The sequence below is a fragment of the Meles meles genome, chromosome 20 (genome assembly GCF_922984935.1).
Source record: "Meles meles chromosome 20, mMelMel3.1 paternal haplotype, whole genome shotgun sequence".
Taxonomy (NCBI): domain Eukaryota; kingdom Metazoa; phylum Chordata; class Mammalia; order Carnivora; family Mustelidae; genus Meles; species Meles meles.
In genome coordinates this window covers 48154727-48226621 of record NC_060085.1, presented here as the reverse complement: position 1 = coordinate 48226621, position 71895 = coordinate 48154727, and the positions used below count along the sequence as shown (strand labels likewise).

At 45.3% G+C, this 71895-nt stretch overlaps 2 protein-coding genes across 3 annotated transcripts; one reads left to right on the top strand and one right to left on the bottom strand.

Annotated features, from left to right (window-relative positions):
• The first annotated feature begins 17853 nt into the window (after positions 1-17853).
• Positions 17854-18138, top strand: LOC123933144 (40S ribosomal protein S15a-like). The gene has a single exon (XM_045992123.1). It carries the CDS (start codon positions 17854-17856, stop codon positions 18136-18138), a length of 285 nt encoding a protein of 94 aa, XP_045848079.1.
• A 22889-nt stretch (positions 18139-41027) lies between these two features.
• On the bottom strand, positions 41028-67405 carry EDEM1 (ER degradation enhancing alpha-mannosidase like protein 1). Of its 2 annotated transcripts, XM_045990329.1 has the most exons (12): positions 66739-67403; positions 60361-60433; positions 57346-57449; positions 55701-55872; positions 54524-54707; positions 52130-52304; positions 50183-50303; positions 49550-49720; positions 47740-47813; positions 46793-46889; positions 44556-44759; positions 41028-41837 (listed from the first exon to the last, which is right to left on the bottom strand). In XM_045990329.1, exons 1-12 carry the CDS (start codon positions 67257-67259, stop codon positions 41748-41750), a joined length of 1986 nt encoding a protein of 661 aa, XP_045846285.1. In that variant the 5' UTR covers positions 67260-67403; the 3' UTR covers positions 41028-41747. The 2 variants fall into 2 exon arrangements, with proteins under 2 accessions (XP_045846285.1, XP_045846286.1); XM_045990330.1 differs by lacking the exons at positions 41028-41837; positions 47740-47813 and having other exon boundaries at positions 44622-44759; positions 66739-67405.
• Positions 67406-71895: the final 4490 nt, after the last annotated feature.

Genomic DNA, 71895 nt, shown 5'->3' with positions numbered 1-71895 from the left:
AAGCAAGCAAAGAATGGGAGGAAAGCCCAAGGAAGACCAATAGTGGGGAAAATGACAGTAATCACTTACCACGTATTGAGCTACTATATGCCAGCACCCGTCCAAGTCACCTCATTTGACCCCACAACTCTGCAAAGAATGTACCAGGGGGATAACTGAGACTCAGCTCAAATAAATCTCCCGAGGCAAGTTCCAACACTGATACTGATTCACACCAGCCTCTAGCTGTGATGCACGGCTTTGTTTTGGAACTGCAAGGTCAGAGCAAGGCAGTGGACCAGAACCAGGAAGAAAGAAAAAGACGAGCCTTCCAGACCACAGCCAAAGGCCAACAACCACTATGAAACAAATGAGGATTTCAAAGGTCTCTCTTAAGGAGAATTGTAATAACCGCCACCATGTTTCAGTGATGGTCTTGTACCAGGCACTTGGTCTTGTACCAAGCAGCTCTCATGTCCTCCTCCCAACCCCTTCAGGTAAGCAGGCGCTGGATCTCTGCTTTGCAGATGAATAAAGGGATGGAAACTTCCTCCCCTGTACCTTCATCCCCCACCCCCGCAACCAGGTCACACACAGACCCAAGTGGAACCACGATTTCAATCTGGGATGTTGACTGCCAAGGCGAGCGATGAGGGAGATTTAAACCATGTCCTATGAGCACTGACCAGAACATAGTTAGCCGGAAGGAAGGAATGCAACAGAGAGCCGGGGAGAGGACCCTGCAAGTATTTGGAAGGTTATTTCGTAGGGAAGCTGGGCCAGATTTGCTGACCTCAGAAAAGAGAACTCAAATCACTGGGTGCAGCGGAGGCTGTCAGCCCTCCACTCAGATCCCCCTTTTCTGGTCGTCCTCTCAATGCCCAGAGGCTGGGTGAGCTTGCTGGCACATCCTCACTGTGGCACCCTTTTCTGGAGAATTGGCCTGGGGGGTGGGGGGGGAGGGCGGACATACTATGAAGCAACTCAATGTCTGCTCTATCCCAGCCACTCCTCCGAACTCAATTTTGACATGTACAATGACTGTCTGAAAATCCAGCCCCCTCTTTGTACAACTTGCTTTAATAATAACTAAAGTGCAAAAAGACTGTGATTTGGAAACAAAATGAATTCCACGGCATCCTGCAGACACAAAGCAAACCAAAAGAGGACACAGGTAATGTTGCACTCTCAAAATACAGTTTGGGAGTGTCTCCCTGTGGGTATTTTATTTAAGCCCTGGGGCTTTCCCTCCCTTGGCTAATTGACAGGTCAATGATTTCTAGTCTCTTTGCACACCTAATATTTGCCTCCTTGGTTTAATCAAGAAAAGATGGAGGAAAAAGCAAAGACATCTGACTGTAGCAAAAAGCACTTGTGAAAAGCATTAAGCCAAGATCAAATATTTATGCTTCAGCAAGTTAGCTAACTGATTGTAATATCCAAGGATAATAAATCATTTGGAAAAAAAGGGAGAAAAAGCGATCAATGTGAATAGTATAATTTGCCTTTCATCAAGAGCTCTTGATTTTTTTTGCTGTCACTGTTCACCTAACAATGATAGTTTCTGACTTCTTTTTCTTCTCTTTTAAAAGTACTTTTCACCCTCCCCACTCCACAACGCCCCCTGCTCAGATGCACGTTACTACAGGAGGTTTTGCGAAGGAGACAATGGATTCCATATTTTGTGAGCTATAAGAGGGGATGCGTGTACTTTTCTTTAGCCTTTGTCTCTGTTTCAGCAACTCCTGCTGTGGTTACATGATTAAGAAATTGATTGAACTTCGAGAGACTGGAGCATTTCAAAGAACGGCCACATTCAAATTACAGATTTCAGTAAAAGAGACTTATGAGAAACATTAACAGCTACCAACTGGCCAATAGCTTTCATCCCAACCACCCCTCCCTCCCCGCCAAGCCCACATGGGCACCAGCTAATAAACGAAATGTAGATAACAGAAGAAAAATGATAGTGAGCAATTTGACATTCTTCACTGTTAATGTTTTCTAAAAATCTACCTTTTTAGTATTTGAAACAGTACCATTCATCTTGTTGCATTTTTAAAATTTTTATTATGTGCTTCAATTACCAAATCTTCCCGGGAAAGTCTGCAACAAGGTCACACCTGGAAGATAAATTGCTCTACGATTTATCGTCAGACTATGAAATGACCTGATCCTTGGTGCTTCTGGAATTTGGTTCTCCTGATTTTTAGATCTTATTTATAACAGCTTTATTGAGATAAAATTCACATACCGTAGAATTCATCCATTTAAAGTATACAATTCAGTGGTTTTTACTATATTCACAGAGTTGATTTTCTTTTAAGTAACCACAATTCCCTTGTTTTAAAATGGTATTTTTTGGAAGGAAAGCCATAGAGAAGAATCTAGAAGACCTTCTAACCTTATGAACTTTGAACTCAAAGAATCAACTGCTACTTTTCTTCTACCCCATGGCTCTGTTCTTTGTAAATGTTTAATTTTATTTCTGGGCACACTCATTTGACCAATTCCAACCTTCCACCAAGAAGTCCTCTATGCCTAGTGGCCCTAGAAAAGTAGTTTCATTAGGTTAAAACTCGCACTTGCTACAGAAAGCACAGCTGGGACTTTGCTGATGGAAAATAAAACTTCTGGCTTCGCTTAGTTTTCCTTACAGACATTTCTGGGCACAGCTCATTGCAGACTGATCTTTATGACTTCATTACTTGCTCAAGGCAAGTGATTTATTATTAGTAGCACCAACATAAATTCATAGAGGAAAAATCTTTATAAAATATCAATGAACCAATTTTCACTTTTTATACTTGGTGCTGCCTGTGATTTGCATGCACACCCTCATCCCAGCCCACCCCACCCCATACACATTCAGTAGTACGGCTGATGGGTCTGATTCTGTTGTCTTTTCCTTTTATAAAAGGAGATCATTACATCTGAACACTTACTGTTCACTCAGTTCCTGTGAACCATCCCTTCCCACCCCAGACTTCCTGTGATTCTTGGGAGGAGTGAGCCCGGGAACCTGGATTTTATACAAACTTTCCAGGTGACTCTGATGGCCCAACATTGGGAACCAAGACTACTCCGTCACATCCTGAAGACTGGATATTCAGTGCAAGCACTGGACAGCTTCGTGGCTGATATTCAGGGAGACAGATGTACCAGAATTAAATCACCAGCTGCTAGAATCTGAATGCTTGTATCTTCCCAAAATTCCCATGTTGAAATTCGGACTCCCACAGTGATGGTATTACAAGACGAGGCCTTTGGACATTGATTAAGACATAAGGGAGGAGTCTTTGTGATGCGATTAGAGCCCTTATAAAAGAGGCCCCATCTCTTCCCGTCTTCTTCCCCAGAAACCTCTCACCTCCTCTGTCATGTGAGGACACACCGGGGAGTCACCAGCTTTGGGCCAGGAAGAGGGCTCTCACCAGAATCCGACCATGCTCAAAACTCGAGCTTCCAGCCTCCAGAACTATAAGAAGCAGGTTTTTGCTGTTCGTATGCCACCCGGTCTGTCTGACTTGGTTATAGCAGCCCCAGCCGACTAAGATATGAACTGTTCTAAAGTCTGAGAGTGCCTGAATCAGCATATCCACTCAATGCCACATGCAGGAACTTCAAGAGAAACAAGACTTGACCTCTACGTCTTACAGGAATCTGGACATGTAAACCAGCAAATTACAATAAAGTATTTAAAGTACAAAACCAAAAATATGGTGCAAGACCAATCTGAGGAAAACTGTTAAAAACCACATTCAGGTTGCCTGTATCTCTTCTTTCTTTCTTCTGACCTCTCATCCCCCCACCCAAACACAAGTCACCCCCCTGCACACAACACACAACACACACACACACACACACACACAAACACCCCATGTACACACACACTCTTCCCCCATATACTCCCCACTCACACATCACACAGATAGGGCTGCCAAATTTAAATAACCTATTAAACTAGACTTTCAGATAAACATATTTGAGATATACCTCTTCTAAAAAGAATTTCATGATTTATTTGAAATTCTAATTTAACCAAGGTCCTGTCTTTTACTTGGGAACTCTTCATACCTCTTTCTCCCTCTGTCTTTCTCGCCCCCTCTCTCTTTCACACACCTACACCTACACACACACACACACCCACCCACACACACACACCCACCCACACACACACCCCTCTACCCTAGTTTCGCATAGGTCTACAACACTGCTAAAAATTCCTATAAGAGGGCACCTGGGTGGCTCAGTGGGTTAAGCCTCTGCCTTCAGCTCAGGCTGTGATCCCAGGATCCTGGGATCAAGTCCCGCATTGGGCTCTCTGCTCAGCAGGGAGCCTGCTTCCCCTCTCTCTCTGCTCTGTCTTTCTGTCTGCTTGTGATCTCTCTCTCCGTCAAATAAATAAATAAAATCTTTTAAAAAAAAATTCCTATAAGAGAATTCTGAGTCACTATCTTTTTTATCTGTCTATATTTTTTGCTTGAATTTTTATAATACGTAGGTCTTACATTTGAAGTGAGAAATTAAAAAATTGTTCAGAAATTATTAAATGCATAATTGGTTCCACAATTTCCTAGGGATGCACCCCCTTCTTCGCCAAGTTCATGAACCTCGACAGAAGATCCTGTTTCTGGGGAACTGTGGAAGCTTTAGAAAGGGGAGAACATGGGTCCAGTAAAAATGGTAGCTAGGAAGGAGGAGGCAACCGGGAGGGCCCTAGGCCTGGAGACTGCTAAATGCATTGGCTCTTTGTTTAAATGGCAAAACTACTACTGACCAAGACTGCTACATTTGGCTGGGAGCCGTGTATGTTCTGTAATAGCGGCTGACCCAGAGTCAAAGGGGCTGTGCTCTGCTTGCCTTCCCCCACATTCAGATGCCATCTTTCTCTCATTTTTATAAAGGCAATACAGAGCTCAATGACCACCTCCGTGAGTTAGCATTTAGGAGAAATTGTTACCTGCTAGCTAGCGTGCTAATCGGCTTAAGAGGCACACCATTCCTCGTAGAGATCTCCCTGTTCCAGAAGGAACACCATCCAGGAAATTCAGAGCACCTGCAGGTGACATGGGCACTTGTCTAGGGCATACAGTGGAAGCCGTCACCCCCTCCTTAGCCTGGCCTCCCTCACACTGAGCTCCAGAGGGAGGTGGGGGACTGCATTTGTCAAAGATGGCTGCACTTCTGCAATGTGACCTCCAACCCAGAAACCTGGTAGGGTTGCAGCTGCCTTAGCGCATAGAGTAGCCCACAGTGCCCACAGGTGGCTTTGGAAGCTACATCTCACAGGTGAGGCAGCTCCACCTGGTCTCTAGCTGCCCTGAGGCTGCCATGCTGTGAAGAAGCCCATGAGGCAGACTCTGAGTCATCCTAGTCTGGGCACCAGATGTGCAGGAATGGACCTTCAGGAGACTCCGGCCCCCTACACTGGCATCACCACTAACCTTGGAGTCTGCCCAATGGAAGCCCCAACACCCTGGAATATTGGCATGCCACTTCCACTCTTCCTTGTCTGATCCCCCAACCCACAGAATCCATGTGTATAAGTCACTCTGCCTTGCAATAACTCATGACACAACAGAACAGAATGCCACGTATAGACCCCGTGAGGGCCAACATGTTCTATCAAACCTAGAGAACAGAACAGTATAATCAAGGCCAATGGCATTGTCCTGAAATCAACCAGATGGACTGCTTCCCTCTCTGGCCCTAACAGTATTTCAAGCCCATGTGATCACTCCAAGACAGAAACCATAGGACAGAAGGAATCAGCAACCAACAAAAGTGGCTTTACTCTCTCATTGTTTCCTGCCAGAGCCATGTTAAGCCATACCAAGACCTTCCCACACCACTCCTAACCTCTGGGCAAGTTTGGTTCCTTCAATCCTCACAACTCCCCCGAGACCCCACGGCTTGCAGAATCCGCTCTGCAAGGTGGCAGGACAGAAAACTTGGCAGAGGCTACTATTCCTCAAGGAGAAGGATGGTTTGATGCCTTTTGGTGTTCTTCCCTGGAAATCAATTTTGAGGTTGTGGTGCTATTCCATGACAACTCTCTTGAGCCTTTTTGGCATATAAAGTAAAAGCTTCTCCTTAATATGTATAAGAACATGCCTAAGAACAGATATAACAAGCAAGCATGGTTTCTAAATGAAGGGGGAGTTCAGCAGACGGTTTGCAAACATTAAGAATTCTCTTACTTTGTGCAGACAGATTTGCAGCCCATACCTGGGAAAAGACACAGAGAACTTAGGAAACCCCACAAAAAGACTGTTAGAAACTAGCTCCAGTTCATTAATTCCACGGATCACCCGTGAAATAGAAGAGTCGCTCACTACATACTGTTGTTAGGGGTCTCCAGGGTAAGGGATTTTTCTGAGGGGCTCCAGTGACAATTGCATATGTTTTTTTTTCAATATTTTATTTAATTATGTCAGAGAGAGAGAGCACAAACAGGGGAAGCAGCAGCCAGAGGGAGAAGCAGGCTTCCCGCTGAGCAAGGAGCCCAATGTGAGACTCAATCCCAAGACTCTGAGATCATGATCTGAGCTGAAGGCAGATGCTTAACCAACTGAGCCACCCACCCATCCCCACATATAGTTTAAATAAGCACCTGTGATTATTTAATAAGGTCCAAGAGGATGCCCAGATCACTTCTGTACTCTCATTGTATTCACAATTTAGGATGCTCATCGTCTCCAAGAAGTAGAATAGCCAGGAGTCGTGAAAAAGTCTTGAGTCAGTTGAAGAGGTTGTGCCCAATTTAAAAACAAACCTAATGGCACTCATTTTTCAGGGAGGACAACAGAGACTTCCCACTTGGACCCTCTACTGGTAACAAACCCTGTGTGGGATGGAACTGCTAGCAAATTCCTGAGACTTTGCTTCGGCCAGCTCTGCTATGTGATGTACTAATAGTCTCCCCAGAAGGGACGCCATTAATCTGAGATTCCTTCCGGAAGGATGACATACCATGTACTTCCAGCTTTCCATAAGTGACAGGATGTGGTGGTCCGAGCACTGACCGAGAGACAGCCCAGGTCTCAACAGTTAAGACTTCTGCCGTAAAAATGTTACTAAATGAGTTCTCCGGGAACAAAATAAGCCCGCTGGAAGTGCTGGGAAATATTTTCATCATCATGCCGAGGGTCCTGATTATTCTTTATGATGCTACTATCACCACGGAGCTGCCGCCGGCTTGACCGTGGCCATTCATTCCTCCTTAATAGCCCCCAAATAGCAAAAATGTCCCCCTCTTTCCCAGAAGTAGCAAGCTCGGAACAGTTTCCTATTGCTGTCCTGAGAACTGAATGTTTTTCTTGCTCCGTGTCATAAAACGCCTGTCTCCAATCCAAGGATGGCAACTAGATTTCTAACCTATTTTCTCTCCTTTTAGGACCATAGGGAGAGAAGAATCCTAAGGCCATGTCTGGAGTCAGGAAGATGGAGTTTCATGATTGACTAATGATGTCTGCAAGGGATTAGGGAGGGAGTAAAGACATTGGCCATGGGTTTGCGATCATGGCTCGGACCTAAAAGCCGCTCTCCCAAAACAACAGGACTGTTACAAAAATCAGCCATAACTTAGCAGGAGAAATGTAAACAAATGCCTGTTTGGTGTTTTGTTCTGTTTGTTTTAATATTGCTCTTTTTATACCACTAGCACTTGACGGGGAAAAAAACTGTGAAAAATGAGTCCATTTTATTACACTCCCAGATCCTGCTACTGATTCTGGTGGGATTAGCGCTAATAAACCTCTAGATGGAAGATTGAATTGTAGCGGCTGCAATCCCCATTTTATATCGTTACAGATAATACGTACTCACCAAAAGTAACTTTATTATTCTTCTGACATCTTTTATCTAATTCAGAAATGGGCCATTCCAGCCGTGAGATGTGTGTGCCGCATGCCAATATGCCCAGAAGCTGGGCAAACACCAGCGTGCTGATGGCTCAGGAAGCAGGATTTGAGCTTGACGCCCTCAAGCCTCCCCACAGCCCCCACTGCCCTGTGATCACATTCCCAGGAGCGAGTCAGTAACAGCTGCTTCCTGCTTCCTGGGCACTACGTGGTCATGCAGAGGGCAGGAAGCTCTGAGCCACTTTGGACTCCCCACTGTTTTAAGGGCTGGGGACCACATTCAGGTCAAGCACAAAGCAGCTGACCTCAGCCCCCAAACATTTAGAGTCTCCAAACTGAGGAGGGAGGGAATCGGGCTGTACGTTAGGCTAGGAGCCTCAGGCAATGTGGACTCCATGTGAGTACCATCCACAGCCCGGTCCACCGCAGTGGAAATGTTCTGGTGATCTGCCTGTCCGAAGAGGTAGCCGTAGGTATCTACTGAGCACATATACTGGAACTGATGAAGCTGAGACAAGTGGAATGCTTACTTTTATGTCATTTTCATGAATATAAATTATTTAAGTAGCCTTAGGTGATGTTGGGCAAGCAATTTAACTTACCCAGCCCTCAGTTTTACTTCCTACAGACTCTGAAATCCACCTGCTTTTCCCCCTCTCTCCTCAGCGCTATAACCCCCTAACACAAGCTATTCTGTCTGTCTCTGCCCAGGATAGCCACCGCAGCCTCCTAGTCAATTGTCCTTGCTAATTGTGGACAGTAAGCCCTTAGAAAAATAAAAATTGGACTAAAAAACCTGTTAATTGTGGATGGGGAGCCCTTAGAAAAATAAAAATTGGACTAAAAAACCTATCAACAGCTTCCCAGTGCTTTTCAGATAAAGGCCACAATCACTAACATGGCCAGTTTATAAGACCCTTGCGGCCTGCTCCCTCCTACTTCCCCAGCATGAACCCTCACTGCCCTATCCTGGACCCTGGGCTCCAGCCACTCTGGCCTTACCCTGTCCCTTGAAACTCCATGCTCTTTCCTGCCCCAGGGCCTTGGCACATTCTTCCTCTCCCATTTCTTACCCTCCCTCATCCGTCTCTCCCTCTGCCTTATTTACTTGAGTACATCCTTTAGAACTCAGCTCAAGCATTACTCATCCACGGAAGTCTGCAGTGTGGGTCCCATTCTCTGTTGTAAAGTCTATGAAGATTAGAATCTACCCCTTCAGGACACTATGACCTGCCAACTTTGAGGTCACTGCTCTCATGATAAGGGAGAATAAACGTTTATCAGACATGTAGCTGCATCCCAGAGGAAGAGGGCACAACTGGAATATCTAAGTGATGTGGGGGGACTGGCTCAAGGCAGCTCTTTCAATGCAGGGCCCAGCAGGGTGTACACAAGTTTCATAACACAATCATTTAGGACTGATGAATATGGCAAGGCAAGGGTTTTGAAGCAGCCTTGAAAAGTCATTTGATGAGCCCTGTTGAGCAACGAGCTACAGCCCTGAGAAAAGGACATTGACCCTGATGCCAGCGAGCTGGGAAGTCTCAAGTTAGATAAATAGATTTTCCCAAACAACACAGCTATGTGTCACTTCAGCTTCTGGTGTGCTAAGTCCTCTTAGGCACAGTCAATAGTAAACTTCGTTAACGAAGATGGGGAGCTACACGCTTGCAAATGGGCCTGCTTCTCAGCTCATAGCAGAATTTGTGACGTGTGCATCTGGTGATGACTTGATTCATGTCTCTCTCTCCCCCTCTGGCAGGAAACCCCACGAGAGCAGAAGTGTATCTGCTTCTTGAATCACCCCTGTACCCCAGCACTCAATCTTGTATGTCTGGCAACAAATATTTGTGGAACAAATAAACAAACAAACATAAGGAAGAAGTGGACCCGTGAGATTCTGCACAGGGTGAGGGCATTAAGAGAAAAGCTGCAGGAGGAGGAAGAGGCAGTTCATAAGAGGGAAGGAGAACGGGGCAGAATGGAGACCACACCCCTGGGTCAACAAACATGCGCTTCCGGCTGCAGACACACTCTCAGGACTCAAAGTTGTTCCGCCTTGTGTCTGTAGTATCTATCGCTGCCTATGTCTCTTTCTCGCTCTTTCTGCCCTGACATCTAGGCCCCTGCAACACCCCCTTCCACCTCACCATTCATCTATCAAAACCTTTGATCAGTCACATACCATCCACTCCTGCAAATTAAAGTCATGCAGCCTCTCTCCCAGAAGCTTTATCATCAGCTTTGTTTCTTGTTGTGGAATCAGAGGCAGCCTCTTTCCTCTGTCTCAGGGAAGCAAAAGGTCATCCCACAAACTTTCAGTGAGCCTCTGCTGCATGCCCAGGCACTTCCTGAGCAAGCCAGAGCCATCAAAGAGGGCTGACTGCCCTTCCGACCATCTTCAGAGATCCCTGTGGACAGGAGCTCACCCTGCAAAACTTCTGGCAAGCAGGGTCACATTTCCCTCCTGTGTACCAGGGTCAGCCCACAATACACTTGGGATTCCTATGTGATAAGACTCCTTCCTTGACCAAACTTTACTCAGCTCCTCTAAGCCCTCATGTCATCTAGGCTGTGAACTTGACCATCCATGTGCTTGGCCTGCTTACTCCAGTCTTAGCAAAGAAACCTAAGTCAGGGTAGCAAGACTCTCACCACTCTTACTATTAGTCAATTTTCTCTTAGTGATTTTCCATCCATTGACCTTCACATTTTGCTCACGGGCTGTAAATCCCTAGATGATTTTGCCGCATTTGGAGCTCAGCTTAGTTCTATACTGAAATCTCTCTCCCTACTGTAGCACAGAGGAAATCCATTACTATATTTCGGATTTAATCTGAAACAAGCATCCTGTGCCAAAGTTTTTCTTTTACATATGAGCTTACACAGAGACTCCAAAGAGCGGGATGTCGTTGCTTATGTCTACATTAATATCCTCCCACTTTCCAGGGTACAGGACCCCTGGATCAGGGCCCTTCTAATTGTAAAAGATAGAAATCCAACTCAAACAAGCTGGGGGAAAAAAGGAAGTTGCTCATTGCCATTTCTAGGAAGCCCACAGCATGACTAGACATGGGGCTCAAACTTCATTCTCAAGAGAATGTCTCTTATCATTTCCTTGGCTCTGCTTTCCCTTTGTTGACTTCATAGTCAGAGAAGTTCAAGGCTTATTTGATCCTTTGTATTTTTCACATCACAAGAAGAGAAATGTCATCTTTCATCTCATATCCGAGTCCCTCCAAAAAAAAGGTCTGAATGGCCCTGCCCAAGTCATACATCAACCCACAGACCACTCCCGGGTTCCCTGATGAACCTGAGACCCTGAGATCGCCAGGGCAGAGATACTCAGGCACCTTTAGTAGACATCCCCTCCCCAATCCATACAGTCGGGCGGCAGTGGTGCTCAAAGAGAATGATAACGAACAGGCAGACATCCACTACCTAGTGCTACTCCACGTGTGATACATGGACCAGGCAACACAGGGGAACTCATAAGAAATGCAGATTCCTAGGCCCCATCCTAGATGAACTGATTCAGACTGTGTAAGAGTGGACTCCAACAACCTGTTTTAAGAAGCTTTCCAGGTGGTTCTATGCATGCTCAAGTTTGAGACCCACTGCACTTTTCAACCCATTTAATCAGAAGTCACAAACTGAAGAGTAGTGGTTATACAATGAACTGTCACTCCTGGAAACAAACAGAGTCTTGAAATGAGGATCACCCAGGAGTACCTGTGTGGCTCAGTGGGTTAAGCCTCTGCCTTTGGTTCAGGTCATGATCTCAGGGTCCTGGGATCAAGCCCTGCATCAGGCTCTCTGCTCAGCAGGGAGCCTGCTTCCTCCTCTTTCCCTGCCTGCCTCTCTCCTACTTACGATCTCTGTCTGTCAAATAAATAAAATCTTAAAAAAAAAAAAGAAAGAAAAGAAAAAGAAAAAAAGAAATGAGGATCACCCAGCCCTTACAAATGCCTTCCCATCATTTCTTATTCCCTAAGTGGGTCCTTCTATGTGTCAAGCACTGAGCTAGATTCTGCATACCCAGAAACAAATACAAAGCCACCCTAGTCCTACAGAACCAGAGACTTTCAGTCTAGGATGAACTTTACAGATGCATTATCACATTCTATTGATAAGATTATGAAATGATATAAGCCTTTCTGGAGAGTAATCAAGCAATATATACCAAGAATCATAAACATCAGGCACCTGGGTGGCTCAGTTGGTTAAGCAACTGCCTCCCACTCAGGTCATGATCCCAGAGACCCAGGATCAAGTCCCGCACTGGGCTCCCAGCTCCATGGGGAGTCTGCTTCTCCCTCTGACCTTCTCCCCTCTCATGCTCTCTCTCTCTCTCTCAAATAAACTCTAAATAAACTCTAAAAAAACATAAATATCTTTGTGCCCTATTAATCCAACTTCTAGAAATAAAAGTTCCTAGGAAGTGAACAGTGATGTGGATCAAAGGTTATATATAAGTCTTGGTAGCATTTTTCATCATGGGAAATAATGAAGACAACTGGAATAGCCAATGTAATGGGAAAATAGCTAAATAAGTTATGATTCATTCATGAAAAATCACATTCATGACTAGTTTTTAATAGCTTCAAAAAATGATTGCCATATGATACTAAGTTTCATTGAAGTACAATATTGGCTCTGCCTCAGTTTTTACTTCCCAGAATCTCTGTATTAGTTAATTCCTGCTGTGTAAGAAATTACCCACAAGCCTAATGCCTTAAAACAACACCACTGATTATATCATAGTTTCCTTCTGTCGGGAAATTAAAAGTAGCTTAATAGGGTCCTCTGACTCTCATTCCCTCACCAGGCTATGGTCATATTAAGACTCAAGTACAGAAGGACCAGCTTCTGAGCTCACTCTGGTGGTTGCTGGTATGACTCAGTACTCGTAGGCTTGGGCTCATGGTCTCCTTCACTTTCTCTCACATAGGGCAGGAGGAGTCAAGATGGTGGAGAATTAGCAGGCTGAGACAACATCAGGTAGGAGGAGATCAGCTAGATAGCTTATCAAACCATTCCAAACACCTACAAATCCAACAGGAGATAGAAGAGAAGAGCAGCAACAATTCTAGAAACAGAAAATTGACCACTTTCTGAAAGGTAGGACTGGTGGAGAAGTGAATCCAAAGCGACAGGAAGATAGACCGCGGGGGGAGGGGGGAGGGACCAGCTCCGGGCAAGCGGCGGAGCAACGGAGCACAAAATCAGGACTTTTAAAAGTCTGCTCCACTGAAGAACATCGCTCCAGAGGCTAAACCGGGGTGAAGCCCACGCAGGGACAGTGTGGTCTCAGGTCCTGCAGGGTCACAGAAGGATCAGGGGTGTCTGAGTGTTGCGGAGCTCACAGGTATTAGAGCAGGGAAGCCAGCTACAGAGACGGAGCCAAGGAGTGAGCTCTCAGCTTGGGGTTACCTTAACTTGTGGTCCGTGGCACAGGCCACTGCTCTGTGAGCAGAGACCCCACAAAACCCAGGGAGACTCCTCTGGAAGAGCGCAGGGATCTGCAGAGTTTGGAGACTCCAGGCAGGGCTGCATGCCAGAGACAGAGACGCGTGGCCACAGGCTGGGTGAGCTCGGAGCGCAGCAGGAGGCCAAGGAGATGGGAGTGATTGACTGCTTCTCTCTGAGGCTGCACTAAGGAGTGGGGCCCTGAGCTCTCAGCTCCTCCAGGTTGGAGACTGGGAGGCCACCATTTTCATTCCCGTCCTCTGGAATTCTACAGAAAGCTTTCAGGGAACAAAAGCTCCTGAAAGGGAACCCAAGCAGATTACTTAGCCTGGCCTCTGGCAAGGGTGGTGTAATTCTGCCTTGGGCAAAGACACTTGAGAATCACTACAACAGGACCCTCCCCAAGAAGATCAGCAAGCAACCCAGCCACGACCAAGTTCACTTACCAAGGAGAACAGCGGAATTCCAGAGGAGGAGAAAGCAAAGCATGGAATTCATGGCTTTCTCCCCATGATTCCTTAGTCTTGCAAAGTTAATTAATTTGTTTTAATTTTATTTTTTTCTTCTGCTAAATTTTTTTTAACTTTTACCCTTTCCTCTTTTAACATTTTTAACTAGTTTATCTTAACATTACCTTTCCAAAAAAAAATCTTTTTTGAAACTTCATTATTATAGTCATATTTTATCCTTCATTGTATCTAACTTTATTTTTTATATGCACATAGGGTTTTTTCCTCTAAGAAAATTTGGGATACAACTTCTTATACTAGATCAAAATATACCCTAAATCTAGCACAGGGCTTTATTCTAGTCTCCAGCCTGAGCAAACTCTCCACTTTCTTTTTCTTTATTCTCCCAACCAACTTATCTTATCAACTCCTTTTTTAGAAATTAAAAAAAAAATTTTTTCATCTTTATAGTCATATTCCATCCTTTCATCATGTTTACCCTTATATATGTTTTTCATTCTTTAAAATTTTGGGAGGTAGTTTCTTCTAAGAGACAAAAATACTCCCAAAATTAAGTGGGTTCTATTCACCAGTCTAATATACATATTTTTTTTCTTTTTTATATTTTTTCTTTATTTTTTTTAAGATTTTATTTATTTATTTGACAGAGAGAGAGATCACAAGTAGGCAGAGAGGCAAGCAGAGAGAGAGGAGGAAGCAGGCTCCCCCCGGAGCAGAGAGCCCAATGCGGGGCTCGATCCCAGGACCCTGAGATCATGACCCGAGCCGAAGGCAGTGGCTTAATCCACTGAGCCACCCAGGCACCATCTTTCTTTATTTTTTTTTATTTGTTTTTTCTGAATTTCTTTTTATCCCCTTTCTTCCACCCCATGATTTGGGGTCTCTTCTGATCTGGTTAAAGCACATTTTACTGGGGTCTTTGCCACCCTTTTAGTATTTTATTCACTCCTTCATATATTCTTATCTGGATAAAATGACAAGGCAGAAAAACTCACCACAAAAAAAAAAAAAAAAAGAAAAAAAAAAGAACAAGAGGCAATACTGAAGGCCAGGGACCTAATCAATATGGACATTGGTAATATGTCAGATCTATAATTCAGAATGATGATTCTCAAGGTGCTAGCCAGGCTCAAAATAGGCATGGAAAATATAAGAGAAACCTGTCTGGAGAAATAAAAGCCCTTTCTGAAGAAATAAAAGAACTAAAATCTAATGAAGTTGAAATTTAAAAAAGTATTTATGAGGTGCAATAAAAAATGGAGGCTCTTACTGGTAGGATAAATGAGGCAGAAGAGGGAAGGAGTGATATAGAAGACCAAATGACAGAGAATAAAGAAGCTGAGCAAAAGAGACAAACAACTACTGGACCACAAGGGGAGAATTTGAGAGATAAGTGATACCATAAGATGAAACAGTATTAGAATAACTGGGATCCCAGAAGAAGAAGAAAGAGAGAGGGGAGCAGAAGGTATATTGGAGTGAATTATAGTAGAGAATTTCCCTAATTTGGCAAAGGGAACAAGCATCAAAATCCAGGAGGCACAGAAAATCCCCCTCAAAATCAATAAAAATAGGTCCACACCCCATTATCTAATAATAAAATTTTCAAGTCTTAGAGACAAGGAGAAAATCCTGAAAGCAGCTTGGAACAAGAGGTCTGTAGCATATAATGGTAGAAATATTAGATTGGCAATAGACCTATCCACAGAGATCTGGCAGGCCATAAAGAACTGGCATGATATATTCAGAGCACTAAACGAGAAAAATATGCAGCCAACAGTACTATATCCGGCTAGGCTGTCATTGAAAACAGAAGGAGAGATAAAAAGCTTCCAGGACAAACAAAAATTAAGAGAATTTGCAAACACTAAACCAGCCCTACAGAAAATATTGAAAGGGGTCCTCTAAGCAAAGAGAGAGCCTAAAAGTAACAGACCAGAAAGGAACAGAGACCATATATAGTAGCAGTCACCTTTCAGGCAACACAATGGCACTAAATTCATATCTTTCAATAGTTACCCTGAATGTAAATGGGTTAAATGCCCCAATCAAAAGAATGGATAAAAAAATAAGATCCAGGGGCACCTGGGTGGCTCAGTGGGTTAAAGCCTCTGCCTTCAGCTCAGGTCATGATCCCAGGGTCATCCCAGCCCCACATCGGGATCTCTCCTCAGCGGGGAGCCTGCTTCCCCTCCTCTCTCTCTCTCTGTCTGCCTCTCTACCTACTTGTCATCTCTGTCAAATAAATAAAATCTTAAAAAAAAAAAAGACCCAATTATATCTTGTCTGCAAGAAACTCATTTTAGACCCAAAGACACCTCCAGATTTAAAGTGAAGGGGTGGAAAACAACTTATCATGCTAATGGACATCAAAAGAAAGCTGGGGTGGCAATCCTTAAATATTGGATTTTAAGCCAAAGACTATAATAAGAGATGAGGAAGAACCCTATGTCATACTTAAAAGGTGTGAACAACAAGAAGATCTAACAGTTTTAAATATCTATGCCCCTAACAAGGGAGCAGCCAATTATATAAACCAATTAATAACAAAATCAAAGAAACACATCAACAATAATACAATAATAGTAGGGGACTTTAACACCCCCCTCACTGAAATGGACAGCTCATCTAAGCAAAAGATCAACAAGGAAATAAAGGCCTTAAATGACACACTGGACCAGATGAACAGCACAGATATACTTAGAGCACTCCATCCCAAAGAAACAGAAAACACATTCTTCTCTAGTGCACATGAAATATTCTCCAGAATAGATCACATCCTGGGTCACAAATCAGGTCTCACTATCACCACTACTATTCAACATAGTACTGGAAGCCCTAGCCTCAGCAATCAGACAACCAAAAGAAATAAAAGGCATCCAAATAGGCAAAGAACAAGTCAAACTCTCACTCTTTGCAGATGATATGATACTTTACGTGGAAAACCCAAAAGAATCCACCCCCAAACTTCTAGAACTCATACAGGAATTCTGCACAATCAATACACAGAAATCAGTTGCATTTCTACACACCAACATCAAGACATAAGAAACAGACATTAAAGAGTCAATCCCATTTATAATTGCACCCAAAACCATAAGATACCTAGGAATAAATCTAACCAAAGTGGCAAAAAATATTTACTCAGAAAAGTATAAAATACTCATGAAAGAAATTGAGGAAGACACAAAGAAATGGAAAAACATTCCATGCTCACAGATTGGAAGAACAAATATTGTGAAAATGTCTATGCTGCCTAGAGCAATCTACACATTTAATGCAATCGCTATCAAAATACCAAAAACTTTTTTTTAAGGAAATGGAACAAATAATCCTAAAATTTATATGGAACCAGAAAAGATCCCAAATACCCAGAGGAATATTGAAAAAGAAAACCAAAGTTGGTGGCATCACAATTCCAGACTTCAAGCTCTATTAAAAAGCTGTAATCATCAAGACAATATGGTACTGACACAAAAACAGACACATAGATCAAGAGACAGAATAGAGAGCCCAGAAATGGACCCTCAACTCTATGGCCAACTAATCTTCGATAAAGCAGGAAAGAATGTCCAATGGAAAAAAGACAGTCCCTTCAACAAATGGTGTTGGGAAAATTGGACAGCCACATGTAGAAGAATGGAACTGGACCATTTCCTTATACCACACACAAAAATAGACTCAAAATGGATGAAAGACCTCAATGGGAGACAGGAATCCATCAAAATCCTTGAAGCAACCAGGCAGCAACCTCTTCGATCTCAGGCACAGCATTTTCTTCCTAGAAACATCATCAAAGGCAAGGAAAGCAAGGGCAAAAATGAACTATTGGGACTTCATCAAGATCAAATGCTTTTGTACAGCAAAGAAAACTGTCAACAAAACCAAAAGACAACCAATGGAATGGGAGAAGATATTCACAAATGACATATCAGATAAAGGGCTAGTATCCAAAATCTATAGAGAACTTACCCACTCTTTCTGTCATTTTTCCTTGCCGCCATAATGGTGTGCATGAATGTCCTGGCAGATGCTCTCTAGAGCATTAACAATGATGAAAAGAGAGGCAAATGCTTCTATTTAAGCCATGCTCCAAAATCATCATCCGGTTTCTCACTGTGATGATGAAGCATGGTTACATTGGCAAATTTGAAATCACTGATGATCACAGAACAGGGAAAATTATTGTGAACCTCACAGGCAGATTGAACAAGTGTGGAGTGATCAGTTCTAGATTTGATATACAACTGAAAGATCTGGAAAAATGGCAGAATAACCTGCTCCTATCCCGCCAGTTTGGTTTCATTGTACTGACAACCTCAGCTGGCATCATGGACCATAAAGAAGCAAGATGAAAACACACAGGAGGGAAAGTCCCGGGATTGTTTTTCTAGGGATGTAATACATTCATACAAATAAAATGCCTCAATGGAAAAAAAAAAAAAAAAAAAAAGGACTTATCAAACTCAACACCTAAAGAACAAAGAATCCAATCAAGAAATGGGCAGAAATCAAAAGAAATGAAATCTTGCCATTTGCGACGACGTGGATGGAACTAGAGCGTATCATGCTTAGTGAAATAAGTCAATCGGAGAAAGACAACTATCATATGATCTCCCTGATATGAGGACATGGAGAAGCAACATGGCGGGGTAGGGGGATAGGAGAAGAATAAATGAAACAAGATGGGATTGGGAGGGAGACAAACCATAAATGACTCTTAATCTCACAAAACAAACTGGGGGTTGCTGGGGGGAGGTGGGATTGGGAGAGGGGGAGCGGGCTATGGACATTGGGGAGGGGAGGCGAACCATAAGAGACTATGGACTCTGAAAAACAACCTGAGGGTTTTGAAGGGTCAGGGGTGGGAGGTTGGGGGAACAGGTGGTGGGTGATGGGGAGGGTACGTTTTGCATGGAGCACTGGGTGTTGTGCAAAAAGAATGAATACTGTTACGCTGAAAAAATAAAAAGGGGGAAAAAAAAAAGAAATGGGCAGAAGACATGAACAGACATTTCTGCAAAGAAGACATTCAAATAGTCAACAGACACATGAAAAAGTACTCAACATCACTCGGCATCAGAGAAATATAAATCAAAACCCCAGTGAGATACCACCTCATACCAGCCAGAAGGACTAAACTTAACAAGTCAGGAAACAGCAGATGTTGGCAAGATGTGGAGAAAGGGAAACCTTGCTACACTGTTAGTGGGAATGCAAGTTGGTGCAGCCACTCTGGAAAACAGCATGGAAGTTCCTCAAAAAGTTGAAAATCAGCTACCCTACGACCCAGCAATCACACTACTAGGTATTTACCCTAAAGATACAGATGTAGTGATCCAAAGGGGCATGTGCACCCGAATGTTTATAGCAGCAATGTCCACAATAGCCAAACTATGGAAAGAACCTAGATGCCCATCCACAAATGAAGATGTGTTATATATATATATACAGTGGTATACTGTGCAACCATCAAAAGAAATGAAATCTTGTCATTTGCAATGACGTGGATGGAACTAGAGGGTAATATGCTAAAAGGAATAAGTCAATCAGACAGAGACAATTATCCTATGATCTCTTCGATATGAGGAATTTGAGAGGCAGGGTGGGGAGTGTTTGGGGTAGGGAGGAAAAAAATGAAACAAGATGGGATTGGGAGGAAGACTCTAAATCTCATGAAACAAAATGAGGTTTGCTGGGGGGTGAGGGATAGGGATAAGGTGGTTGGGTTATCGACATTGGGGAGGGTATGTGCTATGGTGAGTGCTGTGAAATGTATAGGCCTGATGATTCACAGACCTGTACCCCTGGGGCAAATAATACATTATATGTTAATTTAAAAAAAAAAAAAAGGTCTCAAGCAGCTAGGTTAAGGTATTGATCCTGGCCATCTTTGTACCAGTGGTCACCAAAAGCATCATGTGGATAAGGGTTCTGCTCCTCACCCCCACATCAGTAAGAGAGAAGCATAGTCAATTAACAATAGTCAATCTCAACACAGGAGCTTAGCACCAACACTACATGCCTTGAACAAGCCTTCTCTGGACTGTAGAAGTGAAAACAGGCTTTGGAGTCAGGGAGGCCTGTGTTAAAACTCAGGAACAGCTTCCTACTGGCCCTGGAGCCGTAAGCAACATTTAACTCCTCAGTCTCAGCATATTTGTTTCAGGTGGCTGCTGTAACAAAGTCCCACCAACTTGGGAGCTTAACACAACACACATATTCTCTTACCATTCTGGAAGCCACAGACCAGAACCAGTTACACAGAGCTAATATCAGGGTGTGGGCAAAACTGATTCCTCTGGAGGAACCCCGTGGCCCCTTCCATGTTCAAAGGTCCCCACACTCATCTCTACTCACATCACCTCCTTGTCTTCTGAGCCAAATCTTCCTCCACCACCCTCTCATACGGACACTTGTAATGACATTCAGGAATGACCTGGACAATCCAGGATACTCTCCCACCTTCAAGATCCCTAACTTAATCACATCTGCAACGTCCCCTCTGCTGTATAAGGCAATGGCCACAGGTTCCAGGTATTAGGACCTAGATTTGGCGGAGGCTCCCACACTCGGTTTGCTCAGTTTCTCTGCAGTGAGAATATGCCTGTCTCGCCACGGTGTTGTTCTCAGGATTATAACACTCAAATAATAGGCCTTTTCTCTTCCGCAAGGATCCAAATTATCTTCAGATCCCAGCCCACCACTGTGCAGTAAACAATTTGGCTTTACCCTAAGAGAGCTCTGGACTTTGTCTCAGCTTCTGGAAGGTTATCCATGTTGCAGCTGATAGGAGTGTCTTTGTGGAGGGCAGGGACATGCCATATTGGATCTTGGAGGGAGGCTGGTCATTCCTGATGGCCATGGGATGAGGCGTGACCATGCCTAGAGAAACCATGTGATTTAGAGTGGGGGCTTTGGCTAAGCTGCATCAGCTGGCCTGGAGACTGAGTTGAACCACAGGAGCAATTAATCAATTAACCAATCATGCCCATATAATGAGGCCCCACTACAAACTAGACACCAGAGTTTGGGTAAACATTCCCTGGCTGACAATACTCCATGAATATTGTCACACATTGACGCCAAGAGGGTAATGCACCCTGAGGACAAGAGATACTTGCCATGTAAAACCTCTCCCAGATGGTGTCCTATGTCTCTCTTCTTTGGGCTGATTTATCTGTATCCTTTTACTGTAATAAATTGTAACCACGAGTATACTAGTTTGCAGTGAGTTCTGTGAGTCCCTCAAGCTAATTATCAAACCTGAGGATGGTTTGGGAAGGGGACTGCTCCCTTTAACTTTGTGGTTGCCTGAAACTCCTTATATTTGGTATCAAAAGTGAGGAAAGTCTTGCATGGAAACTGTTCCCTTAACCTTGATGTAGAGAACAAAGAAAAAAGAAAAAAAATTAAATTTCTTGACAACTTACAGCCCATTAACAAGTTCTTGAGACAGGCAGACTGACCTTCCTCTAGGAACTCAACTGCCTTGATATTCATATTTGCTAAGGGCAAAGGCAACCTTCGCTTAACACTAACCCAACCTCCAGGATCCTGTAAGTCTCCTTTAACATATAAAAATTCTTTTGGAAATGTCCTTTATCTCTAGCCCATAAGATACATGTTGGCAATCTTCCTCCACGCATATGGCCCACTGATAGCACCTAAAGGGTCTCATGACTAAGGGTTTAGTAGACAGTAATAAATGACCTTTTCCTAACAACAGCTAGCCCCTCAAGGTGCTGGAAATCTTGCTTCCAAAATTCCTTAGAGACTTATGCTATCCCTAACCTCCTCCCAACTTGAAAATATATTATCAGTCACCCCTCACAACCCCACTGCAGTTCTTTCTGTCCACCAGTCCTGTTCCTGGGCTTTAATAAAACCACCTTTGTGCATGGAAGATATCTCAAGAATTCTTTCTTGGTGAGTGCTGTGAAGTGTCTAAACCTGCCAATTCACAGACAGTACCCCTGGGGATAATAATACATTATATGTTTAAAAAAAAAAAAAAAAAGAATTCTTTCTTGACCACTCACTCCCAAACGCTAACATTTTCACATCAGTCTTTGTAGTTTGGGCTTGAAACAAACACCTACTAGTCCTATGACTTTAGGCACTTTCTGTGCCTCAGCACCCCAACTCCAAAATGGATAGGGTCTCTGTGAGAACTGAGCTATTTAATACAAGTAAGCACTCAGAAGAGAGCCTGACACACAGTAAGCACGGGATCGTGCAACCTTAATGGAGACAATATCACCAATGGGCAAAAATGGTTCTTAGAGAAAAAAGGGGAAAAAAAAACTTACAATTTTTATGGATAAGGATTTATATCATTTGCGTCATTGTTTCTCAGAAATCCCCACCCCCTACCCAGGCTGTCAGTGCTGTGACCCAGTGTAGCTGTTGGAGGCTGGGGAAATGCTTCCTGCCTCCCTCACCTGGGAGCACCTTTATGCGCTGCCTGCCTTCACCCCCATTCTTGTTTTGCATATCATTAAAGCCAAATCATTTGGATGTCTGAGCTGAGAGCATTTCACTTTTTTCCTCTTTGAAATCTATTTTGAAACTGATGGGTGTGTAAAAAACTCAGGCAATGTAAATTAGCCTCAAAATGACTGATTTTTCAGTAATTCTGGAAAAAAAAAGAAAAAGAAAGTGGGGCCCTCAGAAGGTGTCATCTATCTGCATACAATTTGGGTTAGAAAAAGAAAATCCTTATCAGTACTTTATTATACAGCTCTCAAGCCAACACCAGGAAACAGTGTAATTTGAGACAATGAATATCATCAATGCCATGAATTCAATGTAATTATGTTTCATTGAGAAAAGGAAAAATGTCTCTCCTGACATACTTGTGCGCCTCTGAGTGAGGAGAGAGGGAAGGAGGAGGAGCAAGAGCACTGTACCATCTGGACTGTCAGAATAAAGATGAAAAATAGAACAGCCGCTCACCCCGTCGTTGGGAATTCAGTCACACATTCCTGAAACACAAAATATGAACACCATTAAGCTAAGGTCAAAAGAAATCAGCTCGAAGCTAGTTTTTCTCTACAGTCCAGCCACCCCTTAGTGAACACCTCCCTTGTAGGTTCTCTCTCCCTGATGAAGCTTCAGACTTTTAACAGAAGAGGTGAAGACTCAGCCCAAAAGGGGCAGAGTCAGGGCTTGAACCAACGTCCCCTGAATTTCATATTAAAACCCTTTGGCTTCCAACAGACTGAAGCAGGCTCCAGCCGAAAAAGCAAAGTACTGGTGCACCAAGCTAAAAGGGCTTCAGGCATGGCTGGATTTAGGGGTTCAAACAACTTGATCAGGGCTCTCTCCTGCCTGCAGCTCTACCTAAGAGCTTGGTGCTCAAGCCTCTGTTTTGGGGGCAGGGAGATGAATGCTGATTGGCTGGGCCTGGGTCATGTGCCCGCCCCCAACACTGTGGGGAAGGAGAGTGAAACCTTTGCAGAACCCAGAACCGGATGGGGTGAAGATCAAGGTGCTCTCCCAGAACAAGGATTAAAGAACAAAGTAGAGTCTTCTGTATCATCTGAGAAAGAAGAATAACCCACGTCCCTCCCCCGTCCCCTCCTCCACCCAGCACAGTAGCCTTTCTCCCTGCTCTGTCCTCATGCTCTCGCCGGCTCTGAAATGATAGCATAAACTGACTGATTTCTGGTAAAGCCCAATGCTGTCACCACACCCGAGTACCCAGAAGAGTACCCAGCATCTGAGAGCTGCTGCGTATTTGTTCAATAAAACAAATGAATGAGGGGTGCCTGGGTGGCTCAGTGGGTTAAGCCACAGCCTTCAGCTCAGGTCATGATCTCAGGGTCCTGGGATCGAGCCCCGCAACCGGCTCTCTGCTCAGCGGGGAGCCTGCTTCCTCCTCTCTCTCTGCCTGCCTCTCTGCCTACTTGTGATCTCTCTCTGTCAAATAAATAAATTTAAAAAACAAAACAAAACAACAAATGAATGAATCAGTAACATCAAACCTCCCTCTCAAACTAGAAATAACATGGTTTAGGTGATAAGGCGTGTTGGAGGGGGAGAGAAATGATCAGCACTCTTAGTAGACCTTTCGTACATGCTCAGCACCTGCCCAATGGCGAAAGTAGAGAACAGCGCCCCCCGCCCCATCTCCCACCTCTACCAGCCCAGGAATGGCAGGAAGTAGATAGATTCGGGAATCTGTTCCACCTGATTGGGAGGAAGACCAGCCGGCCCTCTTGGAAGGTCCCCTCCCTTCAAAATCCACAATCCTTGTTAAAGCAAATTGCCAAATTCCTCCCCTTCCCCCCCACCCCGCCCCCGGGGATTCCCGTTCTCTAAGGCTCAGAGCCCATGAGTTTGCATTTTTTTTTAAAGATTTTATTTATTTATTTGACAGAGAGAGATACAAGCAGGCAGAGAGGCAGGCAGAGAGAGTGAGAGGGAAGCAGGCTCCCCGCCGAGCGGAGAGCCCGATGCGGGACTCGATCCCAGGACCCCGAGATCATGACCTGAGCCGAAGGCAGCGGCTCAAACCACTGAGCCACCCAGGCGCCCCTGAGTTTGCATTTCTAACAAGTCCCCAGGTGCTGCTGCTTTAGGAGCCACATTGTGAGAAGGAGCTTATCCACCAAAACAGCGTTTTCTAACTGTATTCCGGATGGAGTTGAGGGGCAGCTACTGGGTGGCAGGAGTCCTTAGAAGGACACAGCAGGAAGCAGCCTAGGTGAGCTGCTTTTGCGAATTTTATTAAACCCATCCCAAAGGTATGCCTTGAAATGCAGGCTGTGGTTCCCTTTCCCCCAGCATACTCCTGAGGCCTGAGAAGGAGGGGAGCCAGTGAGGGAACTCCCAGTCAGAGTCCAAAGGCCTGAGAGCCAGGAGTCCAGATGACTGAGGGCAGGAGGAGATGGACGTTCTGGCTCAGCAGAGAGCAGCGCTGCCCTTCCTCTGCCTTTCTGTTCTGTTTGGACAGTCAACAGACTGGATGTCTGCCTGCATGGGGAGGATGATCTTGCTTGCTCAGTCGCCTCCGGGGGTGGGGGGGGGGGCAGTGAGAGCCAGTGGCCAGCCATGCTTCCATGAAGCGATGGCCACACAGACCCAGCCTGGCCCGCCATCTTAGACTGAGCAGGGCATTCTCTTTTAAATGTTAGAACTACTGCCCCAAGTCTGCAGGGTTGTAGCAGAAAGCAATTAGGTCAGTAACGAATATTCTGTCAATCCTCTCTGAAACCAGGGCTCACAACCACAGAGGCAGCCCAACTGAGTGTGAGGAAGGAAGGAAGAGAAGGATACCCCCACAAACCCCTATGAGATGGGTATAATTAGCCCTGTTTTACTGTTTACCCTGATGAGTAAACAGATTCTGAGGGACGCCTGGGTGGCTCAGTCAGTTAAGCCTCTGCCTTCGGCTCAGGTCATGATCCCAGGGTCCTGGGACTGAGCCCCACATTGGCTCCTTGCTCAGCAGGGAACCTGCTTCTCCCTCTGCTTCTGCCTCTGTCTTCCCCTCTGTTTGCTTGTGCTCGCTCTCTCTCTCTGACAAATACATAAAATCTAAAAAAAAAAAAGAAGGAAAGAAAGAAAAGCAGAAACAAAAACAAAACTGAGATTCCGAGAGGTAATAACTCACCCAGCCAATAAGTAGCAGAGTCTAGATTTAAACCTATAATGTCGACTTGATATACTGCCTTCTGTCTGCCAAATCAGACAACAGAAACTGAAGGCAGGACAGTAACTGGAAGGGAAGGATCAGCAGGACCCAGAAGCTTCTAAATCCAGAGTACAAGTTCAAGGGGGAGAAACCGTGAAGAAGGAAAGCCTAAGGAAACCATCATCTGGGAAACTCCCCGTTGTGCCATGCCCTGTGGGTGCCGAGAGTCACCCTCCTAAGTTGTATTTAGAACTGTGTACCTACCCAAATCCATAGCAAGCCAAAAGCAACTTAACAAGATGAAAATTAAACCACCCACCCAATGCTGAGGAAACCTGGCACACTTCCCAAAGATGAGGTCTACATTTCCCCCTTTTTTTTTCTTTTTCTTTTATTTGACAGAGAGAGAAATCACAAGTAGGCAAAGAGGCAGGCAGAGAGGGAGAAGCAGGCTCCCCGCTGAGCAGAGAGCTCAATGTGGGGCTTGATCCCAGGACCCTGGGATCATGACCTGAGCCGAAGGCAGAGGCTTAATCCACTGAGCCACCCAGGCACCCTTACATTTCCCCTTTTCTTACGCACCCTTGTTCTGAAATATCACCATCTAAACAGGGCACATTGCGGTATTTACCAAGTCTCCCTCTTGGGAACCAAGAACCCCAAGACACATGGCATTGCAAGTCTTCACTGACTAATGCGTGTGAAAGAGCGTGCTCTCTCTGGAGGAAGACCCCATGGAGACACCCGATGTCATCATTGTCATTGTCACTATTACTCATGTTTCAATTAGCAGCACACACCAAGAGTTCGATACAAGAGTCCAAAAGACCATGAAATTACATTTTTACATGCTGAGTTTAAAACATGCCAACACTGTTTTTTTTTTTCTTTTTTTCTTTTTTTTAAAGATTTTATTTATTTATTTGACGGAGAGAGATCACAAGTAGGGAGAGAGGCAGGCAGAGAGAGGAGGAGGAAGCAGGCTCCCTGCCAAGCAGAGAGCCCGATGCGGGGCTCGATCCCAGGACCCTGGGATCATGACCTGAGTGAAAGGCAGAGGCTTTAACCCACTGAGCCACCCAGGCGCCCCCAACACTGTTTTTTTTCTGTACCACGGGTTGTTAAAACTGTTTTTTTTAAAACAGCCCCGTTAGAAAAAGTGAAGCAAGAGTGGCCTCTTGTGGAAGTGACGACACCTACAACAGTTTGTCGAGCTGGAGCGGCACAGGATCTTTTGAAGCCCCCTGGAGGGAAGCGGCCGGTGTTCAGAGTGAGTGGTTTTTGAAAGTGCATGCCGAAAATCTGAAGCCATACTGCGCAGCCTCTCCTCCAGGCCATGAAAAGTTGCATCCCTCCTCTCCACCACCAGCCTCTCTACTCCACGCTTCCCAATCACCAGGAGAGTCTATTGCAGGTGTTCAAGAAATATGATCTGAGAGATCTGAGATCCAGTGTTTGAATAGTTTTACCAGCACTGTGGGGGTGTGGACCACCGTTTTCTTCAAATAGCACTTTCAGGGGCACCTGGGTGGCTCAGTTGGTTAAGTGTCTGCCTCTGACTCAGGTCCTGATGCCAGAGTCCTGGGGCTCTCTGCTCAGCAGGTAGCCTGCTTCTCTTTCTCCCTCGGCCCCTCCCTCTGCTTGTGCTCTCACTCTTGCTCTCTCTCTCTCAAATAAATAAATAAAATCTTTTCTTAAAAAATCACTTTCGGCGAGGGTTGGTGGTGGCACATGCATGCAACTTAAAGACCTCCCCTCCTAGACTCCTATTCAAAAATGGTCTCCAACCCACTGACAAGCCCTCATCTAGGTTGATGTCCATGGAAGGAAAAGAAAGACTAAGGCTAGCATAGGTGGAACTGAACTAAAAGGGTTGAGGGCGCCCAAAATCCTTCGTAGATTTCTCCGCTAGACGATGCACGTGATCTTATTTTTCCTATTTTGCCCAACATTTTGCCAGTTTTCATGCTGTACCAGAACAAACTGAATTAGGACTTTTCACAATTCGGGAGACCAGTTTCACCTCCAATGTTAAAATTCATGTCTTAGGAAATTTGACAGACACACTAAAGAGCATCTAAAACATGGAGACTACGTAAAGAATAAAAATAAAGTAGTCAGACAGCTAACAATGAGCCCAAGATAGACATGGACACCACCAGCAGCCCTCTGTGCCTCAACACCTCATTGTATTGAATCCTCATCACACTCCAGGCATAGTCCCTCTGCTAACTTCTGGGATAATCATGTCCTTGGTTTTCTTTATAATCTTCCACACATATTTACACACTTAAGCAATACATTCAGTTTTGGTTGCTTTTGAACTGTGTGTAAATGGGCGATTTGTCCCTTGCCTCTCTGCGCTATAATAGTCCACTGTACAAATCACTACTTTCAATGGACATTTGGGTACCGTCTCAGTCTTTTGCTTGGACAAACCATGCTGCTACAAACCGTCTCACTAAGTGTCACCAGGTTCTCACATGCAAGGAACCCTCTAGACTACATGCTGGCTAACATTTCCTGTTTGTCAAACAGTGAATATTTGGGGTTTTGCAACCCAGATGGTCTTTCACAATTATTCAACTTTGTCATTGTAGAGGAAAAGCCAACGTGACCATGTAGAAAAAAATGAACATGAATGTACTCCAATAAAACTTTATTTAACAATATAAAACCAAACAAAAACAGGTGGCAGATTCGATTTGGACAGCGGTCCAATAGTTTGCTGACTCATGTTAAAGATGGCTTCTTTAGGCATGAACTTGCCCGAGCTACCCCATCACACAAGTCCACGGCAGCCCCACGTGATGTGGTACACAGCCTGGCCCTGCTGGAAGCTGGGCCACAGGGCATGTTCCAATCAACTTTACTGGGTAACACCAAGCTCCTCCCCGAGTGGACGCACACGTTTGCATTCCACGAACAGTGTGGCAGTGTTCCCATCACTAAGATCCTTACCAGTACCTGGTATCGTTAATTTCTGCCAAACCCCTGGGTGTGCAAGAATTTTGCATTGCAGTTCACTGAAACGTAGCTGAGTCTTGAGTTCATTTATCCTTTTTTTAAATTAACCTATAATGTATTATTTGTTTCAGGGGTACAGGTCGATGATGTGTCAGTCTTACACAATTCACAGCGCTCACCATAGCACATACCCTCCCCAGTGTCCATCACACACCACCTCATCCCTCCCATGCCCTCCACTCCAGCAACCTTCAGTTTGTTTCCTGAGATTGAGAGTCTCTTATGGTTGTCTTCTTCTCTGGTTTCTTCTTGGTTCATTTTTCCCTCTCTTCCCCTATGATCCTCTGTCTTATTTCTCAAATTTCTCATATCAGGGAGATCATATGATAATTATCTTTCTCTGATTGACTTATTTTGCTTAGCATAATACCCTCTAGTTCCATCCAGGTCACTGCAAGTGGCAAGATTTTGTTTCTTTTTGATGACTGTATAATATTCCATTGTAGATAATACCACATCTTCCTTATCCATTCATCTGTTGATGGACATCTAGGTTCTTTCCATAGTTTGGATACTGAGGACATTGTTGCTATAAACATTGGGATCACTATATGTATCTTTGGCATAAATACCAGTTGTGTGATTGCTGGATCATAAGGTAGCTCTATTTTCAACTGTTTGAGGAACATCCATACTGTTTTCCAGAGTGGCTTCACCAGCTTGCATTCCCACCAATAATGCAGGAGGGTCCCCATTCTCCGCATCCTTGCCAATACCTGTCATTTCCTGACTTGTTAAGTTTAGCCATTCTGACTGGTGGGAGGTGGTATCTCACTATGGTTTTTATTTGTATTTCCCTGATGCCGAGTGATGTGGAGCACTTTTTCATGTGTCTGTTGGCCATCTGGATATCTTCTTTGCAGAAATGTCTGTTCGTGTCTTCTCTCCATTTCTTCATTGGATTATTTGTTCTTTGGGTGTTGAGTTTGTATAGATTTTGGATACTAGCCCTTTATCTGATATGTCGTTTGCGAATATCTTCTCCCATTCTGTCAGTTGTCTTTTGGTTTTGTTGACAGTTTCCTTTGCTGTGCAAAAGCTTTTGATCTTGATGAAGTCCCAATAGTTCATTTTTGCCCATGCTTCCCTTGCCTTTGATGATGTTTCTAGGAAGAAAATGCTGTGCCTGAAGTTGAAGAGGATACTGCCTGTGTTCTCTTCAAGGATTTCCTGTCTCCCCTTGAGGTCTTTCATCCATTTGGAGTCTATTTTTGTGTGTGGTGTAAGGAAATGGTCCAGTTTCATTCTTCTGCATGTGGCTATCCAATTTTCCCAACACCATTTGTTGAAGAGACTGTCTTTTTTCCATTGGACATTCTTTCCTGCTTTGTCGAAGATTAGTTGACCATAGAGTTGAGGGTCCATTTCTGGGCTCTCTATTCTGTTCCATTGATCTATGTGTCTGTTTTTGTGCCAGTACCATACTGTCTTGATGATCACCGCTTTGTAATAGAGCTTGAAGTCTGGAATTGTGATTCCACCAACTTCGGCTTTCTTTTTCAACATTCCTCTGGCTATTCGGGGTCTTTTCTGGTTCCATTTAAATTTTAGGATTATTTGTTCCATTTCCTTAAAAAAGAGTTGATGGTATTTTGATAGGGATTGCATTAAATGTGTAGCTTGCACTAGGTAGCATAGACTTTTCACAATATTTGTTCTTCCAATCCATGAGCATGGAATGTTTTTCCATTTCTTTGTGTCTTCCTCAATTTCTTTCATGAGTACTTTATAGTTTTCTGAGTACAGATTCTTTGCTGCTTTGGTTGGGTTTACTCCTAGGTATCTTATGGTTTGGGGTGCAACTGTAAATGGGATTGACTCCTTAATTTCTCGTTCTTCTGTCTTGTTGTTGGTGTATAGAAAAGCAACTGATTTCTGTGCACTAATTTTATATCCTGACACTTTACTGAATTCCTGTATGAGTTCTAGCAGATTTGGAGTGGAGTCTTTTGGACTTTCCACATAAAGTATCATATCATCTGCAAAGAGTGAAATTTGACTTCTTTGCTTATTCGGGTGCCTTTTCTTTTTGTTGTCTGATTGCTCAGGCTACGACTTCTAGTACTATGTTGAATTGCAGTGGTGATAATGGACAGCCCTGCCATGTTCCCGACCTTAGAGGGAAAGCTCTGTTTTTCCTCACCGTGAATGGTATTTGCTGTGGGTTTTTCATGAATGGCTTTGATGATACTGAGGGGTATGTACCCTGTATCCCTACACTGTGAAGAGCTTTGATCAGGAAGGGATGCTGTACTTTGTCAAACACTTTTTCTGCATCTATTGAGAATATCATTTGGTTCTTGTTCTTTCTTTTATTAATGTATTGTATCACATTGATTGATTTGCAGATGTTGAACCAACCTTGCAGCCCAGGAATAAATCCCACTTGGTCGTGATGAATAATCCTTTTAGTGTACTGTTGGATCCTATTGGCTACCGTTTTGGTGAGAACATTTGCATCCATGTTCATCAGGCATATTGGTCTGTAATTCTCCTTTTTGATGGGGTCTTTGTCTGGTTTTGGGATCAAGGTAATGTTGGCCTCATAAAATGAGTTTGAAGTTTTCCTTCCATTTCTATTTTTTGGAACAGTTTTTAAACAAACATTCTTTAAATGTTTGGTAAAATTCTTCTGGGAGTCTTTTGTTCCCCCAATCTCTGGCAGAGGAGCCGAGCACTAGGGTCCCCACTCCTCAGTGCACCCTCAGAGAAAAGCAGTTAATCCTTCCTGTCTCCCTGGTCTCTGGCCGCACTCCAAGCTCACCCAGCCTGTGACCAAGTGTTTCTATCTCTGGTGCACAGGCACATTTGGAGTCTCTAAACCCAGCAGATTCCTGCGGTGCACTCCTGCACCACTCCTCCCAGGGAGTAAGGTGAGTCTTACTGGATCTGCTGCTTGTTGGGTCCCTGCTCCCAGAGCAGTGGCCTGACTGTACCATGAATCACAGTACCTGTACCTGTACCATGAATCACAGCAACCCTGAGCTGAGAGCCCCCTCCTTGTCTCCATCATTGCTTCCCTGCTCTGATACCTGGGAGCTCTGCTGCACTCAGGCACCCCCCTCTTTTTGTGACCCCGAGGGTCCTGACACCACACTGTCCCTACAAGGGCTCCACCCCCCACTTAGCCACTGGGGCGACGTCTCTCAGTGGATCAGACTTCTAAAAGTTCTGATTTTGTGCTCTGCTTTTCTATCACTTGCCGAGAGCCAGCTGATGGAGGTCCCCTCCCACCTCGGTCTATCTTCCCAAATACTACCCCAGAATCACTTCTCCCCACATCCTACCTTCCAGAAAGTGGTCACTTTTCTGCTCATAGAATTGCTGCTCTTCTTTTCTTCCATCTCCTGTCGAGTTGGCAGGTGTTCAGAATGGTTTGGTAACCATCTAGCCGAATTCCTGGGACCAGACAGAATTTAGGTCTCCTACTTCTCCATCATCTTGCTCTTCTCCCTTCTTGAGTTCACTCTTTTCTGACATAATTACCACTTTCCTATAAACTGAAGAGAAGACATTTCTCCTTGAGCAGCTAAGTGGCAGAAGCACATGGGTTTGTACCTCCCGCTTGCCCCTTCCCCCAGATCCATGCTGGTCCACTGCTGAGGCAACTGTTTGGGTCATTCCAATCATGCCCTTGAACTTGAGAATATCCTCCTACTAATAAAAGACAGGCAACAAAGACTGGTGGTTGAGGCTGAGGCCATATTTTGTGGAAGACCGCAGACCATATTAAAACCTGAAAAATAAAAACCCTACTAGTAAAGCAAACAGAGTGAATAGCTATCTCAGTGAGTTTCTTTGGGACGTTTTGTTCTTGTAAAGCAGAGCTGGGTGGTAGAGGTGGGAGGGTTCAGAGTTCCCCATTCTCTCCCATATTTAACCGGAGGTACAAGTTTGCAGCGTTGTTTTTTGTTTGTTTGTTTTTCCATCTGTTTCATAAATTCAGCCACTGTATCAGTTTATTTGAAGAATTTTATAAGCTCTTTAAAAAGGCTACAAACCACTGTTCAATGCTAATCAACTTACAGAGAGCCAAAACGAAAACTGCCCCACATGGCGCCTACAAGATACTGATATGATTTATCTGCTGCAGCCAGATGTTCAAATCCTGGGTTCCGATTCTGACTCTACCAGTTACTGGCTGGGTCACGCTGGGCTGATGCTACGCTTCTCTGAATCTGTTTCCTCGTGTGCAAAATGGAAGTAATGACTAACACTCCCACCTCGGCTTCGTCCAAGTGTTAGACATGAAATTTAAGAATTGAATGCTAGCTATGGTGATCTTAGTTTTTAAAAAAGGTAATGAAGAAGGTAGTGGAATGTCCCTTCTCCAACTCTCCAAAAACTCTTCAGGCTCAGAACCACTTGTGTTCTACTGAAGAAGTAGGTTTGGCTAGACAATGAGAGGCCAAGAACCCAACTACTTTCTTTCTTTGCTCTAACTGCCAGGAAGCTGAGGTTCTGTAAGCAGAGGGTTAAGTGTTTATGTCAGGGAAGGGGCACACAAATGTGAGGCACAAAATATATACGGATTCATATAAGTATAAATATAGAGACTAATCAAAGCATATATAAGCAAAAAGTATAAGAAAATAGGTAACTCAGGTAATTTTCATTAAACCGTTACAATTTTTATGGAATGTGTGTTGTGGTATTTGTCAGCTTTTTAATATTTGTGATTTGTTGTAATTTTTTTTCTCATCCTATATACATATTTGCTTTTGCATTTCTAATTTTGTGTTCATAATTTTATATCATTTTTCATGAAAGACATCCCTCCAAAACCCAGATCACCCCCTACAAAACATGGAAAAGTTAAGAGTGTCCTTTATTCTGGAAGATGCTCCAAGGGGAAAGCTTTAAGCAGGGTTCTCAAACTGTGATCCGCAAATTGGCAGCAACCAGGCTCATTGATTTTTGATGGCTAAATAGTATTCCAGTCTCTCTCTCTCTCTCTCTCTATGTCAGTGTGTGTGTATATATATGAAATAAAATACAGACACACACACACACATATTACATCTCCTTTATCCATTCATCTGTCAATGGATATCTGAGCTTTTTCCACAGTTCAGCTATTGTGGACATTGCTGCTATAAACATTCGGGTGCACGTGTCCCTTCGGAACACTACGTTTGTATCTTTAGGGTAAATACCCAATAGTGCAATTGCTGGGTCATAGGGTAGTTCTATTTTCAACTTTTGAGGAACCTCCACACTGTTTTCCAGAGTGGCTGCACCAGCTTGTGTTCCCACCAACAGTGTGAGAGGGTTCCCCTTTCTCTGCATCCTCGCCAACATCTTGCCATTTGCAACAACATGGATGGGACTAGAGGGTGTTATGCTAAGCAAAATTCGTCAATCAGAGAAAGACAATTATCATATGATCTCACTGATCATGAGGACTTTGAGAAACAATACAGAAGATCACAGGGGAAGGGAAGGAAATAAAATAAAAATAAAACAAGACAAAATCAGAGAGGGAGTCAAACCATAAGAGACCCTTAATCATAGGAACAAACGGACAGTTGCTGCAGGGGAGGAGGGTAACTGGGTGATGGGGATTAAGGAGGGCACATGAGGTCATGAGCACTGGGTGTTATATAAGACTAATGAGTCACTGAACACCAACTCTGAAATTAATAATACACTATATGTTAATTGAATTTAAGTTTTTTAAAAAAACATGCTCTAAATAAGTCAGGCTCACCCAGACACTGGTTAGCAATGCAGATTCTCAGGCCCTGCCCCAGACCTACTAACTCAGAGCTCCAGGGTAGAGCCCAGGAATTTATGTTTCTACAAACACTCCACATGACTCCAAGGAACTTCAGAGTCTGACAACCACTGTCTTTAAAGGAAATTCCAAATCCTCACCATACACAGCATACAAGTACACATATGTACTTTCACTGAAAATGGCTCTGCTTGAGGCCTGACCTGTGACCTGCCGGTTCTCAGCACCCCCGTGATCCCTCTCCAGCGTAAAGGGAGGGCCTATGTCTCAAGGACCCAGAAGCTCACCGCTCTGTGTGCACCGCCCTGGAGTGTAGAAGGTTCTGCGGGAACTACTTCTCAGGAAACAAACTGCCTCTTCCCTTCCTGGCTTGTTGGCAACAGTGCCCCCGGATCAGGAGCTCACGTGCCTCCTTCTGTTCCTGTAGCAAACACAGCAGAACTTTGTGCAGCCTCACTCCATGCTGGGATGCAGAAGGGAGAGGGCTCTCGTGTTAATGACCACATTTATTAGGGCTGAAAAATGAAATCAGGCTTTTCCCATCAGCAATAAGCCTACAAGGGCCAAAGAGCTTGAAAACAAGGACCAGCTTAGCCTATTAGGTTACGTGGTAGTTATTTCCTCCGAATTGTGTTAACACTACGCTCCGGGGTCTTGCTGTAAATATTTTTAAGGGAGGTGACAATTCGAAGGCATTTATTCTTTAAATGTAGCATCAGAGATATGTCAAAGTTAGTATTAATTTTGGATCACTTTCTGAGTCAGTTTCTATAAGGTGCCTCTAAATTTAAAAATAACAGGTACAATGAATAATCACTTGATAAATGACTCTAATAATTGGATAACAAATCCTTTTTTGCAATGCAGCTTTCTGTTGGCTGGAGGGAGGGCAGGCTCACTGCCTTTTCCCCCCCGCCCCAACCCTGGCACAGAAAATATTCTGATTTGTGGAATGAGGTGCAGCTTCTGGAGGTCTTAAATCTCAGAAGCCGGGAGGCACAAGATGCCTCAGGCTGGTCCCAGGAATCCCGAAGCAGGTTTGCTGCCCTGTCCCCACCTCCAGCCTCCCCAACTGTGGAAGGGGCCCCTGGGGTCTCAGACCAAGGATTGAGCAATATCGCTCTGGAAATGGCCCAGGATATTCCCTACAGCAGACTCCCTTCTCTCCCTCCCAGAACTAGAGCCAAACTATTCATTTTGGTACTTAAGAGAACTCGAGGTCACGGGTTCAGGGTGGTTCAGCTGTGACCTAGGGCAGAGGTGCTTACCCACCAGTGTCCTCAGCTGTAGAAATGGAATAACAGAACTGATCTCCCAGAATTTTGATGAGGCTTGAATACGGTAGGCTTTAGGCCACGTGTGTATACACACACATGTGCACACACACGCGTTTGGAGGCCTGTTTGTGTGATGTGTCAGTGAGGAGCAGACTGTGCCGGGCACTTGCCCACAACTCCCTGGGGAGTGTGGGGCACAGGCCTCACCCCTAACCACCCTGCACCTCACATTCTGACATCAAAGATGGACAGAACAGCAGAGTATTCTGTTGGTGGGAATGCAAGCTGGTGCAGCCACTCTGGAAAACAGCATGGAGGGTCCTCAAAAAGTTGAAAAGAGAGCTACCCCACAACTCAGCAATCGCACTACTGGGTATTTACCCTAAAGATACAAATGTGATCTGAAGGGGCACCTGCACCCCAATGTTTATAGCAGCAATGTCCATAATAGCCAAACTGTGGAAAGAGTCCAGATTCCCACTGACAGATGAATAGATAAAGATGTGGTGTGTGTATATATAATAGACTACTACTCAGCCGTCAAAAAAATGAAATCTTGCCATTTTCAACAACATGGATGGAACTAGATGGTATTATGCTAAGCAAACAAAGTCAATCAGAGAAAGACAATCATCACATGATTTCACTCATACGTGGAATTTAAGAAACAAAAAAGAGGATCATAGGGGAAGAGAGGAAAAAATAATGTAAGATAAAACCAGGAGGGAGATAAGCCATAAGAGACTCTCAACCATAGGAAACAAACAGGGTTGCTGGTGGAGGGGGGGTGCTGGGGTACCTGAGCATTAAGGGGGGCACGTGATGTAATGAGCACTGGGTATTATATAAGACTGATGAATCACTGATCTCTCCCTCTGACACTAATATTACATTAATTAATTGACTGTAAATTTTAAAAAACGAAAAAACAAAAAAGATAACATACTATTAAAAAAAAAGCTGTGTATTTCCCTGATTAAATTTTGATGTGAAGCTGTTAGCTGCTGGCACCCACCAGGCTCTGGTAAAATGGAGCTCATTCTGCTCTCACAAGAACCCTGCGAGTTAAGGTCCTAGTTTCTGGCTTTACAAACAATGTGAGACCCCGATCCAAGCTGCCGATCCAGAAGGACCAGCGTGGGCTCCGGCCCAGCCCTCTTCGTGCCAGTCCAAGTTCTTATCCCTCCTCAGGGTCCATGTAAAAATCCTTCAGCTTATCCTGTGAATCAAAGCCAACTTGGCCCTAATTACAGGAAATGCACACACAGGGCTACTACGCGCCACGTGCCATTTTCAGCACGGTATGCATTTTAATCCATCCCGTCCACCTTATGCGTATGTACTGCAGCTATCATTCTATATAACAGATGGGGAAACTGAGGCCCCACAAGATTCTGTACCTCATATAACTTGGTGCAAGACTCACTGGTAGAGTTAGGACTGTACCTCAGTGTGGGTCCAGAGGCCCCCTCTCAGACCTCGTGCTCACCTGCAATGTCTGGACAGGATGCTCTAGGACACTCGCCATGGCTGACCGAGGACACTGGTGTTCCCCCTCTCAAGGCTCTTCAGCTGACCCTGTGGCATAGGGACCCTGCCTGACCTTGTCAGGAGGGTTACAAACCCATAAGTCTTCATAAACACAACCACCAACAAACCTTACAAAGGGGCAGTGTGCTTTTTCCTTTTTTTTTTAAAAGTAGGCTCCACATCCAGTGTGCAGCCCAATATGGGACTTGAACTCACACCTTGAGATTAAGACCTGAGCTGAGATCAAGGGTTAGACCCTTCACCCCAGCATCCCAGGCCAGTGTGCTTTACAACCAGCAGAGTACTTCTGATCGCAGGGTTCCCTCCCTCTCCTTGCTGCAATTCAGTTTTTTTAAAAGCCCCATCAGAATTGCCTGGAACACAAAGGTGGGACACCAAGGTGTCACAGGGGCAGAATCAGCCATCTTCTTCCACATCCCAACACGACTCAGGTAGCAGTAGGGATGGAAGCCATCCCACTTGAAACCCTCCTGGCTCATGCCTCCCCCAGACCAGTGCATCCCACGCTGACCCCATGCACTATTACCCCCACTTAGCCTGCAAGAAGTCAGGAGAAATGAACCGACCTGCTTAAGATAACGGGGAATGGGTTCCAGAACCTAGAGAGACTCAGATAAATGGCAACAAGAACTGCGAATGAAGTCAGTGCTTGGGAGAAAGGAGGCTGCTGCAGGGAGGAGGGGAGGGACAAGATGAAAATCATTACTCTCAGCCACATGGCAAGGACAGTTCGACGGCAGGTGTGACAGGCAAAAATGGGGCAGTATTACTCAGGGTTCAGCTGTAAAACACAAACCCACAAAATAAAAAGTTTTTGTCTAGTTTTATAATTTCCTTTAAAGGGTTTTCCCCCTTGTTTAAATAAATTAAAAAAAATATATATATATATGAGTATATAAAGGAGAAACAAAATGACAATTCAAAAAAAATCTTTTAATAAAAATTACTCATAAAAATCCTAATAAATTTCAAAGAACAAGATATTTCTTAGTACATTTATAAAAGAACATTTGGTCCTTTTACAAAAAGCTCCCTCTTAATTTAAATACATTTCTTATTTACAGATTAAACATAAAATATCATCTATAGTTGCAAAGCATATTGCACATTAGAGAGAGAGAGAAGCATGTGTGTATCTCAATAGGTTTTCCCAGAGTTTCCAACTCCAGATTTTTTTGTAAAAACAGATTTACCTTTCTTGTGCATAATAAATAAAAATGCAGCTTGTGTTTTGCTATTTAAAACTAAAACAAAATACCTTTGAAAAATATTATTTCTCTGCCTCTCAGAAAGAGGGAAAGGGGGTATAATGAATCAGGAAGGTCCACAGGTACTTTTTCCCGGATTCACATCCAAACTCCAGCAGGAACAGAACCCTGAGCCCTGCAAAACCTGGGGACACACCCAGCCAGCCCACCTTCCCTCTTTCACAAGGGTCCCTGCCCTGCAGGGAAGAGGCACAAGAGAAGGAGCTGGATGTCTGGGAATGGAAAAGGAAAGACCAAGGTTTTCTTCAGAAGTCCCTGCTCAGGTACTCTGGTTAGAGCAATCATTCAGCCCTACCTTTTCACCAGCATTAAATTTGAAAGTGTCAAAAGAAAAAGACCTCTGGAGCCCTCCAGAGAGAAGAAAAGGGATGTCTGATGTTCAGTCCACAAGATCCGAAGCAAAGAATTACAGCCAGCAATCATTCAATAAACAGAGCTAAGGAAATGGCTAAGAGGGTATTTTTCTTTGGTGGGGGAGGGGAGCGACGGAAGGGGAGCCACACTCAAGCCCTCAGGTTGCACACACAGAGCCTCCTCTAAAATTCACCTCCGCAGACCCAACCCTGGTGCAGAAACACACAATGACTTTAGTGACATGTGCCTGCCCCCCGACGCAGGACAAAGAACCTGGGATGAGGAGACACAGACTAAATTCAGGTAGAAGAGCTAGAAGGAACTGCAGGAAAGCACATGAACATGGAGGCTGGTTCCTCACAAAGGCCAGCAGAGCTGGAAGCCAGCCAACACTTCCTCTGTCACCTACTATTCTGGAAATGGAGCTCCTGAGTCACATCACTGAAAGCAGCAAAGCCCGCCCCGTACCAACTGAGAACCCCGTGGCAGGAGATGAAGACGGCCTCACCTAACAAGGCAGCTTTCTGGAAGAGTTTTGCAAAACTGTATTCCTCGTGTCGACCAGACTCCAGACGCGAACTAACTACCTAGGGGAACTTGAGGACGGTGCAGGCTCACAGCTGTTCCAAAGGATGACGTCTATTCACAATCAGGGCAGTCCTGGGGCAAAGCACGGAGCCTGGGAATCTCTTCCGCACTCCCCTCCTTGGCCCTCCCCCACCAGGGATCCTGCAACACAGAACAGAAGAAAACAGCAAAGCCCTGCAAGATACAACACAGTTGTTGACATTCTAATTTCCAAAAAGAAAACAAGCAAGCTTTGAACTTGGCTCAAAGAACCCTTGTTTCATGACTGGCACTAGACAGTATTCTGCCTCTAGCTCTACAGATCCTGGGCGGTCTCCACCTTTAGACGGGGTAGTCTGGAAGGTCAACCACCAGGATTAGTGTGCAGTTAATGCCTTCACCCTCAGTCTCACCAACTGGTACATGTCAATGCCCAGCAATCAAGGGGGTTTGAGACTCAGACAAAACAGATCTCACGCCAGCCTATGGCCCCTGGCATGCGTTAGTGGCCCTGAGGCACAGGTCCCTACTCCTGAGCATAAGAGGGATGGAATGCCAGAGTGGGAGACGTGTTAAGGGCCCAGATGAGAAGATGGTGTTGGAATGCTACACATCGATATTGTCCCAGAAGCTGGAGAGGGAACCCAGCAGGGCCACGAGAGAGAGGACTGTTGCCCTGAGGACCCAATTTCTTCCTTGACATACCCTATCCCCCCAAAAAGGACACTTACAGTCCCGGCTCAGTTTGCCTGGAGAAAATGTCCAGGGACGCTGTGCCTGTGTGCACGTGGGTATGTCAAATGGAACATTCTGATTTAACCAAGACAAGAACACCTAAAATATGTAGTGTTCTCAAAGAATATGTTCTGTTCAGGAGATGACACAAGGCTGATAAAGAGAATGCTTCTGAAATGAAGAGAAAAGGTAAAACAGAGCATATGACTTTGTTTATAACAATTTGCATAGTAAATATTTAAAAGACAGAGGTGAAAATCCCTTTTTCAAAACTCTCCAAGAACTGAATTCTGTATCTATTAAAAAAAAAAAAACAAACAAAAAAACCCAACAAAACAGTAACACTGAAGTTTTCAAGAAGGAATAAAACTTCTCCCTTTGATTGGTATACAATGGCTCAGACCACACTTCTGGTTTTAAGAAGATGAAGAGGAAATCATTTGAAGTGTGCAAGGAGAGATAGGTAAGCACGGTAAGGCTGTGCAAGTAATGACAGGTGAGGTCGGAGGTTCTTAAAAGACTTCTACCCTTTGTACCACGACTCACTTCAACCTCAGACGTTCTACGGAAGCCAGGCTAAGGGTTCACGTCCACCTCTGCTCTGTAGGAGCATTCAGCCTAAGTTCAAACAGAGATGCTCTGTCCTGGCTAAGAAAATAACAACAAAGAAAGAAGGCAATGTAGCACAACTTCCTCCTAATGTAGGTTTGCTTAAAGTATCAGGCTGAAAGGCAAGGACTGGCCAAGAATTTTCCAGAGTCTTACTGATACTCATCCCTTCCCCCTTTTTCACTGTGGTCCCACCCTGTGACAACACAAAACAAGGCTGCTAAAACCAGAGCAGCAGCTGTGACAAGCAGCAGCCCCAACCAAAATCCTATAAGGCACTAAGCTAAAGCCTGTAGTACAGAAAAACAGCTCGGGGATGCCAGAGAGTCATCTGATCATTTCTTTCTCCCTGACTTAGCTAATTGGCACTGGACAGAGAAAACAAAAACAAAACAAAATTCTAACCCAAACACGGTCAGAATTGAGACTCCTTGGCTAGTAGGTATGAGAAAGATGGAAGCTCAGACATTCTTAGGTATTTTTCTCTCCCTAAAAGGCACCTGGTTCTGGCACTGTGGGAGTTCCTCAGGTAAGTTCAAATTAAATGTAATATACCATCCAAAAGATCTAGCTGTGTGACAACTTAAAAGATTGCCTTTTGAAAGTCAGATAAAAGTTATTCATAAGCAATTAACTTGTAACACTGTGACAATTACGTGGGGTGCAAAAACAGTATGATTTCCCCCACTGTGATCCAAAATCATGGGTGGAAGGAGAACCAATCATCTGATGAGAGAGAAAGATAACAAAATGCAATAAATAGGGATGAACCTCAGGCCCTTTGCACGGAAATTTCGTTCACAGTCCTCTAACAGAGAGGTAGCAATTCTGCAGTCACAGCAAGTGCTGGAGACAGGAACACACTTGTTGGATTCCAAAGTGGGAAGCCATGAAAGTCCATCCAAAGATGCCCCATCCACACTGTGCTCATAAAATCAGCATGTCCTAGGAGGCCAACTTCTACGCACCTTCTTACTTCAAATTTCACCCTTAAGAAAAATAGGACATTTTATTGAACAGACGAGAAACACTAATGTATGCAAGAATCTGCTAGACGTGTGTGAGGAGTTGGACAGAAATCCCTACACCATCACAGACGGCCCGACTTCCACCCTCTTCCGATTCAGAATGGATCTCTGCACAGCGTGGTTTCGGCTGTTTCCATCCAGTTTCAGATGAGGCCACAGAGGAGAGTAGATCATATCAAGCCAACCATTTGGTCGATCTGCCGCATGTAGATGCTCTTTAAGGGCAGCAAGTATCTCCTCTCATCAGGAACACGATTGCACTAGAAAGAAAAAAAGCCAAGGGGGAAAATGTACTCTGAGTTAAAAATCCAAGTGTTACTTGCTAAGAGAATAAACTGGTTTCTCCACCTGGGCACTGCAGGAGGCTCAGCAGCAGCCCTGGCCTCTCCCGCTAGGTGCCCCCTCACCCCCACTCCCCTAGTCGTGACAAACCACCCCCAGCTGAGGACCATTGACGTCATTCAATACCTTCACTTCAGGTGAAGAAATGGAGACCCAGGGAGACTAAAAGATATTCACCCAAGGGGAGAGTGACCAGGACGAAAAACTCATCCCTTGGGTCCTTATCTTAGTCTACCCAGAATTTCAGAAACACCTGAGCTCTTTGAAAATACAGCTGGCTGGGGCACCTGGGTGGTTCAGTCAGTTAAGCATCTGCCTTCGGCCCAGGTAGTGATTCCCAGAGTCTGGGATCAAGCCCCACATCGGGCTCCCTGCTCAACAGGGAGCCTGCTTCTCCCTCTGCCTCTGCCCTTCCCCCACTTGTGCCTCTCTCTCTCTCTCTCTCTCTCACTCAAATAAATAAAGAAAAATCTTAAAAAAAAAAAAAAAAGAATGAAAATATAGCTGGACTTTGAACAATGGAGGGGTTGGTGCAGTTGAAAACCCACATACAACTTGTGACTCCCTCAGAACTACTGACTGGAAGTCGTACCAAGAACATCAACAGTCGGTTAACTTGAATTTTGTATGCTGCATGTATTAGACAATATATTCTTACATAGAGTCAGCTAGAGAGAATAGTGTTATTAAGAAAATCATAAGGAAGAGAAAATGCATTTACAGGACTCCAATGTATTATCAAAAAACACCTACATGCAGATCAGATCTGCATTGCTCAAGCGTCAACCGTACTGTGGTTTTTCCTGAGTTTAGAGTTCTTCCCATCTACAGCTAAAACCTAAATGCTTTGACAGAGCTTTCTTGTTTTAAGGAAAAGCCCCTTTCCTCCACTCAAAGGAGATGCAAGTTTGAGAGCCAAAAGTGTTTATCTGCCAACAGTTTCCACATACACTCATGACACGCTCGCCCCCAAAGAAACACGTTCCCACTGCTCGCCCCCACTACTGAACTCACTAGGCCCTGTTCCTCCTCCTCCTGAGAGCAAGTCCGACAGGTCCTTCAGCTCATCCCAAACGCTGCCCAGCCATGCACTTGGAGGTCTGGTCCTGCTGCCTGAACAGCCCTTCCTGGAAGCTCCCCCCATCCCTCACAGATCTTCTGAAAAGCAACCTCTGCAACGAAGCCCTGGTGCTCTCCAGGGCAGATCAGCTCCGCCCTCCTCTGTGTTTAGGCAGCTCTTCAGGCAGCACCTTACTGCCAAACACCCAGGGAGGAGCCGGTCTCCCCACGAGACCCCTCGGATGGACCCACATCACCAGAGCCAGGCACAGGATCAGGTCTAAGAGGAGAGTCTCCTTGCAGTCCGGCTCCTGGCTCCAACATATGACCAGAGGCTCTCTGTGCCTCCCTTTCTCCACATGTAAAATGAGACCAAAGGCACCTACCCTCCCGGGGCCTATGTGAGACACAGACGCACATGACCAGTTAGAAAAGGGGCCTGGGCTATAGAAGGCGTTATACGCAACTGTTATTACTCTTTCTTTCCCCCTCTCTTCCTTCCCTTTCCTCCTCAGTTAGGCTGTGTTCACCTAGTCTACACTGCACGGCCTTATGGAAATTTGGGGGACCGAATTCTGCCCTGGTCTGTCAACGTAGTTCACAGACTTGACGGTAAAGACTGTCAATGGGACACTGAAGGCCAAGTACTGAAGCACAGCCCGGGACCAAGGGGTGTCCCCTAACCAAGGCAGTTTGGAAGGAGGTGGTAGGAATCTTGACAAAAGAGGCTTTTTCTGAGCAGAGAGGCGCCATCCCATGCATGTGGGATAACCCGGTTTGATATTTCAATTGACACAGGGTCTCCTTCCCCATCCTCACTTCCAAACCATCCTGTCTGACTCAAACCAATACTACTACCTAGGACTCCTACCAGAAACTCCAGGACTTGTTTCCAGATCTTTCCCAGATTATCGGGGATTATCAGGATGGCTGAGGCATGCTCAGGGAAACCCTGCTTTAAATGAAACGGAGTTCTTCGGCACTGCCAAGAGCATTTCATTAAAAATCGCAATGACTGACGACTGCTCTTGCTCCCTCTCCCGCTGGTGGGTGATTTGGCTGGATCTCTTCCATCTGTCCGTCCAGATCCACTCTCTGCCCTTCCCCATCCTTCTCTGGCCCCAGGGGTCAACTTAATAGATTATACCAAAAGGTCTCTGTGGCCCCTGACTTCTGGGAAGCATCGCCAATGAGAAGCGCCCGCAAAGGAGAGAGCAGAAGGATGGTTAAGTCTTTACCCTGCTGGCTCCCTTCTTGCAAGCCCACTGGAGCCAGTTTAGAACAAGGCTTCTGCCAGGAACCCCCACTCCTGCATGCCTCTGCCCACCCATGTTCCTGTGACCACGAGCTGCTGCAGTGAGGATGGACAGTGGCGCTGCTCCCGTGGGTCCCCACACCCTGACGATATCCACGTCAATGGTCTTTTGTGAAACTCTTCTCCAGTGATGCAGTCTAAGTGTGCCACTGATTTTCTGGCAGGGACTCTGGATGAAAAGTTTGTATTATTTTTCTCCTCTTCCACATGCCAACCCCCCCCACCCCCCCTCACCCCCCACCCCCCGGAAAAAGCAACTTACATTGGAGCTGGAGTTGATGACTTTTAACTCGGGTGACTTAGGCCTGTGCACAGACTTCCCTTCTTGGTCCTGCCCTCCCTCTTCAGAAAAGAATTCCTTCCAGGGTGATTCCCGAAGATGTTTATCCACAGATACAATGTGTCCCTCAGTTGTAAACATGTATTTGGTTCCAGACTTGTGCACTGGATTCTCCTCATCAAACAGCTAGGAGGGGGAAAGAAAAAAAAAGAACATAAAAGGAAAGGAAATAAAATTAAAGAGAAAAAAAAAGAAAATAAAAAAGATACAACTGGTAAGTCTAGCAAATTTGGAACAAACTCGGTCGAGTATATCCCAGACTACTCAGGGAGTAGAATTTGCTGGGTCCTCAAGCTTTTGAGTGACAAATGGGTGAAAAGGTGATTCCCAACTCTGGCTGCAAACCAGAACCACCGGTTTTGTTTAAATCCAAATGCCTGAGTTTCCCCGATCCCATCTCACCCTGCTCAGACCTACAGATTCAGAAATCCCCGGGCTGAGACCCAAACTTGCACAGTCTACGAAAGCTCTCTGGAGGACCCCCATGTGCTCCCCTGAGAGTTCTGCCGCTAGAGTTCTAGAACTACCCCACTTCACACACGTAGGCCCCACACTAGGAAACGCTGGAAGGGAGGAAGCAGATACTTCATCCTTCTTCACATCCCAGGGCCTGGCACAGAGCATACCCCTGTGCCACCATCCCACTGATTCCTGTCAGGACACAGGCCAGGCTCCAAGGACAGAGGGCAGTGCTTTCTTTCAACAGGAGGAATGTGGCAGGAGCATCCAGAAAGAACACCTAACTAAATATAGGACAGGTCAGTGGGGGGAGAAGGCAGGTGTCTAGTAAATGTTAAATGAGTGAACATTTAGAACAGAAATCTCAGTGATGGAAGAAACCTCAGTCACCTGAAGTACTGTACAGATAGGAAAACTGAGACTCGGCACAACTTGTCTGTGTTTCCACAGCTAACGGGGGAAGAATGTGGTGGGCCTACGTTTTTTGGCCCCAGACCCTATGTTCTTTCCTCTAGAACTGCCTAGAAGGTCTTCTTCATTTGCTCTAGAATTCGCGCTGCAAACATCCCAGGCACCAAGGGCTGCTGAACGGGATGCATGCAGGACTCCTAACAGCCTGCAGCGACCAGCCTGCATGCACACCCCTCCCCACCGCCAAAGCACTGCGAGGGAGGCCTAGACCCCCACAGGGATGTGACGGCAGGCCAGCCACCTTCCCGTGGGCATGCCTCCCCTGCAGTTTCCTGTGAAAAGTCACACCGCTTTACACTGGTGATTCCAAACCCTGGCTTTACAGAAGCACAAGCCACTTGCCAGAATTAGATTCTTGAGCCCATTTCTGAAGATCTGGTTCAAGAGGGCTGTAATTTTAACAAGGTGATTCTGATGCAGCTGGCCCCTGGACCTGGGAACTGGGGACCTCAAAAACAGCCTGTCACTACTGCTCTACTCCCTTTGAGTCTCAGCCTCCACACTGCTTTCCCAGCAGGAAGCCCTGCCCCTCTGCACCTTGAGGAAGCATCCTGTTGTACACAGCCGTGCCGAGTACAGCCGCAGAGAGGGTGGGAGAGCAGCTGCGTGCACAGGCCACAGAGACCGTGTGTGCACGCTGCAGAGCAGGGAGCGGAAAGAGCACTGCAGGAGTTGAGACTGGGACTGGAAACTCAACTATGCCCTAGAGTCACCCCGAAAACCCAGGCAAGTCACCTGAAATCTCCATGTAGACAGCAGCTCCCAGAAGGGGAAGAACAAATGCTGACAAATGATCCCTTCAAGGTTTCCTCCAGCGCCCATGACTCCTGTCTCTCTCCACACACCTGAGAGCCCAATGGGCGGGGGTCTGAGCCCAACTCCCAAGCATCAGAAGATGCAGGAGTTGAAAACACTGCTCTCTTCCTCAGAGACACCTTCCCCGACCACCACAACTCATGTGCACGGCTCCTCTAGGAACCATGACCAGGACTTCATACCAGTTGTAATCCGAAGTTCCTTTGTTTACCTGTCAATGCCTCCCCAACAACGTTAGAAACCACGGCAGACAACAGCACTACACTCTTGTTTTGAGAGCACTGTGTCCCTGGGCCAGCACATGTCCAGCACAGAGTCGTGCCCGGTGAATATATGCTAGATGGAAGACCGAATGAATGCACGCTCCGAGGCACCAATAAACGTTTCTTGGGTTAACCTTCGAACACACATACCAGATACAAGTATTTACAGGTCTCACTGAGAAAGAAGCTCTCCATCCGGTCCTCTTTGGATTTGTCTATGACGTGATGCAACGTTGCATAACCACACCTATAAAACAAGTTTCCAGTTAGTCCTGTCTCTGCTCCTCCCTATCTGCTTACTAATTTAAAATGTGGAAATAGTCTATCAATAGAATAATCACCAAATTATCAAATGCTATATGAAAAACAAATTAGGTTAGGTTTAAGAGCTATCCTTTTTCAGCCTAGACTATTTGCAAATTTATGAAAAAGTGGTTTGGCTGCTTCATCAACAGGTTAGTTATGGGGGAAAGAAGGGGGCGCTGGTGGAGGATATTTGCCAAGTACTTAATATGACACAAAGAAAATGACTGGCAACAAATTCAGAACTAACTGAAATTTTCTGTCCTAATATCTGTAGAACTGACTTAAATTGGCTAACCTAAAATACTATTTTATAAGAAAAAAGATATACTGCTAGGCGAAAAAAAGTCACAAAATTGAAATATATATGTATAAACACATATTATATATAAAAATATATGAAGATGATCATAAGTGTATAAACTTAAATGTTGACTATTGATTGTGGTTCTCTACACATGGAGATTACAATGATAATACTCTACCTCCATACTTCTTCTGTACTCCCTAAACTTTCTAGTACATGTATTATTTGTACAACTAGGAAAAATAAGTTACTTAAAAAGGACATACACAGTCTGCTGGAACCTTAGAGAAAAAAAAAGTGGGGGAAAAAAAAAAAAGCAATTCCCACTATAACGGACCAGTCCTGCTACACAAAAAGTAACCAATTTCCCTACAGAATTAACATTAATGATCTGTTCTATAAAGTGCAGAACAGTGTCTTTCCCCGGAACAACTGAAAATAAATCAAAAGTGGCCAACAGAAAAAGGAAGGAACTTAGAAAACTAACTTGACTTTTGTGTACTTTTCCAGACTCTGCAGAATATCCATTCCTACATGGAGGTAGAAGGGATTCTTGGTTGCCTAGAGAGAACATGAGAGAATGTGATCCAGCAAGGGCCTGGAAAACATGCCATCAACAAACATCACGGTGACTGCAGGACTCTCCCAAGGTGAGTCACTGGCCAAAGGCAGGCACAACGCCCAGCTCACGTTACCTTGAAGGGTCACAAATGGTAAAGAACAACGGTGTTCCACTGGTTCCTGTCAAAGTACCTGTACCACCCGTTTAACCGTGACCAGGGCTGAGACAATCCGCTCCGGGGTAGAACAACACCGCGCTCTGGCTCTCCTGATTCCCGCCATGATCCAAAATGAAATAATGCCTCATTGATGGTACCACGTGAGAACAATTCTCGTTTCTCTCTTGCCTCAGAACTCTCTAGAAACTCAAGATGCAGACCCAAGGATGCAGGACTTGGCCCCCATTCCACTGACAGCCTTTTGAGGAAAAGCAAAGAGGAACAGGAAGATTTTCAAACAGGAGGGCCCCACACTTTGCTCTCCGACTGTCCTACGAACTCGGTCCTTAGGGCTGCTTACTCAGCTGTCACACGCTCTTGCATGGCTTCACTAGGACACCAGTTCTCTGAGAAGACGAGACCGGAACCCCACCGACAGTTTAAAAGCTGGGGGTCATCCTGAATTCCCGCCTAGCGCCCGCCTGCAGCAGCAAATGCCAGCTCCTGCGTCTGAGGGTAGCGGGCTGTGTGGACAGAGAGCACAGGGCGTGGCATCCAAAGGCGGAGATGGGAAGCCCAAGGGTTCTCCCACTTCTAAGAGAATAGTCAGTGGGAGGAAGAAGCTGAAAATAGGAAAGAAGAAGTGACAGAAATGAAGAGGTACAAATGCAAAGGCAACAGACTTAAGAGGAGGGCTCAGGCAGCACCAGCCATGGCGACCCCGGAGCGCGGAGCCGGGCTATCCACCCAGCTCGAAGAAGCAAACTCGGAGGTTATCTGTGCCCTCTTCCGAGAGGTTATCTAAAACTCAGGAGGTCTCTCTTTACACATGAGGCCGAGGACCCATTTCATGGGATTTCTCCCTTTTTCATCTAGAAGCAAATGGCACGATTCAGTGTTAATTTTTTCTTTACTAAATCAAAACCATAATACTAAGCCTACTATGAGGACGCCTAACAATAAGCATCTTCTTGTGCGGGCCTGCCCCCTGCAGGCGTCTGTCTCAGGTCCACCGAGGCGCACTGAAGGCCGGCTTTGCACAAAGCTGCTGTATCTGTGAATGGGTGTAGGCTCTCCATGTGAATGGATGGCACACCCAGAGGTATAAATATCTGCCTTCGACTGCGGGGGAGGCTTCACAGCTAAAGCAGCAATCCCTCTGGCATTATATTCCATGCAAAACTGAACACTATACGTTTTTTTTATAAGGCGTTAAATAAAAACAGACATTCAGATGAATCCCAGATGATTTCCTTTACCCAGAAAAGGAATTCCTTTGGTCTGAATAATGATTACACAGATCAGGGTTCCACAGGGCATGAGGAGAGAGCCGTATCTCAAAAAGAGTTCTTTGGCCAAATAAATCTAGAAAACATGGAGTACTAAGTCTTCTTTCATGTTTAAGGATGTGAGAGAAAGGCCTATGGTCCAGGCAGAATGGAATCACACTCAGTACCAACCAGCCGGCCCCCATATCGGAGTCACTAGGAAACCCCACAGTTCTATACCCATCAGCCAGTGTCTGCTAAACACCAACCGCTATAGCTGCTGCTGGCATTTGAACACAGAATCCAGTACCTGGTAGAGAAGATACGTAGACTCCACTAACTCGGGTCTCAGCGGGTAGAAGAGCACGTCGGGGGCCTGGAGCTGCCAGTTGTACCTCTCAGGGAGGGCCCCGTAGCGTTTCCAGATGGCGTAGTAAAAGGCATGGAGGCAGATGGCATCTTCCACATCTCCTATCAGAACCTAAGGAGAAGACGCTTTTCTCAAGTGGCAACATGTGACACAAAGGCCCTGGGCTCTCCCTCTGTCCCCCGGTTCTTATCCGACCTGGCTGGAGACAAAACCAACCCGAAAGTAGCAACCCAGAAAAAAGGATGCCCTCCCTAACGGACCATCCATGCCAAACTAGTGCAAACTGCATAGGACAAGAGGTTAACTGTACTTGGGAGCAAAGAATAAGCAATAAGAGACAGATGATCCAAAAATCACGTACGGTTACTTTCAGCCTTGGTTTTGCACTTACTTAGTCTGGCTCTGTTCAAGATCGGGAGGACTGCTCTCACAAACAATAATCAAGACAAACTGCGCGGCTATCCTCCCAAATCCGGACGAGCCAGGGAATGCTCTCGTGTCATAACAGAGAAGAGAACCACAGAAACCCTTGGCAATGACTGCATTCTCTCGGCAAACACGGGTGCTGAGTACCTGCAGTCCGGGGAAGAAGGCCTGCAGAGAGTCGATCCAAGTGTTCATCAGCTGCCCGCTGAACATGTTCACGTTGACATACAGTGGCGGGTCTCCTTCTCCTTCATTACAGGCTTCCCGACTAATGGGCCAAGCAGAGCGGGCAGAGGTGAGGAGGAAGATCACGGACAGCCCTCCAGCCCTACTCCTCCTGCAGCCCCGGCTGCTTTAACCTCAGTGGCATCAACATGAACATTTTCTCCTGACTCATTCTTTTTAACCTTTGAAGAAAAACTGCTCTCCCTGTGGACACCAGACTCTCGCATAAGGTAAAAGAGAACAGAAGTTCTGAACTTAGCCGTTGTAACTGATCAGGGATTTCACTGTGTTTTGCCGAAAGCACTTGGACACTCCGGCTTACGAATACTGCCACATAATGGGTATCTAGCAGAGTCTTTGCTGGATTTGGCCTGAGTGGAAAATCCTGCTTACTTCTACATATTTAAAAAAAGAAAAAAAAAAAGAGTCTCTTCTCTAATAAGGTTCTACACCAGGGGCCTGAAGGAATCCATCAAGATGCTTGGGGATTATAGGTTGGAACTTTAAAAAGCAAAAACGGGGGTGCCTGGATGGCTCAGTCAGTTAAGGGTCTGCCTTTGGCTCAGGTCATGATCCCAGGGTCCAGGGATCCAGCCCCGCACTGCGCTCCTTGCTCAGCTTCTCCCTCTCACTCTGCCGCTCCCCGTGCTGAGCTCTCTCACTCTCTCTGTCAAATAAATAAATAAATCTTAAAAATAAATAAATAAATAAATAAAAAGCAAAAATGACTGAACCCTGGCCAAACAGCCTCTTACTGAAACACAGCACTCACAAAAGGGGTTCCTACAACAGCTAACCTAGAAATGGGTCCAAGAAAATCCCAACAAGCAGAAACTCGGTAGCTACCTGCATTAGATATTCAATATACAAAAGCATACAAAGAAAGACCTAAGGAAGTGAGGGGACATCGGGGTTAGAAGCCACTGTAGCTTTCAATGGCACTTCTCTCCTGCCCTCCTGATTATACAACTGGGTAGTAGCAAATTATGCTCTTTTAAACAGTGGGGTTGGGGGGGATGTGGTAATTGTCCTTCTCTCGTTAGGTATAAAGACCAATCCAAACAATTCTTTGGCAAGTAAAAGAACCAAAATAAACTCAGTAATGGTTCTGTATTACAGCTCTACCTGCCATTAAAGCCACAGTGAAACACAGGCACATGTCACTCCTCATGGCAGCCGGTCTCCCCCATGGCCGCCAGAGATCCTGGACTCGGGGTAGTCACAGAGGGCATGACCGTACAGCCCACTCCCACAGCGTACCACAACCCGTGTGTGGGACCTGCAGGCCTGGGCAGAAGTGTTGGTTTGTCAATCCACGCTTAGGTCACGAAAGCACACTTTTGGCCTCTCTTTCTATCCCTCTTGTATCAGTCACTCTGGGGGAAGCCGGCTGCCATGACCTGCCTACAAAGACATCCACATGGCAAGTACTCGGTCGGTAGAGTGTGCAACTCTTGAGCTCAGGGTTGCAAGTTCAAGCCACAGGCTGGGCACAGAGGTTACTTAAAAAAAAAAAAATTACCACCACAGGAGTGAGCCGAGAAGTGGGTCCTCTGGCCCCAGCCGAGCCTGGACATGGCTGTAGACCCTGCCAATAGCCTGGTGACACCCTTGTGAGACCCTAGGTCCGTTCAGCGGCTCCTGGTTTCCTGACCCTCAGAAACTGTGGGAGATAGGGTTTGTTGTCTTACGCCATTAAGTGCTGGGGTAATTTGCTATGCCACAGCAGAAGGCTAATACAGCTCTTCACTCCCAATTATCTGCCCTAGAACTAGGAAGTGGGAAGATGAGAGCAGACACCACAAGACGCTGTGGATTCAGGCTGAGAACACACGCTACTTGTTTTACGGGGCAAGAGAGGAGACACACCCTCTTCTTAAGTAGCTCTGAATACTCCTGTACGCAGCATTAAACATCTCGAGGTCTTCCTTTTCTCCAAAGAGAATGTAAGATTTCAAGAGGTATTCATAGAAGGAGTCCAGGCCAGCGCCCAAGCCGCTCTGCTTTCCAACCCAGCGGCCCGTCTGAATGTTCACCACGTTGCCTGCAAAAACAAACAAAGCCCGTGGGGCCCCAGGTGTCTGGGGACAGCTCCTCCTCCAGGGTGCCCTCAAGTCTGGTTCCACCATTCGACCCACACCCTGGGCCTTGGCAGAAAAGAAGGAATGAACATCTGGCCCTCACATTTTTATCAGTCCCATCAGCAGCAGACAGCCAGGAAATCTTTCTCAATACACGGTGTTTAAAGACTGGGAACAAAACTGGGGAAAACACTTGAGGCAAGAGAAAAGTAAATTTGTCATTTTGCCTTTCCAGTTTAACAGTGCATTTCAAATGCCAAAGGAGTGTTCAAACCTTTGACTTTGTAATGCCATTCCTGGCAACTTATCCTTAATGAAAAAAGTGTTTTTTAAGAAAAAGTATTGTGTCATTCATCAAGAATTATGAACTGTATGATTTATATTATCTGCAAGATGGGGGAGGGGGAGAGAAACAATCCAAGTATCCAACACTAGAAGAGTTAATTAAAGGACTCTATGTAGATTTTAAAGATGGTAGCTATGAAAACAAGGTAACAACTTGAAAAACCTGAACTGCCTAATGTAAAGCAGAATAAAAATGCTTATTTGTAAGTTGAAGGTATATAAACATTGCACATGCAGACCGAAAGGGCCAACGGGAAATTTAAAAGGTAACAATTTATGGCGATACTGGCAAACCATTTGGTGGTGGAGTGGCAATTTGGGCAACTTGTTTATTTCTACCATTGCTGCTCAACACAACAAATATGTACATACATTTAATAACTTCAGAAATAACCAAAAATCACATTATGGACGCCTGGCTGGCTCGGTCGGTAGAGTGTGCAACTCTTGAGCTCAGGGTTGCGAGTTCAAGCCACAGGCTGGGCACAGAGGTTACTTAAAAAAAAAAAAAATTACTTTTAAAAAGCAATGATACGGGGCGCCTGGGTGGCTCAGTGGATTAAGCCGCGGTCTTCGGCTCGGGTCATGATCTCAGGGTCCTGGGATCAAGTCCCGCATCGGGCTCTCTGCTCCGCAGGGAGCCTACTTCCTCCTCTCTCTCTGCCTGCCCCTCTGCCTACTTGTGATCTCTCTCTCTCTCTGTCAAATAAATAAAATAATAAAATCTTTAAAAAAAAAAGCAATGATACTCTAGGACAACTAATCAAGGTACTTTTCAACAACAAAAAAGTTTTCTGGGGCACCTGGGTGGCTCAGTTGGTTAAGCATCTGCCTTTGGCTCAGGTCATGATCCTGGGGTCCTGGGATGGAGCCCCACATCGGGCTCCCTGCTCAACAGGGAGTCTGCTTCTCCCTCTCCCCTTGCCTCTCCCCCTTGCTCATGCTCTTGCTCTCTCTCTCAACTGAATAAAATTAAAAAAAAAATTTTTTTAATTTTTCTCGGTGTAAGACAATTTAAAATAGTATCTTGAGTGAGCAAAAACCTAGTACTTATTAAAGATGGATGATGAGTACACAGGGACTCATTATTCATTATACTTTCTCCCTACTTCTGCAGATTTGAAATGTTGCATAATAATTTTTAATAATATCCTGACCAAACATTCTCAAGAGGAAAAAAAAAATCCCACCTAGTATAGGTTTAATCTGGCCTTTCAACCTACTACCACATGCCTAGACTTTTTTTTTTTTTAGATTTTTTATTTATTTGACAGAGAGAAATCACAAGAGAGGCAGGCAGAGAGAGAGGAAGGGAAGCAGGCTCTCCGCTGAGCAGAGAGCCCGATGCGGGACTCGATCCCAGGACCCTGAGATCATGACCTGAGCCGAAGGCAGCGGCTTAACCCACTGAGCCACCCAGGCGCCCCACCTAGACTTTTTTAAAGGAAAAAGCCACTCTACCAGTAACTCCAAATGCCTATATTTAGAGCCTTATATTGAAACAATATAATCTGCCTCAGAGGCAATTCTTTTTATAGCATTTCCATTAACAATTATTTTCAAGTGGAACATGCCCAGGGATTCAAATCAGAAGGGATCCCTCAAACAGCAAAAACATTATTCTTTCCCATCAAACATTACAGCCTCACTCTAAGCAGAAAGTCCTACAAAGAAACTGGACATGGCGGACACGAAGGGCCATTCTCTCTGAGGTGTCCACTGCCAGGTTCAGTGGCACAGACAGAAGGAATGGAGAGCGGGGAAAGCCCCAGGGAAGAGGAAAGGAAAGGGCGCCAGATGTACCCAGTCCCAATGGCCTCAGAAGGTGCCACCACACCTAATAATCCCGTATCATTGCTCCGCAGGTTCCAAAGGGCTTTCACAGCACGTCTGGCCACCCACTCAAATGTAGAATCCCCCAGGAGTCGGCTCAGAATCCCAAATTCCACCAGAAGGGAACCAGCGCCCGCTGTACACGTCTCATTATTGCTGTCAGGAGGAACGCCTGTCTTTAGATTCACCTGGGGACAGGAAGAGACAAAGGATTTGGGGCAAGACTTGTGAGGAACCCTCAGGGCTAGAAGGCCAAGTCACAGCCACTAGACTCAGTTACTGAACCAAACTTACTGCAGCGTGACTCAGCTCACCGCCTTCCATGTCACACCTGAGACAGATATGGGAGGTTAAGCTTCAAAGACACAAGACAATCAGAACACCACAGCCTTCTTTTAATAAGAGCAAGTCTTAGGGGAATGGTTACAATACCATGCACTAACCCACTTCATTCCAGCACCAGGCTTTGACATCAGAAACAAAGGCCGGCTGTGGAATTCCCTTATCAATTTTAAGTGAGCTACTAGGAACTCAATTCTGCTCAGTGAACATAAACAAATCACAGACTGGTAGACAAGGGAGACAGGAAGAAGGTGACAGCCAGTTTCATCACTGAGGCTCTGTGGGCTGGCAACTCTCTGCTGGTTACCTAAAAGGCTGACTCAATTCCCAAGGGAGTTCTGAGCTCAGCAAATCCGGAGCCACAAAGATAATTGCATTCCAGATCTTGCATTTAAATCAGCAGCTCACTGGCTGGGTTGGGCAGGCTTTTATTTGAAAGATCCATGTAAGCACTCCCAAGAACATTCACCAGGATCCAACAGTACACATAGGAGGGTCTTCGGGGGAAGGTACTCGAGTCAGAAATAAGACAAATTCAGCATCCTATTTGGTAGCAGAGGATATCAATGGCACATGCGGAAGAACTTCAGAATACTGAGCACAGGAATGTAAGTTCCTTAAAGGGAGGAATCAAGTATGTTAGCCTTATGCTTGGCACTCAGTAGGTGCTTGATAAATGCTGAATGAATTAAAAAAACATACGCATCACATTTATGGACAAACTCTCTCAAGGACACAGCTTTCCTCTTTTACATCACTTCTCCCCTCCCCCCAAATAAATTAATCAAAAAAGAATTTTAGTTCAGGAAGATGCTGAGATGTCCAACTAGTCTACCTACCCGAGGATAGGGGATCCCTGTCTTGGTGTTCTCAAAGGCCGGCAGGAGGCGCACAGCCAGGTCATGGGCCATGTGCAGTAATTCGTTATCATAATCCTTAATTGTCATGTCACCAAAGGGCTGCTTGGAGTCAGTTATTATTCTGTGGGCAGAAAGGAGGCTTCCTAGGACCCTAAAAGACAGGATGACAAGAACACAAAAACAATACAATCATGCTGCTTGTCAACGCGTATACAATCCAGTTCACACTGAAAGCAGCAGCCTCAAATCCCTTGAACTCACAGCTCCTGGAATCAGAGGGACTGAACTCAATGGCTTCTTGAAGTTCCTTCCAGCCCTGATAAATGACCAATTCTTGAGTAACCACATTACTGAAGGGGGGGAAAGAGAACCCTTCACCTGAGGCCACCAAGAATAATCTCACTTAAAGTAATAACCAATGGCCAGCAGTCTCAATCATCTCATCGGATGGGGGGGTACTAACCATTCTCAGAATAAGCATTACCTTTCAGTATTAATAAATGACTCTCGGTTTCTCTCACACGGGGAAAACACTTCACCATATCGGAAACAGGAAAGGGAAAGACAACAAATACTAAGCAGCTTCCCTAGTTCAGGTTGCCAAACAGCTGAGAAATTCTCCACTCTCTGGTGAGGAGGCAAGGTGTGGAAGAGGAGAAAGCGAGGAGGAGGAAAAGACCTGCTCAGAGGCAGAAGGCCACCAGCTCTAGAGCCCCGTCCCTACAGAGCCAGGAATCATGAACCACTCCAATGACCACAAGCTGACTGTGATGTCTGTCAGTACAAAATGTTTTCATAACTTTAATTTCAAATAAATGATACATCTGGAGTGATGCACAATAACACAGTTTTCAAAAAGCGTGAATAGTGAAACAGTCACAATATATCAACCCAGAAAGGCAAGATACAAAACTGAGTATGGAACATATGCCCAGTACCTCGGTGGGGGCTGGTGGGGAGAGGGGCGGCAGGCAGAGAAGATGGCGGGGGTGGGGGGAGAGAAGAGAGAGTGACACACGAGGGGGAAATACACCCAAATGGTAAGCAGTGGTCCTCTGTGGGTGGTAGGTAAGATGGGAAACTTTCATTTCCTTCAGAAATGTGGAGGGGTTTTCCTAGGACACAGGAAGGAAATGAGACCAGACACCAAGTGACAGTGAAAATCTGCCTTAAAAGGACACCCGTCTCCCACCTCATTAAAGCTTGAGTCTTTTTTTTTCAGTCCCCAATGTAATTACTTTGAAATGTCCATTGTTCCACTGTTAATAAAGCCCAAAAGGGAGAGGAAAAATGGACACAGCACCCCTAAGGTCCCCCACGGACTCTCTACCTGGCTCTCTCAGCTGGGAAAATCTCACAGGAATTTTGCTGCTCACACACACAAAAGAAGCCTTCAATCCATTTCATGTACTATTTTTTTTTAAGATTTTTTTTTATTTGACAGACAGAGATCGCAAGTAGGCAGAGAGGCAGGCAGAGAGAGAGGAGGAAGCAGGCTCCCCGCTGAGCCGAGAGCCCGATGCAGGGCTCAATCTCAGGATCCCGGGATCATGACCCGAGCCGAAGGCAGAGGCTTTAACCCACTGAGCCACCCAGGTGCCCCGCATTTCATGTACTATTTTACCTGATTGTGGCCTCAAAGACTTGGACGGTGGAATCTTTGTCAAATGAAACTGTGTCGATCACTAACTTGACTGCTTTCTGGAACTCAGATGAATTTCCCATTATCTTCAAAAAGAGGAACACAAACCATTACAACAGCTTGAAATAACACTGAGGGACCACTTATCTAAATGTCTGTACACGGTTTTTCCACCCTTGGGAGGAGCAGAAACACAAAAGTTAGAAAAGCACAGTTATCTCTTAGAATATATTCTAGGACAGATGGCAAGCCCATTTCCTGCAACTCAAGACTCCTATCTCCAAATAGTCAAACTGTGAAATATTCCTCATGAATCATTAGTATCCCTCACCTTCCCACTAGACTCTCCCTCAAACTTCAGTCTGATCTGATTTAGGATCCAAGGCTCTGGAGTTCCTAAAACTCTTGAAGAGGGTAAAAATAAATCCAAAAACCGAAGAAACAAAAATATAACTTCCCCAATGCTCCTCAAATAAATCGACAGCTTGGGTGCTTGGCTCCCAGGAGACCAAAACATCTGGAAAACCACTTGTTGCTGGTTATCCAGATGTCTAAACACTTTGAGAAATAGTAGCATTATCTCTTGAAGCACAGCATAAAACCAGTGGCATTCAAAACAAATAAAACATACAAATAATCAGCTCGTGTCCTTTTTAAAGACTGATCTAAAATTACGATTCCTATTTTGGGTACATGAATATGATCTCATACTAAGCCGCTCTCTCCAATATGAAGTGCAAATTGGGAACAAAATTTTACAGATTAACTGAACCAGAATGCTTTCATTCTGTTCAAAAATTTAGGACAATCCGGGGACTTTAAGGACATCATAATGATACACACAAAGGAAAAGCAAATAATTTCAAACAGACACTATTTCTTTCAAGTGTGCCTTATTTCTTAGTATTTCTTTGTCTGGCCCATAATTTCATCCCTCTCTTCATTGTTATTTTGCCATAAATATGCAGAGCAACTACAGACGTTTCTTTCCTGGCCTTTAGTTCTTTCTTTTTAAAAGATTACGCAATAGTGCTACACGTTGCCGCCAATGGTCAAGGGACTGCTATCTTCTGAATGTTTCCACAGCACATCTCTTAGAGCCTGTTTAAAATGTTAGCAAGAGAACAAGAAAACCTCAACTGAGGTCACACCTGAAAAATAAGCCTGAAGTGCTAGCACGCTGAAGACCGGATATTCTACAATGAAAACCACAAAAATGGCTTTGTTTCCTTACAGATGCTCACCAGCAACAATATCTGTTAGCAGCTGCAGAGGCTGATATGATCTCAGATCAACTGGAGGATGGTCAAGGAAGCCAGCAACTTTCAATTACATATTCTAATTTCCCACTGTAGTCACACAGCTACAGACAGAACAAGCAGGCTGTGAAATCATTCGCTCAGGCTTAAGAAAACCTGGACTGAACAAAAGAGTTAAATCGGTTTCTTTATTGCAGGACTTCTCAGAGCCTTTAAAATGCTGGTGTACATTGTAGCTCTCCAATAATGGGAGAGGCACACAGAACTTCTCAAGGTTCATTTGGGAATAGAATTCTTCTTTTAGGGGATAAACCCTTGGAAATGGTGTTGGGAAGGCTGAATTCGTAGAAATTCATTTTCTGAACACATATTTGCACTCCTACTATACATCAGACACCACTAGGTGGAGAGTGCAGGGACTAATAGAGATGAGGTCTCTGTACTTAATGAGCATGGTGGAGGGATAAAAAGACATAATGAGGGCCAAAAAGAGAGGTCAGGGATGAGAGGTGCTCCTTCATAATGTATATGAGTTCCGGAAGACTGTTTAAGCAACACGTATAAGGCTGAGTCAGCCTCCAGGATCTTCAACAAGTTAACTCTAATGAGGCTGAGCAGACTTGTCCGGGCACATTGTGGTCGTCAATGACAAATGACTGAAGTGGGGCAGCAAGAACTACAGAAAGAGCAACCGGGCCACTAAAACACTGTGCAACCACAGACTGGCCAGATGAAAGCCCAGAGGCCCCGCAGACCTGGGCCAAGAGCGCACAGGGAGGTCGGTCGCTCAAGCTCTTTCCAAGGCCTCATGAGTCTTCCACCAGCAAACTCCGGGGCAGCTGTAAAACTGACTTAGCTAGCACTACCCACTTGCAACCCCTGACAGCTCTAAACTCTTCTCAGGGAAGTTAAAACAGACAAGAGTACGTTATTAAATACAGGATTCGGGCTCAACTACAGGAACAATTCTCTCATGGTAAAGGCGTGCTGGACAATGAAGCGGAGCAAAGAAGTTGTGCAGTCACCCTCACGAAGGAGGATTTAACAGGCTATGCTGAAATACTGTCCCTTGGAAGCACAGTGCAAGGGGCAGATGCTGCACAGGGCACGCACAGAATGATGGTAAGTACCATGCCACACTCGGTCCTTCATAGCTGACCTGAGGTCTCCAGCTCCCCAGCCTCGTGGTTTCACAAGGGAAACCATGGGACGCTCGGGGGAAAGGCAGCACCCGAGTTGGCAGCCCCAGTGTGGACAAAACACAGAGTGGCATGCAGAAAGGAGTGTCTCTAGAGAAGGCCTTGTGTGGGGGCTGGGACCAGGGCTCAGGACACACTCTTGGGGAGCACTAGTCAGATGCTATTCCAGGGGTCCATTGACCCGGAGCTTGTCTTTTACTTCTCAGATCTTACCTACAGTAGCTGTCAACCTGAATGGGATGCTCTACTGATTCCTTTATGGAATAAAATAGTGGAAAACTAGGAGAAAAATAGGCTCCCCCCCAAAAAATCATACTTTCTTCTCCACTTTTTTTAGGGGAATCACATCTCCACTCCTTTAACCTTGAATGCCTTTCTCACCCTCACCATTAAGGTCATTAAAATAAACAATGGCTATTAAAGTTACGAATACATTTTGAGTACCAGGTTTCCTGGAATTCCCATCCCTGTTGGGAACTAGAGATAATCTACTCCAAAATATCTTAATTAATGAGAAAAAAATAAGGCTAAAGACTTACTGCAAGTGTATCCAGTGCATCCACAAGAGTCAATGAGTAATTCCCTAGGACATCATTGATGTTCAGATTTGAACTGAAAAAGAAATACAATTAAAGATAGGTGCTTTATTTCAAATGAGAAAAGGGACAATAAAATTAAACACCCATCAGAAACTAAAACTGTTGGACTCTTATTGATTCAGGGACAATTATAGGTGAGTGAATATGGCAGTAGTCCTTCTATCTCCTGAGTGACCATTTCTAGAGCATCTGCAAGCAGGCTCAATTCACACAGCAACAGACACACACTGATGATGCTATTGTGGGAAGAACGTGCAACAGGAAGTCGGGAGATGGTGAACCAGAGTCATGTGCCCTCCCTGACATACCGTTTTATCACAAGTCACCTCCCTGGCCAGTTTCAAAGAGATCTTATTTCAAAATTATTAGGAATGAAAAAAGAAAAACCCTGTCATGTGACCTGCCCATGACCCTTTATTTTATTTTTTAAGATTTTACTTACTTATTTGTTTGAGAGAGCGTGCACGAGCAGGGGGTAGGGCGAGAGGGGAAGCAGGCTCCCCACTAGGCAGGACTTGATCTCAGGACCCTGAGATCATGACCCGAGCCAAAGGCAGACACTTACCCGACTGAGCCACCTAGATGCACCACCCCACCCCGACACTTTAATACAGAAACCAGCTCCTCCAGCAGGTTCCACACAAAAAGAACCAAATACCTTCTGTGATGGCCTGATTACCACTTCCCTGTGCTTTGGCTGGGGGAGTAGATTAACCTCTTGATCTCATTTTCTCATTCACATCTCAATCCAAGAATCCCCATCATCTCCACCAACTCTGAGGAGCTGAGCCAAGACAGGACTTCTCTGTGCTGGAGCTACACGCACATTGCTGCCCACACCTCCTGCCCCCACAGTCCACACCGATTCCCCTTTCTGAAGCAATCTTAAGCCACCAACTTCAGGCCTGCAGTGAGGGTAAAGCTCCCCAGTCACTCGGACAGCTCCTCATAATGCTAAAAAACAATGAGAGGGCGAGAAATAGGTCAGGGAAGGGTGGGGATGGAGAAATCATGCAGCTTGACAAATCCCCGGGACTTCAATTATTCCACTGTCTCATTCCCACAAGGCTGGGGAGGAAACGGCAAAAGCCTGAAAAGACGGAAGTTAAGGAGAGAAATAGGACACCTGTTTACTTTTATTGAAGACCAAAACGAAAAGCCCTAGCTCTATCTTCAACAGCAGATTTGCTGAAATTATGGCACCTCCCAGCACAGTCCCAGCTAGTCCTTGAGTCACTCGAATGGGGTCTGGTCTCCCTCCGCCTGTTCTGGATGGCCTGCTCCGCTCTCTGAAAGTGCACCCTCCCATGTGCCTGGGCCCAGTGAACCGAAGGCCACACGTCACAGCTGATCTTACATGAGTCTTCCTGTTGCTTTGTTGTGTGCTGTGTTACCCCACTGAATCTAGGACAAAGAACTCAGAGCTAAGGTAGATACATTGTTTGAAACAAGCTATACAGAAGGGGCTATATGGGAACCAGGATTATCTCGCCCCTCACAAGCCATCAGGCCAGCACACTGCACGGCTGAAAACTGCACCGGCTTCTTCTATGTGTAGATTCTTCCTAAATGAAGTTATATAATTACAAAAGGTCCTCTGAAGAGGAGAGCTGGGGGTTAAAATAAGCACTTCAAGGGCAGTGCCAGTCGGAAAGGATACAGGAAATGCCAAAAGTTGGAGAAGGTCAGAGTAGACAGGGAGCTCCTCCTGCTCGATTCTGCCAACTCTAGAATATTCTGTTGGGTTTAAATATTTAACTGCTTTGCTCTGCGGCTCAGAAACAAGGAGTGGGTTCCCACGACCCACCTCATTAGAAAATGGCTCTCTTGCCACTTAGCATCCAAGCTGGACCCTGTGTAAAAGACCCCAACTGCCCTCTCCTGAGCTGTACCCTCGTCTGGGCCAAGGTCACCCTCTCCATCTGCACAGGCCCATGGAAGGTAGTACGACTTTTTTTTTTTTTAAGATTAGTTATTTATTTATTTGGCAGAGATCACAAGTAGGCAGAGAGGCAGGCAGAGAAAGAGAGGAGGAAGCAGGCTCCCTGCTCAGAAGAGAACCCAATGCGGGGCTCCATCCCAGGACCGTGGGATCATGACCTGAGCTGAAGGCAGAGGCTTCAACCCACTGAGCCACCCAGGTGCCCCGGTAGTATGACTTTTGACCACTGTACTCCTTCACATCATTTATAGTACTTTTCCTGTAGGCTATAACTAAAAACGACCCAATTTTACAATACCTCTCAATACAGTGCCCAAGCAGTCACTCACAATGAACAGTTACAAGCAATGCTATGGTTAAAAAAAAAAAAAAAAATTTTGGAATAAGTGGGTGGGGTCCTTCTCTCCACTCAAGACAAATCCCCTGAAAAATCTAAGATGTGCATTAAAGCACTTTTAATTATTTTATACCAAGTAATTGCTATACAGTCTTTCAAAATGTACCAAAATAGAAAGAAAAAAAAGAGGGGTGTGAAGGGAAAAGTAGATTCCATAAAACCCTCTTGGCCTAACAGCACCATTATGCTGTGATTCCATTTATGCCAGTCCACAATGCGGGCGTATGACTGTGGCCTGGTTCTCTGTAGATACTCCTGATTGATGCCCAGCCTGACTTATCTGCAAGTGCCTCAAGCTAAGAACTCAATCTTTCAGTTTAAGGCTAGGGCCACAAGTACACATCTTTCCACATCACCAGCTGGCAGAACTACGATGACCCAGAATTAAACTCTCCACTTAATTTTACCATGTGTGACTGCTCATGACATTCGCCCCAGTGTGAATTTGTAAGGTTCGTATCACTCCAAAACAGAGCTGGAAGAAACTACAACCTTTGATGGGCAATTTTTGCTTATGTAACTAAGAAAATCAAACATATGGTTAAAAAAAAACAGTCTCCCATGTATACTTAACCTGTACCAGCTGTTCAGAAATCTACCTGGTGTATTCCCTACCAGAGGGAATACAAGAAACGGTCTCTGTGTCGAGGGACTGATAATCTGGAGAGACACAACAAAGGGAAAGGAAGGTGAATACATAAGAGCACTCAGTTCTCAAGTGATGTTGAAATGTGGAACAGCAGCCCAAAGAATCAAAGAAAGGAACTGAAAGGAGAACCAAGTAAAGTGAGAAAAATCGTCTTCAAAAGTTCAATGGCATCATAGAAAACAACTTAGGTCTGACTCTGAAGTGGGACAGGAGTTTAGAAAGAAGGAAGAATGCAGAGGAAGCCATCTTATGCTGGGGTGCCTAGGAACGGGTCGGTTTGGGGGCCAGTATCAGTTGAAGTTGTTCACAGATTTGCTTTTTTACTTGAACAGCAATAAGGCTGGGGAGGAAGCAAAGAAGGATCATGTGTCCAGGGCCTGAAGTACTGTTAACATTCACAAGATTACAAAAAATAGAATATCCAAATTTATTTGAGGAAACTTTTGAATTTGGACCCTCCAACCCAAACTGGGGATATGAGAGTAACTGACTTTGCACAGTAATCTACAGCTGGGCCAAAAGATTTGCTATTTTAAGGTGTTCAGGTTTCGTTTACATCACGGTAACTCCTCACCCTAACTACAGTCAAAGAAGACAGGCAAGACAAGCCTCCAGCACATGTGACTAAAAAGAAAAGAGACACAGGTGGAACACCCATGGTTTGTTTCTGTACTTCCTACATAATATTCTAATGGTTATGTCACTCTGTATTTTAAATATATCATTAGAATAAACTTGACAACTATCATTAGAATACATTTGATTTTTTTAAATCTGAAAAATGTGGGGGCACTTGGGTGGCTCAGTCGGTTACGCGTCTGCCTTCAGCTCAGGTCACGATCTCGGGGTCATGAGATGGAGCCCACGTCAGGCACCCTGCTCAGCTCCTTCTCCTTCTGTGCTCTCTCACTCACTCTTGCTCTCCCTTAAGTAAATAAAATCCCCCCCCCAAAATAAAGATATTAAAAAACTAAATAAATAAAATCTGAGAAGTTTTGACTGCAGGTGATCTATCTTGGGGATGTAAACATAGCCTATTGTTTCAGAGCCAGAATGACAAAGCTCTGGTTCTAAACTTTTCCTTGAAAATACTGGTCTGAAAGGAGTTAAGCTAAAGGGGAGTAAAAAAATTAACCTTTCCACTCTTTTGGAAGCAGTCAGTGTGAGGGTCTACTCAGGGTCACCATAACCCCAGAGTTCTTTCACCTCCTCAAAGACATCAAAGGTTTATCAACTGAAAGGTTTATTAACCTCTGGGGCACAACCCCTCCCAAATGCCACCCCTCAGTAGTTCAAACTCCCATCTTTCCAACAGCCATTCAGCTGTCTCAAAGCAAGCTGACCTCAGTTTACCCGCGCTGCCACTGTACAATCAAACCAAGACACTCCTCAGCACACTTCATCCTCAAACAAAAGCCTATGCCACCCGGAACTACCACAGGGACCAGCAAGTTAATCAACTGCCACGTCACCTTGCTGGAGAGGGGCTCCAGCTCTCCAAAGGGTTTCTACCGTTCATGAAGAAAAGCATCAAAATGTCATCAACTCACTCTCCTGACCATGATATTCCCAATTGAAAGCGTTATCACAAGTCCTCATTAAACTGTTTTCTTTAGGTCCACACCATAAAAGGGAATCTGAGGAAAAAGTCTGGGAGAGAGAATAAGGGCACTTACTCAAAGTATCCTCTCCCGCCTTGTAATACCATGAGCATTAGGGGGAAAATACAAGTAAGATCCAAAATATGTACACACACTTTGGTTTCAACTATGTAAAATATGTGTAGGCATATGGGTGGGAGCTGGCAGGAAATAATTAAAAATAACTGTCTGGCGGGGTTTTAGGCTTTTTTATTTTTTCAAATTTTAATCTTTTTTTTTTTCCTCCAATAACAAGGAACAAAAAATGAGATCCAAAGAAAATACATAGGTATAAAGTCTGGTACAGTTAAGGACTAACAACTCATTAATTTCCTAATATCTGGAAAGGCCCCAGTAATTTTTATCAAAAATTAATAAAAATTTTTCTCAAAAAAAAAAAAACCAAAAACTTGAGAAAGTATTTATATGCATAAAGCCCGATAAAGTGACACAAGAAAAATAACTCATCAGTTTCCTACAATCTTTAAAAGGCCCAGTCCTTTGAAATAGCTTGGACTGTGCCCCTCGCTTCACTAAAACTGATTCTCCTCAAATTGTCATCTAAGATATGACTTTGTAGATAACCAAACCATTTTTTAAAATCTTCAAGCCCCTCTAGAATATGGGCTTCCTTTTCAGAATTTCAGGACTGGACTCTACCTTTTATCAGGTGAAGGAAGATACATCCCCCTAAAAGTCCAAAGGCACCCACAAAACGTGGGGTCAAGGCAAGGGGCAGCCCAACTCCTCCACTCCCACTGCCCAGAGGAAGGTAGTCACCAGCTGGTCTAACAGGATCCATGGCAAAGCACACCCATTCCCTCCAGCTGGAAGGTCCTCAGCTGGGTATGCTGTCCTCTTGGACTCTGATGTCAACAGGGGTGACCCTGGAAGCTTGACCTCCAAAGGCTGGTGGGAGGGGAGGACTGGCTGACCTTACTGGACAGTCCAACCACCAGTGGAGGAATTTATGGAACAGATAAAGGTGACAAGCAATGCAGTGGCCAAAGAATCAAACCCTGAGTATCAAGACCCCCCAAATCTGAGCTAGATAGCCTCTGTCTGTCTCTCTCTCCCCCCGCCCCCCTTTCCTGTAAGTTCCCTCAGCCTAAGAAGCAGCCCCTGTAAATGAAGGAGAAAGGTTGTAGCCCTGCTCTGCCTCCCGATCACTGGCTGGCTTTGGAGAAGTCCTTTCCTGGAACCAACTCCTGAATTTTATATGGGGATGGGTGGAAGGGAGATGAAGGCTTGTTTTGAAAGCTGCGTTTACAAGGGATTTCATTTTGATCATATACATGTTCATCTGGAGAAGAGGTTGCTGGAGATGAGAATCTAAAGCCTCCGAAGCTAACCCTTGGTACTGCTACCGTCCCTTCCGGTCTCTGAGCCTCAGTTTCCCCATCTGTAAAAGAGACTGCGTTGGACAGCTGTCCTGTAACTCAGAAATCCCGAGAGAATCAAGAAAGAGGACAGCCACCGGCCCATCCACACCCCCCGCCCAAGTCCAGCGGGATCCCCCGGGAGGAGTGTCGGGTCAAAGCACTGAGCGGGAGGGTGTGGCTCCAGGCCCCCAAATGCCTTGGCATCCCTTGGGGGACCCGGAGGTCAGAAGGCTGCACCCTGGCCGGGAAGACGGAAGGAAGCGCGCGGGGCGCGCGGCCCGGGCGTCGGGCCAGCGCCTACTACTCACGGGTCCCCGCGGTCAGGCCCTCGGCCGCGGCAGTGGATGGGGTTGAGCTCGTCCTGGGGAAAGGCGTGCGCCATGTAGTTGTCGTAGCCGAAGACGAACATGCCCCGCGCCAGGTCGCGCATCTGGGCGCGCAGCTGCGGCGGGAAGGCGCCGCTGTAGCGCTTCTCGTACTCGTCCCGGCCGCGGCCCCGGCCGCCCAGCACGTAGCCCCAGTGGGCCGGCCCGCACACTCCCGGCTCCCGCCGCCGCGGAGCCCGCCGCCGTCCCGCCGCCGCCGCCCCAGGGACGGGCGGCTGCAGCCACGACGGCCCCGACGGCCCCCCGGGTGGCCCGCGCCGGCCGGCGGGCCCCAAGGCAGGAGACTCGGGGCCGTCGGGGGCCCTCAGGCGCTGGAAGCCGAAGCTGAGCGGAAAACGCTGGTAGAAGCCCATGCTGGGCCCCAGCCCAAAGACGAGCCACAGCACTCCATGGAGGCCAAGCCGGAGGAGCACCAGCCCCAGGACGAGCGCTCGCCATTGCATGGTCGCGCGGGCGCCGCGGGCATTATTTTAAAGCGCGGGGGAAACTCCCCCGCGGACCACCGCACCCCGCACCCGCCCCGTAGCCTCGCTCACTTCCCCTTTAAGGAACTCCCCCGTGACGCACCAGGAACCGGCCCATTGTCCCCCACCCCCAGTCCCTCGGGCCGCCCGGCCAGGCCCCGCGTTCGCCCGCCCAGTCGCCCGGGATTGGCCCGGCCCGGCCCAACCTCGTGGGGGCGCGGCCGGGGACTCCCTCCCGCGCCATAGGCCGCCCGGACTTCCGCAGCGCCGCGAGGCCCCGCCCCATCCCCCGCCCCGCCCTCGGGGCCCCGCCCCATCATCTCGCCCCGCCCCCTGGGCGGTCGGAGTCCAGATGGGCTGGCGTGGCGAGTAAGGGCCGCTCGGGCTACTGGCGAGGAAACTTCCAGCCAATGGGAGCGCGGCACGGGAGCACCAGAGGGACGCGGGACGGAGACGTGGCCCCCAACCAGCGGTCTTCTGGTAGAGTGTGTCTCCGTCCTAGCCGGGACCGGAGAAAGCAACTCCAGCTCTAGGTTAGGGATGGTGCCAGTTAAAAGACGTAAGGAAAAGGAGGGAAAGGGGCATTTTCTCGTAAAAGGAGCTACTTTTGCATTGCAAGGGCAGGGTTTTTAACAGGACCGTCGTTTACGGTGAGGGGTGGGATACTACCTGCTAGCTCCGGACCGCACAAAAAGGTATCCTGAATTTTACTTTTTATCAGAACACCCTAATTTGTAAGAACCGCTCACTGTGATTGTAAAACACGTATTCCCAGATCTTGTAGTAGACCTAGCAAATACTAGTGGAGGGTCCTGGAAATGTTTGTATACCAAGTGCTCTTGGACAATTCTTAGCATCTGGCAATTTCAGGAAATGCTGAATTAGGCTATATTGCCTTTGTCTCGGAAATAGGAGCTTTAGAAAAAGAGGGAAGAGTTATGGCCGCCGCTACCACCGACTTATTTTTGCCAGATCCATTTAACCAAGTCTCCTCCCCTCTCTGCCACTCCCACCATCTCTCCTGTGCACCACAGTAGCGACCTAACCTTTCGGTTGTAGGATACATTCCTGGTCAAATCACTTTACCCATTCTGTATCTACTTCCTATAATTAAGAAGGTTACAAATATCAGCTCTAAGGACTATGGCTCTCATGTAAGGATTCAACAGTGTAGGGGTTTGGTTTTGTTTGCTACATTTGTAGATACCTGTTAAGATGTTCCCTCAAAGTTAGACCATATGCCTGCTACACCAAGGTTTCTGAAAAGCATAGGAAGCAAAGACTGATGGATGGCCCAAATCAGGGAATGGCTCGGTGACCAAAGCAGTAATTAAGAGGATGATAAAGTTATGGGGTACAATCATCACATTCTCAGGGGACTTTTTAACACAGAGGTGTAAGTAATGGAGACTCAGAAGGAGCCCAAAGAAACATTTCATTACAATACAGAGTAACTGGTACCTAGTAAGGCCGGCTTCTTGTGGGGTTTTTTTCGGGGTAAGCCTTATCCCTCCCCCCAAATTCTGAGAGATACGCCTGCTAAAGCATCAGAGAGTATAAAGACAGATTGAACCAAGGTCTTTTGCCTATGGAGATTCTTTTACTCCTCTGTGCAAGGCAGCTGGGAACCCTGCTAGAAACCCAATCTTAGCGCTTGATCCTGGACTTTCAGGTCTGCCTTCCCAGAACCTGAAAACCGAATGTGAACATGAAGGTATATGTTGTTCCCTTCGTAAGCTATTTTACTGCAAATTTCAAAAGTTTTAAATTTGCTCTTGCTCCCTGGTTAAGTGCAGTCCACATTAATGACAGCTCCTGTCCTCACATTTGGAGACAAGCTCTAATAAAAACAAAGAGAAAACCATCCAACTTCTGAAAGATGCTTGTCCTGGTAAAACTGACAGTAGTAGCTGGCTGCCAGTGGTGTTTATCTTATGGTTTTCAAAATGTGATCCGTTTAATCTTCACAGAAAGCGTTGTTTAGGCCTATTCCACAAGCCCTAAGGGAAGAAATCAGTTTGGAAGGTTCAACTTCTCTGAGCTACTTACTGTGGGCAGAAAAAGAGCTACCACCCAGGTTTCCTGAACTTTACATAATTTACCAAAACTAGCTGGCCCTCAAAGCAAATGAAGACTGCTTTTTCTATGCTTCCTGAGCCACCATTGGCTTGGCAACACTGTTGACATTAGCGCCCTGCAAGGCACAGCTGAAGATTTGGGGGCCAGGTTCAAAAAGTGTTTTGTCTTGAATTAAACTGAGCCAAAGGAACACAAAGTTTTTAGATTAGCCTAGGTCTCCCCTCAAGGTAAATGTGGCTGTTAAGACTGGGACAACACCCCTATGTAATCAGAAAACCTCAACCTTAAAAATCTGCATAGTCTCATGAGATGATCAGGGGACTGATAAAAAAAAAAAAAAAAGAATGAAATGTACTAAAAATGGCTTCACTCTGGGGGACGCAAAAGAGATGACAGCTAAAAATCCAGACTCAGAAGCCTGATTGCCGATGTTCAAATCATTGCTTTGGCCTCTGAGTGACCCTGGAAAATTACTTAACTTTTCCTGATTTTCCCATCTGTAAAATGAGGGTAATAAGAGCAGTAATCAGAGCATACAGCAGTGGTAAGAACTGAAGTATTGAATGTATATGGTGTACTACAACGGTGTTCCATGGTGAGCACTATTACTAGTCATTTAGTAAAAGTACTTGGTACATAAGAATCTGAGGTCTGTTGGATGAATTAAACAAGTAAGCCCCTCCTATTTTCAAAGCACTATTTTAAGAGAAAACTGTGTCTAAGGAAACCAAGTATGAGACTGGACAAGGACTAAAACTCACCAGTCCAGCATGGGCAGAAAGAGCTTTGGAACCTCACATCTAATTCCAGTTCTACTTAACCTGTTCCAGCTTCTATACCTCATGGTCCTAAATCTCTGTGATTTGGAATTCTGTCCTACAAAGTGATCCAAATTCAATCTCCCTCTTACTTTGACAGGTGAAGGAAGTGACCTAGGAGGTATATTTTGGTGCTTTTAAAGATATCCTCCATTGTAAATAAATCAGCAGACATTCCAGTTTTCAGAATCAATCTTGTGAGTCTAAGTCAATCAGCACACTAGGTTCCTAAAACTGTAAAGCCAGAAAACAGCTCTGGCCCTATAATAACCTCGAAGGGTACAAGGATACTTCCAGAGATGCCTATGTTAAATATAAGCATTAAAATAGTCTCTTACAAGGAGGATTTCTCTGTTCTAAGAAACTATAAGGGATTTATCATCCAAAGCAGTAATATAAAACAAGTGGTATAATGACGACTTTTAAAACAGAGTACTGCAGGATGCCTGGGTGGCTCAGTGGGTTAAAGCCTCAGCCTTCAGCTCAGGTCATGATTCCAGGATCCTGGGCTCTGCTCCGCTGGGAGCCTGTTTCCTCCTCTCTCTCTGCCTGCCTCTCTGCCTACTTGTGATCTGTCAAATAAATAAATAAATATCTTAAAAACAAAACAAAACAAAGAGTATTGCTTCTTTCTGAAGCAATATATACTTTCTAAAAGGCAGGGTGGGGGGTTGACTTAAGAAAAAGGGGTAGGGACAAGGAGGAAATTACCTATAATCACATTAATTTGGTAGAGATCCAACACCAGAATTAAGGTAATATTGTCTTCTCAGCTGGGTAAGAAAAGCTAAATTTCACGTGCTTAAAATTGTATTGTATATAATTATCATTCCCACTTTATTTGATGGGCAGAAATCCAGAAGTCTCTCAACACACTCTGCTGACAAGACACAGGGAACAGGAACTGGTAGAAATAAAAACTGGCATATCCTCTGTGAAGGGCAGTTTGGCAACTCCTAGCCAAAGTACAAACCCATTTACGCTTTGACACAAATAAGCTTCTGTGAATTGCTGCACACATACATGATTCACTGCAGTACTGGTCACAAAAGCAAAAGGTTGTAACAACCCAAATATCAACAAGGGACCAGTTAGGTAAACTATGGAATCTGGAACAGTGAAAAACACATAGACAATGGCATGGGAACCATGCTGCTATGAAGGAGAATGAGGAACTCTCTATACAATGATATAGAAAGATCGCTAGGACAGAGGAATTGGATCAATTCATGTTCAAATCGGTATGCTTTCTATATAAGAAAGTGAGACATATATATATATATATATATATTCCTATTTGCTTTTTGTATTTTGTATAAAGGAAACACTAGAAAAATAAATAGTGATAGAAAGTGATATAAGGATTACCTGTAAGACCAGAGTAGTGGTGGAAGGGTGGATACTCATTCATGGGTCAGACCATCATGTTCTTAGGGTACTTTCAATTTTTGAATCATGTGACTTACCTATTAAAAATCATTCAAAAAGTAAATGGAATCTAGGGAAATAAGTGGTTACCTTCCTTTCCCCACCTGTTCTAACTACAACGCCACTATGCAGTGGTTATCCATCAAGAATTGATATTCACCATCCATAGGCCTGCCCCACCCATTAGGTCACTGATGTTTCCAGAGAAAGTAGTTACCATAAAAATTCTTCACCTTCTTTGAAGGGTGAGGAGAGCTTGTGCTTTCAGTCAGTCAGTCAGTGGTATGATA

Bases quoted from the DNA above. Each gene is read 5' to 3' on its own strand.
- LOC123933144 (XM_045992123.1), top strand. From the start codon at position 17,854: ATGCTTCTATTTAAGCCATGCTCCAAAATCATCATCCGGTTTCTCACT.
- EDEM1 (XM_045990329.1), bottom strand. From the start codon at position 67,259: ATGCAATGGCGAGCGCTCGTCCTGGGGCTGGTGCTCCTCCGGCTTGGC. The intron at 54,708-55,700 runs GTAGGTAGACTA...TCCTGTCCCCAG, and splicing joins CAGGGATCCCCTATCCTCGG to GTGAATCTAAAGACAGGCGT. The intron at 46,890-47,739 runs GTTAGTTTTCTA...CTTGTTTTATAG, and splicing joins GAAAAGTACACAAAAGTCAA to GTGTGGTTATGCAACGTTGC.